Source organism: Nicotiana attenuata, unplaced genomic scaffold (assembly GCF_001879085.1).
Source record: "Nicotiana attenuata strain UT unplaced genomic scaffold, NIATTr2, whole genome shotgun sequence".
NCBI lineage: Eukaryota > Viridiplantae > Streptophyta > Magnoliopsida > Solanales > Solanaceae > Nicotiana > Nicotiana attenuata.
Window position 1 is genome coordinate 1 of NW_017675209.1, and position 64,997 is coordinate 64,997.

A 64,997-nucleotide genomic window follows, 5' to 3' on the forward strand; every position below is an offset into this window, starting at 1 on the left:
ACTGGAGGCAGTGAGCCATCTTTAAAAAACGAGTTTAAGCTCATTTCCTCCCATTTTCACTTCGGGCTTGGCGATTTTGGAGCTTTTGGAAGAGAGATTTTCTCCATCTATGTCAAGGTAAGTTGTTCCCACTCATTAGACGCTAAATACATGGTTTTGCTTCGGATTTGAGCATGAAAATTGGTAGAAACTTGGGGTTTGAGGGAAAACCTAGAAAATTGATATTCTTAGATTTTGACCATGATTTTGGATATGAAATTGAGAGTAAATTATATATTTGAGTTCGTGAGGTTATGGGTAAACTTTATCTTCGAAAAATTTCGGAATCCGGGCACATGGGCCCGAGGGCGTTTTTGTCAACTTTTCGATCGGGGTTAGGAATTATTATAAATTGGATTGTAATGAGTAATTGAGCATATATTAATGGATTTACATAATTATTGGCTAGCTTTGGAGCATTTAGCATCGATACGAGTCTTCGGAAGGGCGTGGAATGCCGGTTATGGATCTTCGGAGCGAGGTGAGTCTCCTTTCTAACCTTGTAAGATGGAATTGTCCCCGTAGGTAAAATAATTGGTTATGTGCTCCTATTTGTGGCGGGCTACGTACGCACGAGGTGATGAGAGTCCGTGCGTAGCTACTAATATGTGAGTCCGGGTATTCTAGGACCCAAAAAAAGCATGCTATACTTGGAATATCTGTGATCTTATTGACAATTGAATTTCTTAAATACTATCGAATTGGTAAATGAATTTCTAAGAAGATTAAATTTCATTTTCTTGAATTGTTAAAAGAGAATTGACTTTTCCTTGGATAATTGTTCCCTGATAAATTTATGATTGACTGATTGTCGTGTTTATTTATATTTGACCGCGTTGCATGTATGATTCGCGAGCGGGGTAATAGATGCATCTATGGTTCGGGCCGCTCGACCCTCGGCAGTGCACATTTTAAATATTATTGGATCGGTCCGTACGACCTCGACATGAGTTGCGCATGCTTGTATTGCTTGCCTTGAGATTTATTGATATTGCTATCTGCTCTCCCGACTTGAGATAGTTATTAATTAATGGATTATGAATCCGGAGACTTTAAATAAAAAAAGAACTTTCACCTGTTTACTGACTCATTTGAACCCACTGTTGTTCTTAATAAATTAGTGAGTTATCGCATTAATAATACTATTACTGGACCTTTAGTAAGTGTCGAAGTTGCCATCTCGTCTCTACTTCTTCGAGATTAGGCGAGATACTTACTGAGTACACGTTGTCTTTGTACTCATACTACACTTGCTGTGCATTGTTGTTGCACAGGCACATGTACTTCTAGTGGCCTACTGGGCGTAGCAGCATGGATGATACTGGGACTAGGTGAGCTGCATTACTCGAGGCGACCCGCAGCTAGTATAGTCTCTTTCAGTGTATTGTATTTATTTTCTGTCCAATTGTATTTCGGACTGATGTTGTATTTTATTGTTTCTTAGAAGTAGCTCATGCACTTGTGACATCGGGTTCTGGGATTTTCTATGGGTTTATTCAGAATTTTAAAAATTGTTGAAAGTTTCATTTTTCTTATTCAGTGGAATTTACTATGTATAGCCTAAACGTATAAAAGAAGAGATTTCAGAAAATTTTAAAACGAGAATTTAATTAAGTAAATTGGTTGGCTTTCCTGACAGCGGTATCCGGCGCCATCACGACCCTTAGTGGATTTTGGGTCGTGACAACATGGTATCAGAGCACTAGGTTCCTAGGGTCTCACGAGTCATGAGCAAGTCTGGTAGAGTCTCGCGGATCGGTACGGGGACGTCTGTACTTATCCTCGGGAAGCTGCAGGACTGTTAGGAGTACTTCCCTTCTTGATTTCCCATCGTGCGATTTGATCCCGGGAGGCTACGCCTTTAATTCCTTCCTATTCAATCTTATGCGCCGCGAACCGCTCATTATGAATCGAGAATTGAAGAATTGTAATGGTACTACCGATGTGGTACAGAATGTTTTTTCCTGCATAGTTGTCTGAGCTATTATCGTCGCCTTGTGAAAGGATATTCTGTCGCTCGGCTCAGTAGCGGTGCTTCTAAGAGCTCTGAGGCTAGGCACAAGTTGCCTTGATGCTATGAAAGATTTTTCCGCAGTATTTATATGATAGTAGGATGTTTGCCTACGTGACGGGGTAGTGAATGATTTGAAGGGAGGTTTACTCAGTGCATGATCTAGAGATTCGGTATTTTATTCCCGGCAATGGAAAGGCAATCAGACTAAGAATGGTCACATGCGAGCGTAGTGGAGTTTTCTTCTATGATGAGGTGTCGTTGTCCTAATTGAACGTACTAAGTTCGCCGGTGTTATGATCTTCTACAATTCTCCTTTAGGGTAAGCTATTGTGAAATAATATTGAAATTGCAGCCGTCAGATATCACAGGGTGCGGTAGTTCAGGATTGAATCAGTGTTTCTAATGTCGACGGTTTGGGAAAGAGGATCTTCCGAAAGGTGTAAAGTTAGCAGCAATTGTAGGTTCAAAGAACAACTGAGCAGCAACGGACGAGGAAGGACATGTGAGGAGTGTCAGGCGGTAGTTAAAATTTCTAGAAGGCCAGGTATAAGAAGCAAAGGTCGAGTAGTCGACTAAAGAGGTGAGTTCCGCCAAAGTGGGAGAGTTGGGAGTGATTGGGAATTTTAGTGATCGGTGATTTGGGCCTGCAGATTAATTTGGAGTATGGGCTATTATGCAGCAGGAGACTTGATGTAACGGAAAGGAGCTGCTTGAAATGAAGAAGGATACAACCTAACTTTGAATTGGAAGGATGTTGCCGCGCACCTAATTGATGTCCACGAAGGGTGAATGGACTTGTACAGTTAGAGAGTGAGCTTGGACTCAGGAGGGGCCATTAGTGTCATGGTGATTCCACCCCGTGTAGCAGTGTTGGAAGACGTCGGCACGTAGATTCCACAGGCAGGTTGTCACCAGTGAGCAGGTCGGCGGTCGCATGGTTGGCGAGGCTTCTACAAGGGGTTCTATTGGCTATACAGCAAAGAGATCGGTCGTGTGAACGTGGTTGATGAATTCAGAGTATAACAAGAGGGTTTTACAGAAAGATTCCGAGAATCTTGGCGGTTGATTGCGCAAGGTTATGTCAACCAGAGATAAAGGATCCCGGTGAATTCCAGAATTTGTGTTATAATGGCTTCAGGCTAAGTGGGAGAGTCCCACCGCCTATGATTAAGGATTGCCTGGTTAACTACTTGCGAGGTTTCTGATTATTAGCATATTGATGGGTTATTTCAGCTACAAGAAAGGAACAAAAGTGGTAAATTGAGCAAAAGAATTGTTAAAGCTGTGCTATGGTTGGCCTTATTGGCCCATGTTCAGATTTGGGGAAGGATTCAGGATTTATGCCTTGTATAGATGTGGGTTCCAAGGGAAGTGATTCTGCTGGGTGTTTTGCCGAGAGGGTATTCATGTGCTAGAAGATTTATAGCGTTGATTATATTCGGGGCCAAGTCAGGGCGGGTGGCTCTCAATAACGGTCCTGGTTCAAAGGTTAAAAATGCGGTGCCTAAGGATTCAAGCCCGCAATGTGTTTAGGAATCGGGCTTGTGAAGCAGCTTATGATAAGAGGCTCAGAATGTTCTATGATGTTTTGACTTGTAGTGTAGCATTGAGAAGAAAAGGAGAAAAAGACTTCGGATTCATAAAGAATTATCAGAATGGATGTGCCAGTCGAGATGCGAATATGCGCACAAGGAAGGTATGAAATGGTTCACGGGATTTGGGACAGCATGGTCTCGTGATTCAAGGTCGCTCGGGATGAGTGCGGATGGAGTATGCTATGTGTTGGATGGAGTCATTATTATTTCTAAGGCAATCAAGGATAAATTGGAAGAAGATAGATTGATTAGCCCTAGTTGAATTGGCATATTGGTGGCAGTGATCAGTTCCTTCAGCATGATTGAGTTATGCAAGTGAATTGTGACGGCACGTGCGAGGCTTGTCGGCTGCCGTAATTGATGTTATTCAAAAATATTCTACTGCTATGGCCTGCTATGCGTAGGCGGACTCCGGAAGGGCTGTGGTAGCTTAGACCACTACTTAGAGATTCGCATATTTTACGGTTATGAGAATTTACCTGTATGCTGCTATGGTTCTCCTGAAGTGAGATGAGCGAAGAGTTTTATATGATGAAGTGTTAATTCATTTGTAGTTACGGATCTATGATGAAAGATCGTGTTCTATCGCATGTTGGCATGTTGGGTGCAGTGAGTGGTATGGAGTTCGAAGAGGGGATCAAGGTGCAGTTCGGTGTTGACAAGGAAGTCACGAGCTCGGATGAGCCGGGAAGTAGTTTCGATGTTTAAAGTAAGTTGGTGTTGCCTTCAGCGTCACCTGAGATCAGTGTTTGTGAAAAAGGCTTTGAATCCTAGTTAAGGATTCAGTGAGGTCGATGGTTAGATGTACAGACCTATTATCTGTTACGGAAGGTTGTGGGAATGTGCCCCACGGGAAGGTTGTATAAGTGTGGCATGTAGTCACTTGATAGGTTGAAGAGTTAAACCAAGTAGGAAGATTGTGGTAATATCGCTAATTTGAGAATGGATGCCTGGAGGGCACTCGATTTATTGGGTTGTGGACTGTGGAGGATTACTCCGGTTATGATGGTTGTTCTCGTGTGTTATGAGGAAAACGAGGAGTATTTATGGACCTTTGAGAGGTCATTAGCCTAGTTCGGTGCGATCAGAATCAGCTTGAGGTCTGTGGATGGATTCAAACGTGAATATGGGCTCTATATCAGGCCAGATGTGTTCATTTCAGTAATGCGCTCCTCATGGAAGAGTAGTCAGGGTGTATTTTGTCGTCAGTTATTTCATGTAATGATACGTTGTGCTGTGTGAGTTGTGAGACGGCTTGGTGAATTGCTTATGTGTTGAGGTTCCACGTAGAGATGATGTTATATGAGCAAAATGGCTCTTGAGATTCATATCGTATATCGCACCTCAGTTGTGCTTGAGTTTGTAGCTTATGGCACTATATGTCCCCTCAAAGATGGTATTATGCACTTAGCGTGCTTGTGACCGATATTCGATATCTTGTTGTAATGAGCAATTTAGCTCGATGTGTATCTCCTTATGTGAGTTTTATGTGCGGATCGGGTTGCACACCGCAACAGTGTAATGATAATTACGGTCCCTTACATTCTATTTTATGTGTTTTGTTTCTCCATTTTCTGGGGAAGGTTCATATTAGTTGCATGATTTGAGCAGTACATTCCAGAGTTCATTTTTCTTATGTATCGCGTTCGAGTTGGTAGCCAATTGGCATGTTGTGGCATCATATGAGACTTTTGGTCGTGTCAGGGGTGACTTGTTGCCTGAGCAGTTCGTTCAGAGTAAGATAAGGTTACTAGATCTAGGATCAGTGCGATCGGATTATATGAAGTACATTAAGGAGCTAAGGCTATTATTTGATTCAGAAAAAGGTGATGGTTCCTGACAGGAGTATAGACCCAATGATTTGTTCATTCGGCAGTCGGTTATGAATTTCTACACATCCCTTCCGTCGTGGCGGCATTGCTAGAGTTGGAACAGGACTTATATATGTCATGGGGTGCATTGTGAGCATCAGATTCGGGAAATGTCGACTATTATTGTCAGAGAGTGTTGTTATGGTCTTGTGAATGATGGGGTGCATGGTGTGGATTCAGCAAGGGTGTGCAGTCATGTTCTGGTACAGCGTGTGGTGAGTGATAAGGTGTTCATAGGTCGAAAGCAGGCCTGACAGAGAATTTCGGATGTTGAAACTGGGCTCCAAGGCTTATTTGCCTAAGTGAAAGAGGTTATCTTTAGATTTGATCGAGCTGATGTGCCTAACTGAGTAGTGGTAGCACGGGTAGGTGCACGAGGTATTAACCAGTGATTCCAGACAACCCCAGCACAGTTCCTAGCACGTTCGAGGACGAACGTATGTTTAAGTGGGAGAGGATGTAACGACCCGACCGGTCGTTTTGGGCCCTAGCGCGTCGTTCGACAGTTTGAGGCCATGAGCAGCTTTAATTCAGGCATTATGACTTGTACGCGTGGTCGGAATTAAATTTCGGGAAGTTCGGTGTTGACTTGGAGAGGAAATTCTCATTTCGGAAGCTTTAAGTTGTGAGAATTGACTAGGATTGGATTTCAAAGTAAACGACCTCGGAATTGGGATCTGAAGGTTCCAGCAGTTTCGTATGATGATTTCGGACTTGGGCGTATGCCCGGATCGGGTTTTGGGTGACCCGGGAGCGTTTCGGCGCCTATTGTGGAAGTGAGCATTTTGGAAGAAATTTCATAAGTTTGGTTTGAAGTGCATTTCAGTGTTATTGATATCCGTTTGGGATTCCGAGTCCGTGAGTAGCTCCGTATGGTGATTCTGGAGTTGGGAGCGCGATCCGAGGTGAATTCGGATGTCCGTGGAGCATTTTGGAGCCATTTGGCTAAGGATAGAAATTTGAAGGTTTTTGAGAGGTTTGACCGGAGGTGGACTTTTTGATATCGGGGTCGGAATCCGATCCGAAAGTTGGAGTAGGTCCGTAATGTCGAATATGACTTGGTGCGCAAAGTTTGAAGTCAATCGGACGTGATTTGATAGGTTTAAACATCGAAAGTAGAAGTTTGAAATTCTAAAGTTCATAAAGCTTGGATTGGAGGTCGATTCATGGTTTTAGCGTTGTTTGATATGATTTGAGGCCTCGAGCAAGTCTGTAATGTGTTTTGGGACTGGTTGGGGTCCCGGGGGCCTTGGGTGGATTCCAGGTGGTTAACGGATCGAATTGGATTTTTGGAAAAAGGCTGAAGATGCTGGTTGCTGGTATAACCGCACCTGCGAGACAAGGGTCGCAGATGCGGAGCCGCAGAAGCGGCCAGAAGAGCCGCAGATGCGGTTTTGGACTGGAAGTTAAGGGATCGCAGATGCGGTCATGTAGCCGCAGAAGCGGGACCGCACCTGCGGTGGTCGAGTCACAGAAGCGGGAATGGGCGGCTAGGCTGGGACCGCAGATGCGATCATTTTGCCGCAGATGCGGGACCGCACCTGCGGAAAGAGAAGCGTAGATGCAAAAGGACTGGAGGCAGTGAGCCAACTTTAAAAATCGAGTTTAGGCTCATTTCCTCCCATTTTCACTTCGGGCTGGGCGATTTTGGAGCTTTTGGAAGAGAGATTTTGTCCATCTATGTCAAGGTAAGTTGTTCCCACTCATTAGACGCTAAATACATGGTTTTTGCTTCGGATTTGAGCATGAAAATTGGTAGAAACTTGGGGTTTGAGGAAAAACCTAGAAAATTGATATTCTTGGATTTTGACCACGATTTTGGATATGAAATTGAGAGTAAATTATATATTTGAGTTCGTGAGGTTATGGGTAAATTTTATCTTCGAAAAATTTCGGAATCCGGGCACGTGGGCGTTTTTGTCAACTTTTCGATCGGGGTTAGGAATTGTTATAAATTAGATTGTAATGAGTAATTGAGCATATATTAATGGATTTACATAATTATTGGCTATCTTTGGAGAATTTAGCATCGATACGAGTCTTCGGAAGGGCGTGGAATGCCGGTTATGGATCTTCGGAGCGAGGTGAGTCTCCTTTCTAACCTTGTAAGAGGGAATTGTCCCCATAGGTGAAATAATTGGTTATGTGCTCCTATTTGTGGGGAGCTACGTATGCACGAGGTGACGAGAGTCCGTGCGTAGCTACTAATATGCGAGTCCGGGTAGTCTAGGACCCCCGAAAAAAAGCATGCTTTACTTGGTATATCTGTGATCTTATTGACAATTGAATTTCTTAAATCCTATCGAATTGGTAAATGAATTTCTAAGAAGATTAAATTTCATTTTCTTGAATTGTTAAAAGAGAATTGGCTTTTCCTTGGGTAATTGTTCCCTTATAAATTTATGATTTACTGATTGTCGTGTTTATTTATATTTGACCGCCTCGCATGTATGATTCGGGAGCGAGGTAATAGATGCATCTATTGTTCGGGCCGCTCGAACCTCGGCAGTGCACATTTTAAATATTGTTGGATCGGGCCGTACGACCTCGGCATGAGTTGCGCATGCTTGTATTGCTTGCCTTGAGATTTATTGATATTGTTATCTGCTCTCCCGACTTGAGATAGTTGTTAATTAATGGATTATGAATCCGAAAACTTTAAATAAAAAAAGAACTTTCACCTGTTTATTGACTCATTTGAACCCACTATTGTTCTTAATAAATCCGTGAGTTATCGCATTAATAGTACTATTACTGGACTTTTAGTAAGTGTCGAAGTTGCCATCTCGTCTCTACTTCTTCGAGATTAGGCGGGATACTTACTGAGTACACGTTGTCTTCGTACTCATACTACACTTGCTGTGCATTGTTGTTGCACAGGCACATGTACTTCTAGTGGCCTACTGGGCGTAGCAGCATGGATGATACTGGGACTAGGTGAGCTGCATTACTCGAGGCGACCCGCAGCTAGTATAGTCTCTTTCAGTGTATTGTATTTATTTTCTGTCCAATTGTATTTCGGACTGATGTTGTATTTTATTGTTTCTTAGAAGTAGCTCATGCACTTGTGACATCGGGTTCTGGGATTTTCTATGGGTTTATTCAGAATTTTAAAAATTGTTGAAAGTTTCATTTTTCTTATTCAGTGGAATTTACTATGTATAGCCTAAACGTATAAAAGAAGAGATTTCAGAAAATTTTAAAACGAGAATTTAATTAAGTAAATTGGTTGGCTTTCCTGACAGCGGTATCCGGCGCCATCACGACCCTTAGTGGATTTTGGATCATGACAGAAGCTCCCAAATCTGAAGTTTAAAACTCAAAAATATGAAGAAATGGCCAAACCCTCGACTTATATGATTTTGCCAGAACTTCCGCACCTGCGACCAACTTAACGGTATGTGCGCAACCGCAGGTGCGCCTGACAATCGCACCTGTGCTCCACTCCGCTTCTGCGTCCAGGGATCCGCTCCTGCGGCACCACACGTGCGTTCCAATTCTCCGCATCTGCGGAGACCGCCCAACCCAACTCCTCTCGCTCCTGCGCTTCCTCCTTCGCACCTGCGACCATCGCACCTGCGCCTAAGGCCTGCAGGTGCGATTGCACCAGAACACAGCCTCCCCAAAACCATGGAAAATTATCCGCAACTCGTCCGAAACACACCCGGCGCCTCGGGACCCCGTCCAAGCATATCAATAAGTCATATAACCTAACACGGACTCGCTCGAGGTCTCAAATCACATCAAACAACGTCGAAACGACGAATCACACCAGGAATCGAACTTAGGAACTTTCAAATCTTCGAACTTCCAAAACTCGCGCCGAAACCTATCAAATCAACCCGGAATGATGCCAAATTTTGCAGACAAGTCCAAAATGATATAACGGAGTTGCTACAACTTTCGGAATTGCATTCCAACCCCGATATCACAAAAGTCAACTATGGGTCAAACTTCTCCATTTCCAACTTTCGCCGAAATGCCTTAATTTACCCTACGGACCTCCAAATCAAAATCCGGACGCGCACCTAAGTCCAAAATAACCATACGAAGATGTTGAGATCATCCAAAACCCATTCGGTGCCGTTTACTCAAAAGTACAATTTCGATCAAATTGTCACGACCCAATTTCCAAACCCGGTCGTGATGGCGCCTCTCGTGAAGACAAGGCCAGCCAACTAACCCAAATCCTTTCACTAACAAATTATTAAACATAATTGAATAGATAAATACAGCTTAACGACAACCATAACCAGTATTTACAACCCAACACAACCCGACTGGGGTGTCACAAGTCACGAGCATCTAAGGAAACCTTAACACAACTACAGGCCAATAAATATATACAAGTAAAATTTCTGGAAAATAAAAGACAACATCCGGTGCCGCGAACGCTGGCGGTCACCTTGCTCAGCTACAATAACAATACCTTCAATCCGCTAATAACCCGCTACCGGGTGAACGATACCTGCAACTGCACGCGAGGTGCAGGGAGTAAAGTGAGTACTTCCAACTCAGTGAGTAATAAGAGTAAATAATAAGTGAGAGGCAAGAAATCACGTAAGAGCACTCCATCATGCTATATAGGACAGTATAACCCTTTGAGAAAACAGTAAAATCGTGAAAAATCCTTTAGAAAATATCTGGCTCAGTTTAAAAATCTCTTTTGAAAATATCCTTTTCCAACAGTCAAGCAAATGAATGCGTAATCAGATAGTGCAAGTCCGCACATACGTCAGCCCCTCGGACACATCACTCCATCAACAAATAACACCAGGGTATCTGGTAAACAGTGCAAGAAGTAGCATGGATGCCAATGATATGAGAGTGTTGAATGTCATGACACGTAGTACAAACAGGAACCAATGCATGAATGAAATGCAATGCATATGACCGCTGCGGCGTACAGCCCGATCCATTTGGGTACCCGCGCTCACTGTGGGGGTTCAGACTCCGGAGGGGCTCCTACAGCCCAAGCGCAATATCATCATAGTATCGCTGCGGCGTGCAGCCCGATCCATATTCAGTCCAGATCAATGCAAATGAGCCACTCGGGCAATGTCAAGTAATAGCTTTTAACTCAAAATATCAGAAAATGCAATTTAAGTCTTTAAACTTTAGCAATATGACTGCACATTTCAAAACTGTGTTTAACTCAGGACTGAAGTCATTTAACATGCTAAGTGTCATGAAAACAGCAATAATAATCCCTAAAGGATTCAAATAATCGGCACGAAGCCCAAAACATGGCAATCAGCCCAAATCACGATAGCATCAAGCAGGTTTTAGTCAATTACGCAGTAAAATCAACAACCGGGACGGACCAAGTCACCATCCCCAACGGTGCTCTACCCCACGCTCATACCTGGCGTGCAGGTCACCACAATACAGCACTATGATGTGCAAATCCGGGGTTTCAAACCCTCAGGATATCATTTACAAGTATTACTCACCTCGAACCGGCGAAATCTCTAGCTTGCGACGCCTTTGCCCCTCAAATCGGCCTCCACGCGCGTTGAATCTAACCAAAATCAGAGCGACTACATCACAATATGCTAAGGGAATAATACCCAATCGAAAACAATCGAAAATTAGCAAAAATCTCGAAACTAGCAAAACCCGATCCCCGGGCCCACTTCTCGAAAAATTACAAAACTCACATTACCGGATTCCTCATCTCGCCACGAGTCTATACATATCAAATTTACCAATATCCGAGCTCAAATGCTCCCTCAAATCCCAAATTTAAATCTCAAAATCCCAAGCCCTAGTTCATCAATTTTAGGCTTAATTCCATAAATTTCTAGGTTAATTTCACATAATAATCATGTTTTTAACTCAAAAATCTTACCTCCAATAAACTCCAGTCGAAACCCTCTTCAATTGTCCCCAAAAAGCTCTCAAGATGCTCAACAATGGTGAAAAATATCCCAAGCTCGCGGAGAAAATATTTATAATTCAGCCCAGCACTTTCGCTTTTGCGGTCCCCTTCCCGCTTATGCGGGACCGCTTCCGCGTCCTTTATTCCGCTTCTGCGGAAGTTCCATTCTCGAACCAAACCGCTTCTGCGGTCACAAAATCGCATAAGCGATTCCGCTTCTGCGGCTACACTATCGCTTCTGCGGAACCAGCGCCCAGGCCTCTTCACCGCTTCTGCGGTAAATCCATCGCTTAAGCGTGTCCGCTTCTGCGGTCCAAGACTCGCAGAAGCGAATATACCAGCTGCAGCAGGCTTCAGCAATATGCAAATTCCAAAACTCTCCGTTTAACCATCCGAACTCACCCCGAGGCCCCCGGGACCTCAACCAAAAGCACCAACATATCCCAATACATCATACGAACTTGCTCCAATCATCAAAACACACCTAACAACACTAAAATCATCAATTCACATCGGATTCAAGCTTAAGTTCTTCAAGAACTTCCGAAATGCACTTTCGATCAAAACCCGACCAAACAACGTCCGAATGACCTGAAATTTTGCACATATATCCAAAATCACCTAACGAAGCTACAACAACTCTCGGAATTCCATTCCGACCCTCGGATCAAAATCTCACCCATCAACCGGAATTCGCCAAAATACTAACTTCGCCAATTCAAGCCTAATTCTACACCGGACCTCCGAAATCAATTCCGATCACACTCCTAAGTCACAAACCATCTCCCGAAGCTAACCGAAACACCGAAAATCACATCCGAGCCCTCTAACTCCTAAGTCTACGTCCGGTTGACTTTTCCAACTTAAGCCTTCTTAAAAGAGACTAAGTGTCTCATTTTCTACCAAAACCAATCCAAATCAACTATGACACACCAAATACTGATAATGAAACATGAAGATGCATAAAATGGGGGAAACGGAGCGGTAACTCATGAGACGACGGGTCGGGTCGTCACACAAATTCTCACTGCTTAAGCTTCCAAAACTAGATTTCTTATCCCAATTCAACTCTGAATCATCCGGTAACTCAATTCAATCATGCACACAAGTCGATACACATAGTATGAAGTTTTTCAAGACCTTACGCCGCAGCATGGAGCTTAAATTTTTAAAACAACCGGCCGGGTCATTACAGTAGAGAGAAAGAGAGGATATATTCTTATTTCTTCAAATATTTTCCAAGTGTGTTCCATCTCACATTTCATGCCTCTATTTATACTATTACATATGAAGGTTACAAAACGATTGTCTTAAACATGACATTAACAATTGAGATCATGGGGAGAGGTTATGGAGGTGTGAGAGTTACAATCATAATAGTGATGAGTAGTGGGAGGTTATTTACATCATGGGTGAAAATAGTGGGAGTAGTGGACATCCATATTAACTATAGGTTTTACAACAACTCTTTTTTCTCCTTTTCTTTTTTATTTCTTTGCTTCTTTCCTTTTTTCCTTCTTTTCTTTCTTTTCTTTTTTCTCATTTTATTCTTTTCTATTCATTTATCTTTGCCCAAATCATATTATTATTATTATTATTATTATTATTATTATTATTATTATTATTATTATTATTATTATTATTATTATTATTATTATTATTATTATTATTATTACCATAGTTTAATTTCACACTCAATTTTGGTTCTTTTTTTTCTTTTGTTTATTTTCTTTATTTGTTGTCCTTTTTCTAATTTTATTTAACTCCTTTTTTTCTTTTATTTTCTTTTTCTCTTCGTAAACTAATTTCACATTTTGGTTTAAGAAAAAAATAGAAAAAATATGAGAACTCCGTTGAAAAATTGAAAAATAACTCAATGAAAATTTCAATAAATTCTAAAAGGACCAAATAGTAGTAGTATATTGTTACCTTATATAGTATATTGTACAATATACCGTTTGAATAAACTATATACCAAAATAGTATATAATATATTATTTTGGTATACAGTACAAATTCTTCTTCGCCAGTTCAATGTAGGGCTGTTCATTCGGATCAGATATCCAAAATTCGAACCGATCCATTCAATTTCGGATTTCGTATTTCGGATTGGATCGAATTTCGGATTGTGTTTATTAAAATTTCGGATTTCGAATCGGATTCGGATGGGTACATTTTAATCCGATCCGATCCGAAGTCCGAAATTATTAGGCAATGTATTAATACTACACTTTAATTTCGGATAGTCAGTACTTCCTTTACATCTTCCTCCAAGTTATTACCTTTACAATTGCTAGATTTAGCTATATTGGCACCATAATACTCTCATAATTGCATAAACATGATTTTTCTTAATGTATTGCCTCTTTTACAAAGAAAATATACATATTAGTTTGCAACTTTGAGGCATAATAATCCGATCCGAAATCTACTTTAAAATCCGATCCGATCTGATATAATTCGGATCGGATTCGGATTGCATTTCTAGAATCCGAAATTCGAATCCGAAATGTGCTAAATCCGATCCGATCTGATTCGCGCACAGCCCTAGTTCAATGCGATAAATTATACACTATTGAATTAACTATTATATACCAAAATGGTATATTGAATGCTATTTTGGTATACAGTATAAATTAGTATTCTTCTCTAGTTCAACTCAATTTCAACCTAAATTTCAAAAATCTACTTCAGAGTTTCCACCAAATTGAGTCAAACTTTAGCCACAACCTCCAATCAAATATTTTAGACTAAATATTTTTGTTTAAGAAAAAAAAATTTAAAAAAATATGAGAACTCCGCCGAAAAGTTAAAAAAGAACTCAATGAAACTTTCAAAAAATTCAAAAAGGACCAAATTGTAATAGTATACTGTTACATTATATAGTATACTGTAACGGTATACCGCTGGAATGAACTATATACAAAAATGGTATATAGTATACTATTTTGGTATACAATACAAATTCTTCTTCGCCAGTTGAATGCAATAAATTAGACACCATTGAATTAAATATTATATACCAAAATGGTATATAGTATGCTATTTTGATATATTGTACAAATTAGTCTTCTTTGCTAGTTCAACTCAATTTCAAACTAAAATTTTAAAATCAACTCAAGAATTTTCACCAAATTGACTCAACCTTTATCCACAACCTCCAATCAAATATTTCAAACTAAATATTTTGGTTTAAATTTTTTTAACAAAACATGAGAATTTCGTTGAAAAGAAATAAATAAATTTTTTTTAAAAATTCTAAAAGAGCCAAATTGTAATAGTATACTATTACATTATATAGTATATTGTAATAGTATACCATTGAATAAACAGTATACCAAAATGGTATATAGTATATCATTTGGTATACAATACAAATTCTTCTTCACAGTTCAACACTTCAACACAATAAATTATATACTATTGAATAATGGTATGCACAACTGGAGTTTCTCTGATCAACTTCTTCCTCTTGTCACTCCTTGCTCCTTGTGAATACCCATATTTCTTTTTAAATTTTTTAATGATTTTAATGTATGTTTCTACGGTCAGTATATATCTTAGACTTAGAGGTAGCCAAAAGTCTTGAAATTCAAGTCATAGAATAAACCAGAAAGAAAAAGAGATTTGCATTTTAATTTGCACCTCACGTTGGGTAAAGGCATAAAGAAAATTAAATGGGAAAAGGAAAGTGAGTTTACGGTTAGTAAGTTTAGATCGCATAGGTAGGAGTTGTAATTAATTTCCAAATGGGCAAATATGGGTAAATATTTTTGGAGTAATAGTCATTTAATTATTTCCTCCATTTTAAATAAAATTGTATGCTTTAATAATTATAAAATTAAGTTTATTTATAATTCACTAACCCGGCTAACTCGAATTTCGTTTCGACTTATTAAGAAACTAGTTTGTGTAGACACGTGTTGCACGTGTGCCCATATAAATTAGAACATATCTGTTTAAAATAATTTAGATAATATATTAATGTTACGACTCAAAATTCATTGAAGGTCGTGATGGCGCCTAACATCTCTGTCAGGCAAGCCAACAATAAATAATTAGCTTAATTACTCGTTTTAGTATTTTTGAGATCATAATTTTCGTCAATTCAATCATGTAAAGTAAAATTTATAGGGTTATTGAAAATGTTTTCACAACTACAATAAAGGACAACCCATAAGCACCCCCAAAACCCGGTGTCACAAGTGCATGAGCATCATCTAGAAAATAAAATAAAGTACAACCTCTGTATGGAATAAATATTAGATAGGGGAATATAAATAAATCTGATGGAGACTCTACAGGCTGTGGATCGTAATATGAAAATGCAGCTCACGGTAAGTCCCCGCAATAGCCGCGCCTCAGCGCCCACAAGACCACTTGATATATATGTACCTGCACAAAATGTGCAGCAAGTGTAGTATGAGTACATAAATCAACGTGTACCCAGTAAGTATCCAGTCTAACCTCGAAGAAGTAGTGATGAGGGATCGACTCCGACACTTACTATGAGCTAACAATAAAATATCGATGTTATAATTAAGTGTGGATTATGTAAAAACATTTGAAAGCTCAATAACAAGAAATAAGTAAACAATTCCTCCACTGGTAGTAAATCCCAACTAAATTTCCATCATTTAACAGATTAAATCTTTCCAGCCAATGAAACAATATCGATTATAAATCGACTCCAAGAATATTTTTTTTACGCACGAAGTATGCCGAGGTCATACGGCCCGATCAACGTACAAATATATAAACTATGCACTGCCGAGGGTCGAATAGCACGAACCATAGATCATCTATTAACCCGCCGAGGCGAACGGCCCGTTCCTATGAGAGTAGTGAAATTTACCTTGCTCGCGGAATATACTTGCGACGCGAGTGAATTTAGATTTCTCAAAGTTGTCATAATATTCCTCAATTCTTTTCAAAAATAAAAAATTCAAACTGAAAACTTTTAAATCTCGAAATCATCAATATCAACTCTTTTCAAGGCAATTAATAAGCATAATCAAGTAACGATATCAATAAGGCATGGTGTAAATCTAAGACTACCCGGACATAAGCATAATTAGTAGCTACGTACGGACTCTCGTCAGCTGGTGCATACGTAGCCTAGAAGCAGATTTTAATTCAATTCACCTATGAGGTTAATTCCCTCTTACAAGGTTAGAAAAGAGACTTACCTCGTCTCAATGCTTACTTTCCGATCCACAATTCTGATTTAAACCCTCAATTCGGTGCCAAATGACTCAAAACTAGTCAAATGTTATATAAAATAGTCAATACATGTTCAAAAGTTCATATCCCAACGATTAAAGTGATTACACAACCCCAGTTGAAGAACTACAAAAATTCACCCCAGGACTACATGCCCGGATTCCGTAAATTTTTGAAGAAAGTTGTTACCCATAACCTCATGAACTCAAATATATGATTTTTATCTAATTCCATAATAAGTTTCGTGGTTTAATCCCATTATGAGCTGCGAAATGGAAGAAAAGCAATGACAACTCATTTGAGAACCTTTTGAATGAAAATGCCATGATCTCAACAACGGGAAGGACCAGCTTGAGATGTTTTGATGCAAAAAGGCGATGAAGGAATCCTTCTGGGATACCCCCACAAAGCAAAGGCCACAAAGTCTACAACAAAAAGGGCACACTGGGTGGAAGGAAGAGTTCATGTGCTATTCAACGAGACACTTTCCTTTAATAAAGGAGGAAGCAGTGATGATCAATATAATGAACCGTCTCCGGTCTCTGGGAAATATATGAGGTTTCAAATGGGAAGGCTGAAATGGTGAGTAAGATGAAGGAGACAGGTGAGAGACAATGCAACATCCTCTTCCACGTCTCACAAGGAACCTGGTACCTCTATTAAAACCCTAGGTTTTCCTTAAAAAACCCATAAATCCCACCATTTTCCATGTTAAATCTACTTATGGTTCGTATATTTAGCTAAAGACTTGATAGGGATCACTTACCTCTTGATGTTGATGGAACCCCTCTCAAAATGCTCTCAAAAATTGCCTAAGTCCAAGTGGGAAATGAGCTAAGTCCCGAAATAAAAACTCTTGCACCAGTCGCAGATGTCGCATTTGCGACATCTTGTTCGCAAATGCGATGGTCGCAATTGCGATAAAAGCATCGCAAATGCGAAGCAGAGCCGTCCCTGCCAAGGTCGCATTTGCGACCAAAATCTTCGCAAATGCGAAGAGGGTAGTTTCGCAAAAGCGATAAAATGTTCACAAATGCGAACCCCTCAGAAATTTCCCGTCCTCACAAATGCGAACTTCTCCCTCGCAAATGCGAGTTTGCAAATGCGATTAAAACCTCGCATTTGCGAGAGCTGCAACCCAGACCAGAAACCAGCAGAACCGGCAACAACTTTTCATCCAAAGTTGATCCGAAACCATCCCGAAACACACACGAGGCCCCCGGGACCCCGTCCAATCACATCAGTCTATCCCAAGACATGACACGAACTTGCTTGAGGCCTCAAATCACGTCAAACAACGTCAAAACCATGAATCGCACCCCAATTCAAGCTTATTGAACTTTAGAACTTCAAACTCTATATTCGACGTCGAAACCTATCAAATCACGTCCGATTGACCTCAAATTTTGCACACAAGTCACATTTGACATTATGGACCTACTCCAACCTCCGGAATCAGAATTCAAACCCGATATCAAAAATTCCACTCTCAGTCAAACTTTCCAAAAACCTTCAAATTTCCAATTTTCGCCAAATGATCCCGAAACTACCTACGGACCCCCAAATCCACATCTGGACACGCTCCTAAGACCAGAATCACCATACAGAGCTATTCCCAGGCTCAAAATCCCAAACGGACATCGATAACATTGAAAATACACTTCAACCCAATTCATCTTCCAAAATGCCAACTTTCCACAATAGGCGCCGAAATACTCCCGGGTCTTCCAAAACCCGATCCGGACATACACCCAAGTCCAAAATCATCATTCGAGCCTGTTGGAACCTTCAAATCCCGATTCTGAGGTCGTCTACTCAAAAGTCAAACCTTAGTCAATGCCTCCAACTTAAAGCTTCCGAAATTAGAATTTTCTTTCCAAATCAACTTCGAACTTCCCGAAATTCAATTCCGACCACGCGTACAAGTCATAATACCTAAAGTGAAGCTACTCAAAGCCTCAAATCGCCGAACGACGCGCTAAATGACCGGTCGAGTCATTACATTCTCTCCCACTTAAACAAATATGTCCGTCCTCGAACGTGCTAAGAACTGCTCCGGAGTTTTCCAAAATTATTGTTTAACACTTCGTGCACCTACCCGTGCCACCTCAGCCTAGTTGAGCATATTAGCACGAGCTAGACTGAAGATCCTTCCTGCTACCTTAGCCAACAAGCTTTAGAATCAAATTCCAACATCCGAAATTCTCTACCAGGCCTGCTTCCAACATACAAACACCGTATCAATCACCAGACACTGAACCCAACGTGACCATGCTCCTCCGCTGAAATCACACCGCACACCACATAACTTATCTTCCCAAGGCAATCTCCCCTAAGCACAATAACTAAAATTTCCACTGACCCGAAGCTTGTAGTATATCTCATAACAAATATAAGCCTTGTTCCAACTCTCGCAATACCTCCACAACAGAAAAGATGTGTAGAAACTCATAACCACATGCCAAATCACAAATTAGGGAGTCTCTCCTCCTGATAAAACCATTACCTCCTTCTGAGCTGAATAACGATATTTGTTATTTAATATGCCTTATATAAATCCGATCGCACTGATCCTAGGTCCAATAATCTCGTCTCACCCAGTGAAGCTGCTTCGGCAATAAGCCACCACAAACACTATCTAAGGTTTCATATGACGCTATCAATGCGCCAACAAGCTGCAACTTGAATGTGACACATAAGGCAAAACGAACTCTGGAAAAGGACTACTCAACCCACGTAACTACTTAGACAGCTGAAAAGATGTTATGAACCTTCCTCCGAAAATGAGAAACAAAACACACAAGAATAGATATAAGGGAACTGTACTCAACATCATACTGTTGCGGCATGCAACCGGATCCACACATGATAGCGTTGCAACGTGCAACCTGATCCAACCATGATACCCATGGAGGTGTGCCACCCGATCCAAATAATGTACCCGTGGTGGCGTGCCACCCGATCCTAACAATATATACAATCAAAATAAAACACACATCAAGCCGTAACGCTTATACTCACAAAATGCCCGAATATCATCCATAAGCACGCCAAGTGCATAATACGAATCCTGGGGAGATGGATAGCGTCGTAAGCTATGAAACTCAAGCACAACTAAGGTACAATAAATAACCTACATCTCGAGAGCCATTATGCTCTCACAACACCACAAACTACATGGGATCTCAATACGAGGGCGAATAATCATACCTTCTCACAACCCACAAGGCATAATAGAGATTACACAAAATAACTGACGATAGAAATAACATCCCAGGCCCAAAGACTCATTCATAAGCAATGCTATGCTGAAATGAACACATCCGGCTTGATATAGAGCACACATTCACACCTAGATCCCTCCACGGACCTCAAGCCGATTCTGATCGTACCGCACTGGGCTAATAACCTTCCAAGGATACACAACAACCCTATTCATGACACATAAGAACAACTGTCCAATCTAGAACAAACTTCCACAGTTCACAACCAAATGAATAGAGCGCCTCCCAGGCCTAAGATCTCACATTAGCAATGGTACCATAATCTCTATTCTAGGTTTCAATCTTTAATCAATCAAGTGACTACCTGTCACACTTATAAAATCTTCCCATGGGATACGCTCCCACGACCTTCCGCACCGGTAACAAAGTCTGCACATCCATACCACCGACCATATAATGTTGTAAAGTGAATCGAGAATCCATAAATCAGTACACAATGCCCCTTACACATGACACAGATCTTAGGTGACGCTAAAGACAATACCGGCTTACTCTAAACATCTGAATTATTTCCTGCTCATCCAAGCTCGTGACATTCTTGTCTACACCAAACCGCAACCTTGATCCTCAATGTCTAATTCCCACACCGCTCACTGATAAGTGGGGTTTTTGACTGCTTATTTGCTCTCTTTTACTTGCATTTTAGCTAAAAAATACTTAAAGGTATTCCCGAGAACTAATGAAATATGCATTTGTACAGGAATATTGGGAAACGAGCCAAAGAAGTCAAAATCAACTCATAAAAAGGCCTACAGTGCGGCTGCAGACAAGGAGATTCAGAGAGTTGGAGTTTTGGAAGGCTGAAGGCATGCGGTCCCGCACCATAATTGTGTGGCCGCACTCAAAATTATACGGTCCGCAGAAGATAAAGATCAGAGAGATGGGAATTCTAGAGTCAAGCTGGAATGCGGACCGCACTGTTTTTGTGCGGCCGCACAATCAGAAGCGCGACCGTGCTCATTTTTATGTGGACCGCAAAAGTCCTGAAGTGCCAAGCCCAAGTTCCAGGAATGCGGACCGCACTATAATTGTGCGGCCGCAGAAGCTCATTGTACGGACGACACACACAATTATGCGGCCACACAACCTTCGCAGGGGCATTTTTGTCAAATATTTTCAGCTTAGTATAAATAGAACTTTTTATCATTTTAGGTTAAGTTTAATTTTGGGACAGCACCTGAGCCGTTTTTCTTTTCTGTTTTGAGTAATTTTGTACTAGATTAACTTCTAACATTAGATTTATTTCCCTAATCAATTATTATGCATTCTGTCTTAATTTATTCTTGTATTTCTTCATTTTTTATGAGTAGCTAAATTTCTAGCTAGGGTTGTGGCCCAACCCTAGTGCGGGTACTTAATGGGTATTATTTAGGACTTGTTTGTGATTGGGTTAGTGATATTTAGCCTTGTTCATGCTTGTATTCAAGAATTAATGGTTGCTAACATTGATTCATGCCTATTTGACTTAGTCTCTACTTGAGAAAGAGAGACTAAGTCTAGGAAAACTTGGCTAACAAGAAATTGGGGTGAACTCAAGAAATTGATAGCCCCAATTAAAGGGTCAAATCTAGAGATAGTAAGACCCAACTTGAGCATATATCACTTGATTTGTGCAGTACCCATTTGGACTTGAGAAAGCTAAATTGGGCAAAATCACTCAAACTACCGAGAGGGTATAGAGTGGGTAATTGCGTATAATTGCTATATTTCAACCCGAATAATCAAACTTGCCCTAGAGTTTACAACCCGTTAGGTAACCACCTAGGTGGAAGCACGACCCTAGATCTTTTATCATTTGAAAAACAACCAAAACCAAAAATATTGTCTCCTAGTTTCATATTTGCAATCAATAGCCTAAAGTAGAAGTAAAAACAACAAACAAGAATGTGGAAGTATAATTTGAGGCACATCACACAATTGCACTATATATATACCTAATCCCAATTCTGGCTCCCAGAGGATTCGACCCCGACTCACGTTGGGATTTATTATTGCTCCGACCGCCTCACTACCTTTATTTGGTATGAGTTTGGGCGACATCACTCACTGCACCTATCATGCCGATACGCGAGAGTACAAGAATTCTATCATAACTCCTGGACCACTAATAGAATAAACACTCCATCATATAGAAACTTTTCACTTAACTCATTCCAGGAGAACCATCGCAACACGCAACTGAATTCCCATAACTGCAGAAAATACAATCCTCAAGTAGTGGTCTAAACCACCATAACTCTTTCGAGATCCATCTACACATAACAGGCCATTATAATCCAATACCCCCAAATAAATCAAATTACGATGGCCGTCAAGCTTCGCACGTACCGCCACAAATCACCTGTATAACCTAACACACTGAAGGAACTAATTATTGCCACCATCATGCCGATTCAACCATCGCTAATCGAACCAGCTTCTTCTAATTCACTCTGAACTTGCCTTTGAAATAATAATAGCTCCATTCAAAATATAACAAACTCAATCCGCACTCGTCCTGAGTGACCCCATTTTACGAGACCACGTTGTCTCAAAACCCGTGAACTATCTCATACCCTCCTTGTGTGCACATTCGCATCTTCAGCTGGTACACCTATTCTGATAATCCCTCTGCGAATCCGAAGTTATTTTCTCCCATTCCTCCAATGTTGCACTGCATACCGACGATAATATAGAACACCCCAAGTCTCTTTCATAATCCACTACAACAGCTCGATACTTAACCACACCACAGACTCGAAATCCTTAGGCACCACACTTAAATTTTGAATCCACTAGGACTGTTGTTGAGAGTCACCCACTCCGACTTGGTCCCGAATATAATTAATTTTAAGGCTCTACTAGCACATGAACACCTTCTCAAAGAAGCACCCGGCTGAATTACCTTCCTTGTACATCACATCTACACGAAGCATAAGCTCTAAGTCTTTCCAAAGCCTGAACATGAATTGATAAGGCCAAATATAACACACATTCCTCAAATCCTTTGCTCAAATTACCACTGATTTTTTCTTTCCTTAGTCGTAATAACCCACCAACATGCCGATAACCAAAAAACTCACAAGTAGACAACCACACAATCTAATCGTAGACGGTAGGGCTCTCTCACTTAGCTTGAAGCTATGATTACATAACCCTGGAACCCACCAAGATTCCTTTTTCCTCTTTGACATGATCTCGCATAATCGACCCGCCAAATTCCTCGAAATCTTCCTGTTAAACATTTAATGAACATTCTGAATCACTAGCCACATTCACATATTCGACCTCTTACTGGATATCCAGTAAAATTATTCGTAGAATCTTCATCAACACTACGCAGCCACTAGACTGCTCATAGGAGATAACCCACATGTAGAAATTCCATGCCGACATCTTCCAATGACGCTGCACTGGGTACAATCACTACGAAACCAGTAAACCTCTTGAGCCCGTGCTCATTCACCAATTGTGCAAGTCTGTTCACTCCCCATTGACATCAGCTAAAAGTGCGATAATACATTCAATCCCGAAGTCATGTTTCATTCCTATACATATCAAGCAAACTCCTTTCTATCGTATCCAATCTCCCCTAGTATAGTATCCAACATTCCATATTAAGTCCGTGGACCTAGTTACTGTCCGTTACGATTCCCAAATTACCTTAAACTTCCCCCTAGGTGTGTGTCCATCCTACCACAAAACCCATAAGCTACTCTGCCACTCTCCCACTTTGGTCAAACCCTCTCCTTTAAGCCACTACTCGACTTCTACTTCTTACACCTAGCCTTCTAGAAATCTAACCACCGCAAGACACCTCCCACATGTCCTTCCTTATCCTTCACTGCCCAGTTGTTGCCTTAAATCGAAATCCATCTTTGTAGCACTTGAACCAATAGATTGCTACTAACTCTAAACCTCTTTGAAGATTATCTTTCTCGAGCCACCAACATTAGGAACACCGATTCGATTTTGAACCACTACACACCGCGATCTCTGACAGCCACTTCCCTGGCACCATTTCATAATACCCTGCCCCAAAGGCGAATTGAAGAAGACCATAACACCGGCGAACATGATGCATTCAACAAGGACAATGACACCATATCACTGATGAAAATTCCACCACTCTCGAGAATACTTAGTCTCGTCATTTCATCAACCAAGGTCTGAACATCCATAGTCTGATTGCCTTTCCTCCACCGGAATTTAGATGCTGAACCTTTAAGCCGTGAATTGAGAAATCCTCCTTTCAAGTCATCCCTGCCGCAATCCATAAATAAGCACCCTACCATTACACCAACACCACGCAATAGCAATGCACGAATCATCATAACAATCAGTGCTCCGCTTCAAAACCATAGGCAATACTGATACTAAGCTGAACGACAGAACATCCTTCCGCAAGGCGGCGACAATAACTCAATCAATTACGCAGGAAGAAACATCCTGCACCACATCGGTAGTACATTAAAATTCCTCGATTCCCAATTTGATAATAAGCGCTTCACGTCGTGTAGATTGAATAGGAAAGAAATAAAGGCATAAGCCTCAAAGGAATCAAATCGCACGAAGAGGAATCAAGAAGGGAAGTGCTCCTAACAGCCTTGTAGCCTCTCGAAGATAAGTAGAGACGTCTCCGTACCGATCCGCAAGACTCTACTAGAATTGCTCATGACTCGTGAGACCTAAGTGAACCTAACTCTCTGATACCAAGCTGCACGACCCAAAATCAATTAAAGGTCGTGATGGTGCCTAACACCGCCGTCAGACAAGCCAACAAAAAATAATTAGCTTAATTACTCGCTTTAGTATTTTGGAAATCATAATTTTCGTCAATTCTATCATGAAAAGTAAAACTTATAGGGTTATTGAAAATGTTTTCACAACTACAATAAAGGACAACCCATAAGCACCCCCATAACCCGGTGTCACAAGTGCATGAGCATCATCTAGGAAATAAAATAAAATACAACATCTGTCTGGAATACAAATTCGACAGGGGAATATAAATAAATCTGATGGAGACTCTGCAGGCTACGGATCGTAACATGAAAATTCAGCTCACGGTAAGTCCTCGCAATAGTCGAGCCTCAGCGCCCACAAGACCACTAGACATATATGTACCTGCACAAAATGTGCAGCAAGTGTAGTATGAGTACGTAAATCAACGCGTACCCAGTAAGTATCCAGTCTAACCTCGAAGGAGTAGTGACAAGGGGTCGACTCCGACACTTACTATGGGCTAATAATAAAATACCGATGTTATTGTAGGCATATAAATTTTACTTGAATTAAGTCCATAAAATAATTTGGACTATATTTTAAATTCAAGATATATTGATCCAAATAAATATTATGGGCTAATATATAAATAAATTAATTATATAGGTCCAACATATATGAATTAAATAATTAAGTCTTAATTCATTGGACTAGCCCATTTAATTGGGCTAAAGTGATGAGTCCATTTTATTAAGCCCAAGATGTCATCTTCCTAGAGGCCCAATTTGGTGCCATGGTCAAATGACGTGGCACGCCAAGTCAAACGAAAGAGCCAATAGGATTGTGCCATGTATCAAAATGACAAGGCATGTCAAGCCAAATTAAAAGGCCAATGAGATCACGCCACGTGTGCAGGTGACATGTTCTGGCCAATCAAATGCGGCCATGTCACACTTCAATTTGATTGGTCGGAAAGAGTTTGTTCTTATCATAACTCCTCCCTTCCACCACTATAAATAGGGGTCTTCATAACCTAGAAAGATACCAGAAGTTATAACAAGAAGCAAGAAAGAGCTCGTGGATCAAACGTTGCAAATTCCTCCACAAGTTTCAAGCTTCAAGCGATCAAGTTCAAGCAATCAAGTTCAAGAACGAATGCTAAATCGAGTTCAAGTCTAAGCAATCAAGCTCAAGCTCAAGAACAAGATCATCGTTCGTGGCAACAACTACATATTCAAGATCAAGCTCAAAGGCCCTTGAATTTATTTATTATTGGAAAGAAGAATCATAGAATTCATAGAGATTGTAACACTCAAATATTCAAAATCAAATACTACGATTGTTGCGATATTTTTCAGTCTTGATTTTATTTTCTCGACGCAAATTTATTGTCTACAAATACTGGCACGCCCAGTGGGACAATCTCTACCTCTCACCTCAACTTTTCAATCACCAAAGTTAAAGAACATCGAAATAGCTTCAAAGAAAATCAACTCCAGTTCAACTTCCACCAAGGCTGCTAATTCCATGTTCTATGCTGATGTGGAAAACATACTCGAAGTTACCTTTGGAAGCTTTGGACCAGTTATGAGGAGCAAAGCAAGCTATTAGGACAACAAGCACCCCAAGTGCCGTCCACATCTACCCTTGTTTTCGGATCTTCATCCTCAAAAGGAGCAAGATCGACCACAAACGCACCCGAAGGAGGAAGCGATGTTGCTGAAAAGATCAAGAAAACTCTTGCTCTGCTTGACCTCTTCGGATCCAAGAACTCTGTTGTGAAGGAAGATAATGATGCTTCAAGTAGTGGATCCTCCCCACTTACACCACATAGCATGAGCCAATCAAGGATCAATCTATGTGACAATCCATGCTACTCTCCATCGTCCACAACAATCATGCAAACATGGTGACAAACACTTCATCTGTGGATGAGCAGTTGGCAAACTTGACGGAAGCAATCGTTGGCTTGATCAAATGCATGCAAAATCAAGATGCTAGAATTGACAAGCTAACAGACAGGGTGAGAATCTTGATGGAAGAAGAATCCACCATGCACCTGGCAAACTCCTAGAAGTTCGAGAGATTGATCCTCCCCCATGACAAGTTGCATCCACTGAGGAAATTCCAGTCTCTTCGGAAGGGATGATTCCAATAAATCAACTAAAGGAGTTCATTGAAGGGACTAATAAAAACAATTATGAAGTCGCTTCCAAGTCCTCTTTTACCTACGCAAAGCCGTACACTTCAAGGATCGATATGTTGAAGATGCCCGCTGGCTATCAACCTCCAAAATTTCAACAGTTTAATGGCAAAGGCAATCCAAAGCAACATGTGGCGAACTTCGTTGAGACATGAAACAATGCTGGGACTTATGGAGATTACCTCGTCAAGTAGTTTGTCCGCTCATTAAAAGGAAATGCTTTTGATTGGTACACGGACCTCGAGGCTGGATCTGTTGATAGCTGGGATCAACTAGAGCAAGAATTCCTCAAGCGCTTTTATAGCACGAGACGTACTGTGAATATGATGGAACTTACAAATACTCGTCGACAAAAGGGTAAACCAGTTATCGACTTTATCAATCGTTGGAGGAATGCAAGCCTCAACTGCAAAGATAAGCTCTGTGAAGCTTCGGGCATAGAGATGTGCATCCAAGGCCTGCATTGGGGACTACGCTACATCTTGCAAAGTATCAAGCCTGGCACATTTGAAGAACTTGCGACTCGTGCCCATGACATGGAGTTTAGCATGGCCTCCGCTGGAAACGAAAGGTTGCCTATCTATGAACCTCGCAAAGGAAACAACAAGCAAGAAGTCAGGGAATGGATCAAGTTTGTACCCAAATCTAAAAACAAAGAAGCTATGAATGTCAACACATCACCTGTGAAGTTCACAACGAAGGTGAGCAAGAAGCAGAGTACGAAATCCACTTATTTTCAAGATAAGCCAAGTGGAAATTTGACTCTAAAAGAAATGCAAGAGAAGGAGTACCCATTTCTAGATTCTGATGTGCCAACCATTTTTGAAGAACTCCTCTAGTTAAATCTTATTAAGCTTCCGGAGATGAAGCGACAAAATGAAACTAGGAAAATGAATGACCCAAATTACTGCAAATATCACCGACTTGTAAGCCACCCTCTGGAGAAGTGCTTTGTCTTCAAGGACAAAGTTATGGACTTGGCCCGTGAAAAGAAGATCGTGCTTGAAGATGATAAAGCAAGAGCAAACCAAGTCTCTATCACCTTCGGCTCATTCCGTCTAGATGAGTTATGCAGTTTAAAAGAAATCAAAGATGAATAATTACTGGAGAATAACAAAGTCGAAGTAGACCACCATGATGATGATGAAGGTTGGACATTGGTGAGTTGCCGTAGGCGCCACAAAAGGAGCCCACGAAAAGAATCAATAGAACAACCAACAAGGAGAATGGTGGTAAAAATACCAAGCAGATGGAATCCAGTTAAGTATTTGAAGAAAGCAAAGGTGGAGGTGCACCATCCTCAAAAGCCACGACATCTAGTGACCTTGGAGGAGTTCTTACCAAGTTGGTTCCGCATGAAGATTTCCCATGAGGGCATTGATGCCTCTTGTTTCCATACTGACAAAGGGGAAGAAAAGAGTGATGACCTACTGTTGGCACCATCTTCGGAAAAGCTCATCGAGTCCACTCCTCAAGAAGTTAATGCTTGTGAGGAAAAAGTCACGTTCACAAATGACGATCTTCTGCTAGGTGACACTCTTCATAATCTCCCATTGTACCTGGTTGGCAATATGCGTGATGAAAGGGTAAATCGAATTTTGGTTGATGGAGGATCCTCAGTGAATATTTTGCCTTCGCACTGTGAAAAAACTTGGTATTCCCATGAACGAACTCTCAGAAAGTCGTGTGATGATCCAAGGATTCAACCAAGGGGGCAAAGAGCCATAGGCGCGATCAGGCTGGAAATCACCATTGAAGATATGCAATCAAGTGCATGGCTACATGTGATCGATGCAAAGACTTCATACAATATCTTGCTTGGAAGGGCTTGGATACATGAGAATAAAGTAGTTCCATCTACTTACCATCAACGTTTAAAATACTACAAGGGTGAAGTCGAGAAGAAGATAGTTGCTGATGATGATCCATTCACCGAGGCTGAGTCACACTTCGCTGATGCAAAGTTCTACTTGAAGAACCGCATTGTGAAGGAGCTAAAAGCTGATGATAGCATGAAAATCAAGAATAACGAGCCCACAACTAAAAGAGAAGAGGTGACTACTGGTGAAGCCAAAGCTGTTACTGAGGAGGTACAACCCAACACGAATAAATCTTATAGAGGGAATATTGCATCTTATGGCAAGAAAGTAAGTCCTGTGCTCCGATATGTCCCTAAAAGGAAGAAAGATGAAGGTGAATCATCTAATCTCCAAACTAACATGCTAAAAAAGTTAACTCTTTCGGTAAAATGAATTTAGGCAGTAAAGTTGTCTTCAAAGCCACTTGTAGGGTTTGTGGCCCAAAATCGTCTGCAGAATGTGGCATTCCCTACAAAGCGAACAGATGAAGGTTTTGATCCTAATGCTTACGGGCTATTTCCAAAAGCCGGATACAATCGTAATGAGCCATCAAAGTTAGGGAAGCTACCATCAAAAACTGTGACGAGACAACCACGCGAAGGTTTGGGATACAAGCAACCGTCACCAGTGCGCATCTCCATAAGAAGGGCGAGCAACAATTATATCACTGTAGAAGATGAATCGGCCGCATCTAACAAGCCTTCTATCTTTGATCGACTTGGAAAATCAACTGTGAGGACTTCCGTATTTGAGAGACTGGGTCCATTAAAGAAGGCGAACAAGGTCCAGAGAAATTTTCAAAGCATAAGAACACCCGCTTCGCCCAAAATCCAGAAGATCTCTAAGGATTTCCAAAGTTTGGTTCCTTCTAGAATGAGGCGACAAACAAAACTTGTGGTTTCATGTTAAGAAGTAATGAAGGTAAAGCCATATACTGTCATCTACACTAAGGAACGTGACCAAGATGTGGAAGATGCTCCACCTGACTTGAAGAAGGAGTGAAGACGACAATTGATGCCTTAATAGAAGTTAACCTTGGCACCGATGAAGAACCAAGACCCACCTACCTAAGTTCTTTACTAGAAGTTGATGAAGAAAGCACTTATATTGAGTTATTCAAGGAGTTCAGGGATGTCTTTGCTTGGAGCTACAAAGAGATGCCCGGCTTGGACCCGAAAGTAGCTGTCCATCACCTTGCCGTCAAGAATGGTGCTCGTCCTGTTAAACAAGCCCAAAGGCGCTTTAGGCCGGACTTGGTTCCCTTGATTGAAACCGAAGTTAACAAACTCATCGAAGCTGTCTTTATTTGTGAAGTTAAATACCCAACATGGGTTTCAAGTATTGTCCCTGTAAGGAAGAAAAATGGCCAGATTCGAGTGTGCGTTGACTCCAGGGATCTCAAAAATGCGTGCCCGAATGATGAATTCTCCCGTCCTATTCTAGAGCTGATGATCGATGCTACTATTGGGTACGAGACAATGTCATTTGTGAACGGTTCATCGGGCTATAACCAAATTTGCACGACGCCAAAAGATGAAGAGCTTACTGCACCCAAGGGCATTTATTGCTACAAGGTAATGCCTTTTGGCTTGAAGAATGCTGGTGCTACTTACCAAAGGCTATGCAGAATATTTTTGATGATTTTCTCCACAAGAATGTCGAGTGCTATGTTGACGACTTAGTGGTAAAATTAAGAGAGAAGAGCGACCACTTGAAAGACTTGAGAATGGTGTTCGAGTTGCTCCGGAGGTACCAACATAGGATGATTCCATTGAAATGTGCCTTTGGAGTTACTTCTGGAAAGTTCCTTGGTTTCATTGTCCGGCATAGAGGAATCGAAATTGATCAAGCCAAAGTGGATGCCATTTTGAAAATGCCAGAGCCTCAGGATATTCACGAATTGAAAAGTCTGCTAGGAACGTTAGTGTACCTTAGGAGATTCATCTCAAAACCTAGCTGAGAGGTGCCAACCATTCAGTCGCCTTATGAAGAAAGGTGTCCCTTTCAAATGGGACCAAGCGTGTAGCAATACCTTTGAGAGCATTAAATCCTACTTGATGAAGCCTCTAGTTTTGGCAGCCCCTATACTTGGAAAGTTGCTGATACTATACATTTCAGCACAAAAAAGGTCTGTTGGAGCGCTGTTGGCCCAAGAAAATAGTGAAGGAAAAGAAAACTCCCTTTACTACTTGAGCAAGATGATGACACCAAATGAGCTCAATTATTCGCCAATTGAAAACTTATGTTTGGCACTAGTCTTCTCAATCCAAAAGTTGAAGCACTACTTTTAAGCTCATGTCGTTCTTTTGGTTTCTAGAGCAAAATCCCATCAGGTTCGTGATGTCAAAACCCGTCCTTAGTGATCGATTAGCAAGGTGATACCTCTAGTTTCAACAATTTGAAATCGTGTAGATCCCTCAAAAGGCTATAAAAGGACGAGCGTTAGCGGACTTCTTGGCAGATCACCATATACCCGATGATTGGGAGCTAACTGACGAACTACTTGATGAGGACACAATGGTCATTGAAGTTCAGCCTCCATAGAAGATGTACTTTGATGGTGCTGCACATCGCGGAGTAGCTGGTGCTGGTGTAGTATTTGTCACTTCTCAAGGTGAAGTTCTGCCCTACTCTTTTACGTTGACAAAACTCTGCTCTAACAACGTTGCTGAGTATCAAGCACTAATACTTGGGCTTGAAATGGTTGTCGAAATGAAGCGGTTACAATTGCAAGTCTTTGGTGACTCTCAGTTAGTGGTCAATCAGCTTCTAGGTAGTTACGAAGTCAAGAAACCTGAACTACACCCATATCATGATTACGCTAAAAAATTAATAGGGTGGCTCGGTAATGTGACTATTCAGCATGTGCCAAGGAAAGAAAATAAGAAGGCTGATGCTTTAGCTGCCCTAGCTTCATCGTTAACCCTGCCTGATCAAGCGCAAGTTACTGTCTGCCAAAAATAGGTAGTACCACCACCAAATGAGGCTGAAGGTGAAGAAAATGAACTCAAGCATCTTGTCGCTGTTTCTGAAGTTGAGAAAGAAGAATGGCGACAACCCATTATCGACTACTTATGATATGGGATACTTCCAGAAAATCCGAGGAGAAGGACTGAAATCCGTCGTCGTTCACCTCTCTTCCTTTACTACAAAGATACTCTATACAGAAGGTCATTCGAGGGAGTACTCTTGCAGTGCTTAGGGGAAGAAGAAGCACTCCAAGCTTTGCAAGAGGCACATTCTGGGGTATGTGGGTCACACCAATCTGGACCAAAGCTCCACTTCCATATAGAACATATGGGATATTATTGGCCAACGATGGTAACAGATTGCTTGGACTATGCTCGAAGATGCAAGGCTTGTCAATTCCATGCAAATTTTATTCATCAACCTCCTGAAGTGTTGCACCCGACTGTCGCATCCTGGCCATTTGACGCTTGGAGATTGGATATTGTTGTACCACTGCCAAAGTCCTCTGATGGGCACCTATACATCTTGGCTGCAACTGACTACTTCTCAAAATGGGCTGAAGCTGTTGCTCTTAAGGAGGTAAAGAAGGAAAATGTTGCAAGTGTCATCCGAGTAAACATAATCTTTCACTTTGGAATTCCTCATTACATAATAACCTATATTGGCAAGCCATTTGAAAATAGGTTAATGAACAAGATTTATGAATTCTTTGGCTTCAAGCAAAGTAACTCTTCTATGTACAATGCTGCCGCCAATGGTCTAGCCGAGGCATTCAACAAGACTCTACGCAACCTGTTAAAGAAAGTCGTCTCCAAATCTAGACGGGATTGGCATGACCGTATGGAGGAAGCTCTGTGGGCATATAGGACAACTCACCGCACGCCAACACAAGCGACCCCTTATGCACTCGTTTATGGAGTTGAAGCCGTCTTGCCACTCGAGCGTCAAATACCTTCATTACGATTAGCTATTCAAGAGGCATCACTGATGTAGAAAATGTTCGACTTCAATTAGCAGAGTTGGAGGCTCTTGATGAGAAAAGGTTGGAAGCTCAATAGAGTCTTTTATGTTATCAAGCTCGACTGTCTCGTGCCTTCAATAAAAGAGCTCGCCCGAGATCCTTTCAAGTAGGAGATCAAGTCCTTGCCATACGAAGACCCATCATTACTTCCCATAAACCTGTAGGGAAGTTCACTTCAAAATGGGATGGTCTATATGTCGTACAAGAAGCTTACTCAAGTGGGGCTTACAAGCTAGTAGATGCAGATGTCATTAGAATCGGCCCTATCAATGGCAAATTCTTAAAGAAGTATTATCCTTGAAGTTGCAACGCTCCTTGACGCATGAGCCTAAACTACATGTTCCTACACTCCTGGCCCACATGAGTCTAAACTGTGTACGGCCCACAAAAAAAGAGTCCGCTTGGTTGAAAACCTCGAAAGAGGCGGCCTAGACAAAAGTTAGGACATTTAAAAAAAATAAAAATAAAAATAATAAAAAAATCACCTGTTCTGAACTACGGTATGACTTGATCCTCTTCACCGAGGTACGTAGGCAGCTTAGAGTTTCATTCTGAGTTCAGTCGCATGAGTTCAAAAGATACATAGTGCCCCAATCATTGTTCGAATGAAGTACGATGGAATGTAATCCATTCAATCAGCACTTGAAAATCGAGCTGAGATACTATTCGTCTGTTAAGCTTTGTATCCCATTTGATTTAAAGGGGGCATGCTGCTATGGTAAAATGGTGTCTTCACTAAAATGATGACAATATTTGTATTGAAGTCCGGGGATTCGCTATGCCTTCATGTTCGCCAAACCTTCAAGTTTTTTTGGTGAAGCCTTCACGACGTTTCAAATTCAGTGAGACTTGAACCCAAGATATTTGATGAGAATGAAGCTCTTGAATTTCAATTTGGCAATTAAAAAAAAGGTCTTGCGATCTCGAGGCTTCCACATCAAGATACAAAAAGTTTTGGTGAAGTCGCGCTAATTTGGGATTGTCGACATATCAGAAACCAAAGTCGATTTCGAGATATCATCTGAAACTATCCTTAAGGCATTAAATTTTACATTTTGGATAAATTTTAGATTTTGAAGTTTAGTTTCCATGAAATTAAGCGGTTCGTGATTTCAACATCCCCACCTCAAGATACAAAAATTTGGGTGAAGTCGTGCCAATCTGAAACCGTCAGTGTGTCAGAATTTAATATTAATTTTGAACTATTATCTGAAACTATTCTTAAGGTATTAAATCTTGCATTTTGGATGTTATAGATTTGTAAGTCAAGTTTCCATGAAATTAAACGATTCATGATTTCGACGTTTCTATACCAAGATAGAACTTTTTTTGGTGAAACTGTGCAAATCTGAAACTATCAACGTGTCGGAATTTAAAGTTAGATTCAAAATAATATCTAGGACGATTCTCAAAGTGTTTGATTTCAAATTTTGGATATGTATCATATCTTGAAGTCTAGTTTCCATGAAGTCAAATGGTTCATAATTTCGACGTTTCTACACCAAGATACAATTTTTTTGGTGAAACTGTGCAAATATGAAACTATCAGACGTGTCGAAATTTAAAGTTAGATTAAAAATAATATCTGAGACAATTCTCAAAGTGTTTGATTTCAAATTTTGGATATGTATTGGATCTTGAAGTCTAGTTTCTAAGAAATCAAACGGTTCATAATTTCGACGTTTCTACACCAAGATACATTTTTTTGGTGAAACTGGGCAAATCTGAAACTATCAACATGTCAGAATTTAGAGTTAGCTTCAAAATAATATCCGGGACGATTCTCAAAGCTTTTGATTCCAAATTTTGGATATGTCTTAGATATTTAAGTCTAGTTTTCATGAAATCAAACGGTTCATAATTTTGACTTTTCTACACCAAGATATGATTTTTTTTATGAGACTGTGTAGATCTGAAATTTTCTATGTGGTGGAATCTATAGTTGGTTTCAAAATATTATCTGGGTCGATTCTGAAGGTGTTTGATTCTAAGTTTTGGATATGTTTTAGATATTGAAGTCTACTTTTTGAGAAATCAAACGGTTTGTTATTTGGACTCTCCCACAACAAGATATGAATCTTTCGTTACAAGCGCGTAAATCTAAAAATTATGCGACTAAGATAAATGTCTGGCAATGTAAAGAAAAAGAGAAGCAATGTTATTTAAGATGAAATAAATATCCACTAGGTCAATCTAACATAAATATAAAAGGGGAGATAATGCTAATAGCCTAATCTAAACAAAACTTGTAGTTGATCAATTCTTGACAGCTAGTCTCCAGGTTCTTCTTCTCCTCCTCCAAATTGGTCGAATCATCAACAGTCAGCAAATTTACGTTGTCATATTAAGAGACCTCAGTCTCGGCAGCTGAAATTTTTTCCTGAATCTCTTCAACCTCCTTTTGAGTCGCTTCTATAACACCTTCGAGGTTCTCCCTCTCTTGTTGTAATGTCTGCAACTTCTTCACAACTCTCTTCAGTTTCTTTTCACTAGAGGAAACTTTCTTGACTTTCTCACTTGCTTCAAGTTTGAACGATTCGAGACGCTCTTTAGCTTTGAAATCAGCTCTAGCTTCTCATCTTCACTCGTCTTATCAGTCATATTGGATCGCTCTTGGTCATATGACGCGGCAAGCTCATAAGATAATCCAGTAAACCTTCTAAAGGAGAAAGATCCAAAATATTCATCTTCTTCATATCCTCGAAAATCTCAATGATTTCCTCCCTATAAGATGAGAGCAATTCTGCACGAGTTTTGGAGAGTCTACTGCAAATATCCTCCCAAAGTCCCAAGATGTCACGACCCAACCCACGCTCTGATCGTGATGGAGCCTCTCGTGAAGACAAGGCCAGCTAGACCATTACCGAACACCTCATTTAAGCAGTCTAAATATGATTTAATGATATTGATTAGCGGAAGTACAACCCAACACAGCCCTAATCGGGGTGTCACAAGTCACGAGCATCTATTGGAGTGTAAATACAACTACAAGGTCTATAATATACAAAACAAGAAAAATGAACAAAAGAGAGAAAAAGCGGTGCTGCAAACGCTGGCAGTCACCTCGCTAAACTCCTATAACTCTGCCTCCGATCTGCCAAAACCCGCTACCGGGCGAATAAATACCTGCACCTGCACACGAGGTGCAGGAGTAATGTGAGTACTCCAACCCAGTAAGTAATAAGAGTAAATAAAGACTGAGCAGTAGGAAACAATGAATCCACATTCACGTTAGGCTCAATAAACACAACAGGCTTTCAAATCACAATACGAGTCAACCTTCCTTATCTTAAAATCCAACTTTTAGTAAAAATTATTTTTGAAATACTTTCCAGCAGTTTCAGTAGGGGTTTAACACCTATTAAAGTAATAATAGAGATTAAAGCCATAATCGGCCCCTCGGGCAAAGCATAGTTCGTAAAACAGCCCCTCGGGCAAAACAGTAATCATAAACACTTCATAACTTGAAAACCTCGGTGGAAATAACCAAATGCCAAATCAGTGATTAATTTCTGAACATCTCATAAACCCCAGTTTAAATAAAAGTTATTTTAAAACATTTGCTCAATTTTCCGACAGAGGCTCATATAAAGATGAGTGAAAACAGTCAATAAATCAACATATTCGATAGAAACTCGCTTTAAAGAGGACTGAAATCAATAAGTTCATAAACAGGCCTCTCAGGCAAACATCACCCATATGCATGTATATATATCTATCGCCCCTCGGGCTAGCCTCTCTGTCACTCGTGACTCAACTCTTACCAATCAGTACTCGTGCTCAACATTCACGCTCAATAGGTACCATATAGTAACCGCTGCGGCGTGCAGCCCGATCCATATAACGCTGCGGCGTGCAGCCCGATCCATATACTTCGTCGACGACGCTCACTGGGGGTGTGCAGACTCCGGGAGGGGCCCCTTACGGCCTAAGCGCAATATTACTGCGGCGTGCAGCCCAACCCATATAAGTATTGTTGTGGCATGCAGCCCGAGCCGTATCCATATATATATATATATTGCTGCGGCGTGCAGCCNTATATATATATTGCTGCGGCGTGCAACCCGATCCATAGATATATAATCCTCACATCTAGGCCCTCGGCCTCTCTCAGTCATTAACCTCACTATCAGACTCTCAGTATATCTCAGTCATCAATCTCACAATCAGACCCTCGGTCTATCTTAATAAAGCAGGGAACTCAGCCCAAAACAGTTTCCATATTTTAAGAATATAGTGATAAAGCCAGATTTGAGTAATAAACAGGTAACACATGACTGAAGACATGCTTTCGAACAATTAGAGTGAGGATAGATAGTAAAAATTCCCCTAAGGGTCTCAACAAGTCGGCACAAGGCCCAAACATGGCATACAACCCAAAATATAATAACATCAAACAATTAACTATCAAATACGCATTAAAGTACTCGTTCGGGAAGGACTAGGTCACAATCCCCAGCGGTGCTCTACCCCACGCTCGTCATCTAGCGTGTTAGTCACCTCAAAGTAACACAACAATGTGTAATCCGGGGTTTCAAACCCTCAGGATAGTATTTACAATCATTACTTATCTCGAACCGGCGAAATCTCAAGCTCGCGACGCCTTTGCCCCTCAAATCGGCCTCCATGCGCGTCGAATCTATCCAAAATCAGAACGAATACGTCACAATATGCTAAGGGAACAAAACCCAAGCGAAAACAATCAATAACGGGCACAAATCCCGAAATTATCAAAACCCGAGCCCCGGGCCCACTTCTCGAAACTAAGAAATTTTCACATCAATAGATTCCTTATCTCCTTACGAGTTCATACATACCAAAAGTTCTCAAATCCGTCCTCAAATGGTCCTTCAAATCCCCAAATCAAATTTCAAAATCTCAAGCCCTAGTTCTTCAATTTTAGGCTTAATTTCCATGAATTTCTAGGTGGATTTCACAATATAATCGAGTCTTAAGACCAAGATTCTTACCTCATGTTGATTCCTCTTGAAAACCTCCTTCTTTTCCTTCAAAAGTCTCCAAAAACGAGCTGCCATGGGTGAAAATAGACCCACATTCGCGAACAAGATGATTTTAAAAACATTCTGTCCAGGGGTATTTTCTTCTATGCGATCGCGGAACATTCCTTGCGATCGCGAAGAACAAATCTTCAGCTCCAAAAATTAACTCTATGCGAATGCACCAAACCCAACGCGATCGCAATGCACTGCCCAAATAATTCTATGCGATCGCAGATAACCTTCCGCGTTCGCGATGAACAAAATCCAACTAAGACCCAGGTCAACTTTACTCTGTGCAATCGCGATGCCTCAACTGCGTTCGCGAACAATAATTTCCCCAAACTATGCGATCGCAAGCTATACTATGCGAACGCAATGAACAACAGAACAGCCCCCGCAAATCCTCCTATGCGATTGCAAAACCTCTTATGCGATCGCAGAGAACAAAAATCCTGCAACTCTGAACCTGCTAATTTTCTGCTATCTTTTAAGGCACAAAGTGGTCCGATTGACCACCCGAAACTCACCCGAGGCCCTCGGGACCTCAACGAAACACGCCAACATATCCAATAACATTATTCAAACCTGTTCCAATCATCAAAACACCTCAAACAATATCAAATTATCCAAAACTCATCGAATTCAAGCCTAAGTTTCCAAAAACTTCTGAAATACACTTTCAATCAAAAACCCGACCAAACCACATCCGAATGACCTGAAATTTTACACGCACATCCCAAATGACATAATGAAGCTGCTGCAACTCTCGGAATTCCATTCCGACCCTCGGATCAAAATTTCACCTACCAACCAGAAATCGCCAAAATATCAACTTCGCCAATTCAAGCCTAATTCTACTCCAGACCTCCAAAACCAATTCCGATCACACTCCTAAGTCATAAATCACCTCCCGAAGCTAACCGAACCATAAAAATTCCGATCCGAGCTCATATGCTAATAAGTCAAATCCTTGGTCAAACCTTTCAAATTCAAAGCTTTCAACGGAGATTGTTCCTTCAAATTTATTCCGATCTTCCTAAAAACCAAAACCAACGATCTACATCAGTCATAATACATAATATGGGGCAAGTCATGCCCGAGAACTGGCGATCAAAGTGCAAAAGCTCAAAACGACCGGTCGGGTCGTTATATCCTCCCCCACTTAAACACACGTTCGTCCTCGAACGTACCCAGAGTCGTTCTACAAGCCAACCAATCGCTGAATAACCTTACCATGCATATACCCGGGGGTGATCCCACGTCACCCTATCTCATATAGGTCTGATAACACAATATAACTGAAATTTCACAATCCATCCTTGTCCATAAACCATATAACCACATTTCTGCTTCTAGAATCCGCAATGCTTTCAAAATCTCACATTTATACTGTGAATAAGTCCCAAACAAGCTGAAATTGAGTTCGTTCGTATTCATAATGATCCCAACGATCTCCTCTAGTCCAACACACCACTTTGGCGACACGACACATCAATAGAGGCCTAAGCCACAACTAGCATAATAGGCGCACCAATAAGCAACGATCTGAACATGCTCAAATCATGGAAATGACTCAAATGAAAGAGCTGTAACTCAAGCTCACCAGTACCACCACAACACAAGGCTGAGAGCCCGTCTCACATCATAGAGTAGAACACAGAATCTAACCCGCGAGATCATATCTCCACATAGCTACGCTGCAATGCGCGGTCCTATCCAAACACTGCTCCACATGGGAAACCTCAAGTCACTATGCTCGAAATTGACAACCACGCGCAATCTGATGTCTGGAACCAAAGAAAATCATTACGCCCGCGGTGAAACAAATGACATACATCATGCAAACCCGATAGAACATATCCGACACGCCATTCACCGAGCAATTACCAATCACTCTTCCCGCTCAACTTCCATTATGAAATTCCGATAGAACCGCACCATAAGTGCCTATAACCAACAGATCGTAACGTCTCACAACACTGAAAGGTAACTCATAGATCCCCCTCACAGATAATAGCTCAAAACAACCGAATCAATACATCCTTCGCCAACAGCAACTCGAAGTCAACAAAACCATCTCGATGTCGGACACATATCCACATAGGTCTACCAATAGACCACACATCAACTCTAGTTACCCACAATAGATAAATAATCCTTCGAAGGTTCACAATGACTGAGTCATAGCACATACTAACATCTGACTAACTTACCCACATTTGCCATCCACAACCACGAGGTAACCTGCGTATGAGAACTTGCAGTCTCCAAGTCCATAAGGCACACGAATTACCATATCTGATCCCAATTCCGCCACTCGCATACACATCTCACCTTTAGACTCAATATTTCCATGAGATATACTTTACGATTCTTCTGTGCTAGCCAAGCAAACTCGAAATNNCTCACCTCAAACCGGCCAAAGCTCTAGCTCGCTATGCCCCTTGCCTCTCAAATTGGCCTCCTGTGCGTCGAATATGACCAAAACCAGAACGAATACGTCACAATATTCTAAGGGAACAAGCCCAAGCGAAAACAATCGAAAAATATCAAAAATCTCGAAATTAGCAAAACCAGAGCCCCGGGCCCACTTCTCGAAACTCAGAAATTTTTATACATCATTAGATTCCTTGTCTCCCCACGAGTTCATACATATCAAAAACACAAGAATCGGAGTTCAATTGACCCCTCAAATCCCCAATTTTGACTCTCTTAATCTCAAGCCCTAAACCTCCATTTTTAGTCCATAAATTCCTTAATTTTCAGTCCTAATTCATGAAATATCACCATAGAATTATGTTTTTAGGTCCAAAACCCTTGCCTTATCGAAGTTCCCTTGAAATCTCCCTTAAAAATCGCCCAAAAGCTCCAAGTCCGAAGATAAAAATGAATAAACCCTTCAAAAATCGCGAAGAAGAACCATTTATACCTTCTGCCCAGTCGTAACCGCATCTGCGGTCAAATTACCCGCTTATGCGGTACCGCTTCTGCGGTCATTTCTCCGCATCTGCGAAATTCACTTAAATCCCGCCTAACCGCATCCGCGATCAAATTGCCGCATTTGTGGATGCGCAGGTGCGGCCCTTCTTCCGCATCTGCGGTTCCAAGCCTTCCTCAGCCTTTCCTCTTCTGCGGTCCAAGTCACGCAACTGCGAAGCAGCAGAAAAATCTGAAATTGCACAAGTCCAAAACTCTTCCCGTTAGCCATCCGAAACCACTCCGAGGCCCCCGGGACCTCAACCAGAAGCACCAACACATCCTAAAACCTCATTCAAACTTGTTCCAATCATCAAAACACCTCAAACAACACCAAATCTATCAATTCACCTCGGATTCAAGCCTAAGTTTTCTAAAACTTCCGAAACACGCTTTTGATAAAAAACCCAACCAAACCACATCCAAATGACCTAAAATTTTGCACACACATCCCAAATCACACAACGAAGCTACAGCAACTCTCGGAATCCCATTCCGACCCTCGGATCAAAATCTCACCTATCAACCGGAATTCGCCGAAATACTTAATTTGCCAATTCAAGCCTAATTCTACACCGGGCCTCCAAAACCACTTCCGATCGCACTCCTAAGTCACAAATTACCACCCGAAGCTAACCGGACCATCGTAACTCACATCCGAGCCCTCTAACACATAAGTCAACATCCAGTTGACTTTTCCAACTTAAGCCTTCTTAAAAGAGACTAAGTGTCTCATTTCCTTACCAATTCCACTCCAACCTCAAACCAATCAACTCGACCACATAAAACACAGATAACGAAGCATAAAGAAGCAGAAATGGGGGAAACGGAGCGGTAACTCATGAGATGACTGGTCGGGTCGTTTCAAGTTTGGACCGGATCGAGGTAAGTAATGATTGTAAATGCTGTCCTGAGGGTTTGAAACCCCGGTTTACACATCGTTGTGTTACTTTGAGGTGACGCACACGCTAGATGACGAGCGTGGAGTTGTGCACCATTGGGATTTGTGACTTGGTCCGTCCTGTATGACTGTTAAGTTGCGTATTTGATTTGAAATCTTATGATATTCCATATTCTAGAGATTGATATTATATTTTGGGTTGTATGCCATGTTTAGGGCCTTGTGCTGACCTGCTGAGACCCTTAGGGGCATTTTCACTATTTTCCTCACTCGATTTGTTTTGAAAGCATATCCTCAGTCATGTTTCACCTGTTTATTGTTTAAATCTGGTTTTATCACTTAATTGCTTGAAAACGTGAAAACTGTTTGGGCTGAGTTCCCTAAATTACTGATGGTCCGAGTGATCATGAGGTTGATGACTAAGATATATCCAGGGTCTGATCGTGAGGTTAACGACTGAGAGAGTGTCACAACCCAACCCACACTCCGGTCGTGATGGCGCCTCTCGTGAAGACAAGGCCAGCCAGACCATTACCGAACACCTCATTTAAGCAGCTAAGCAGTTCATAAGCACTCTAAATATGATTTAATGATATTGATTAGCGGAAGTACAACCCAACACAACCCTAATCGGGGGGTCACAAGTCATGAGCATCTATTAGAGTATAAATACAACTACAAGGTCTAAAATGTACAAAACAGGAATAATGAACAAAAGAGAGAAAAAGCGGTGCTGCGAACGCTGGCAGTCACCTCGGTAAACTCCTATAACTCTGCCTCCGATCTGCCAAAACCCGCTACCGGCGAATAAATACTTGCATCTGCACACGAGGTGCAGGGAGTAATGTGAGTACTCCAACCCAGTAAGTAATAAGAGTAAATAAAGACTGAGCAGTAGGAAACAATGAATCCACATTCACGTTAGGCTCAATAAACACAACAGGCTTTCAAATCACAATACGAGTCAACCTTCCTTATTTTAAAATACAACTTTTAGTAAAAATCATTTTTGAAATACTTTCCTGCAGTTTCAGTAGGGGTTTAACACCATTTAAAGTAATAATAGAGATTAAAGCCATAATCGGCCCCTCGGGCAAAGCATATTTCGTAAAACAGCCCCTCAGGCAAAACAGTAATCATAAACACTTCATAACTTGAAAACCTCGGTGGAAATAACCAAATTCCAAATCAGTGATTAATTTCTGAACACCTCATAAACCCCAGTTTAAATAAAAGTTGTTTTAAAACATTTGCTCAATTTTCCGACAGAGGCTCATATAAAGATGAGTGAAAACAGTCAATAAATCAACATATTCGATAGAAACTCGCTTTAAAGAGGACTGAAATCAATAAGTTCATAAACAGGCCTCTCAGGCAAACATCACTCATATGCATGTATAAATATATCTATCGCCCCTCGGGCTAGCCTCTCTGTCACTCGTGACTCAGCTCTTACCAATCAGTACTCGTACTCAACATTCACGCTCAATAGGTACCATATAGTAACCGCTGCGGCGTGCATCCCGATCCATATATCGCTACAGCGTGTAGCCCGATCCATATACTTCGTCGACGGTGCTCACTGGGGGTGTGCAGACCCCGGGAGGGGCCCCTTATGGCCCAAGCGCAATATTGATGCGGCGTGCAGCCCGACCCATATAAGTATTGCTGCGGCGTGCAGCCCGATCCGTATCCATATATATATATATATATTGCTACGGCGTGCAGCCAGATCCATAGATATATAATCCTCACAACTAGGCTCTCGGCCTCTCTCAGTCATTAACCTCACCATCAGACTCTCAGTATATCTCAGTCATCAATCTTACAATCAGACCCTCGGTCTATCTCAATAAAACAGGGAACTCAGCCCAAAACAGTTTCCACATTTTAAGAATATAGTGATAAAGCCAGATTTGAGTAATAAACAGGTAACACATTACTGAAGACATGCTTTCAAACAATTAGAGTGAGGATAGATAGTAAAAATGCCCCTAAGGGTCTCAACAAGTCGGCACAAGGCCCCAAACATGGCATACATCCCAAAATATAATAACATCAAACAATTAACTATCAAATACGCATTAAAGTACTTGTTCGGGAAGGACTAGGTCGTTATCCCCAGTGGTGCTCTACCCCACGCTCGTCATCTAGTGTGTAAGTCACCTCAAAGTAACACAACAATGTGTAATCCGGGGTTTCAAACCCTCAGGACAGTATTTACAATCATTACTTACCTCGAACCGGCGAAATCTCAAGCTCGCGACACCTTTGCCCCTCACACTCCTAAGTCATAAATCACCTCCCGAAGCTAACCGAACCATAAAAATTCTGATCCGAGCTCATATTCTAATAAGTCAGATCCTTGGTCAAACCTTTCAAATTCAAAGCTTTCAACGGAGATTGTTCCTTCAAATTCATTCCGATCTTCCTAAAAGAGAAAACCAACGATCTACATCAGTCATAATACATAATACGGGGCAAGTCATGCCCGAGAACTGGCGATCAAAGTGCAAAAGCTCAAAATGACCGGTTGGGTCGTTACACAAGATGAATTCCTTTTTGCGATTAAAGACAATGCTCTTTCCTTCAAAAAAAGATACCGCTGTATTTGTCATTGGTGGAACGCGAGGAGTTGTCTATTTAGGGATTTGTCACGAGGAAGAGATGATGCCTTTGAAGATGACTTCACTTTAGACGTAGGCCCTCCAATAGATTCATAAATCACCTGCGGCTTGTCATTTGGGGATACCACCGGATGCCCATTGGAATTTAACTGCATAAAGAAAAGGAAAAGAAAGTGGGTAATTTTTTTTAGTGAAGCTATTCGTTCGACTACAAAAAGAAAAGAAAAGAAAGGGCAAGGTGATTGTATTTTTACCTCCTTGTTACAAGCCGTATGCGTTCTTGAGAGACTATCAACACTTGGAACCTCTACGATCTCTACTGGGTTAGGTCGTTTCCTTTTCCAATTTTGATCTCCATTGGTACTCTGGCTTGTATCTTGAGGAATTTGCGTGCTAAATGGAAGAACCAGAGGGCGTTTCTCTATATCTATTGAAGTGCACACCACCTCTTTCAAAGCTGCCTTTGAGGATTTAAGCTTCCTTTTTTTATGTTGTGTAACCACTTTTGGGATAGGAGTGGGTGGTTCTTTGACTTTTGAGAGCGTCTTTCCAACACTTTGATCGTCACCTCCTAAAGGAGTAGTAGATTTTAGCCCAAAATTGTCTACCAGAGCTTGTAAATTATTCTCGAGAAACTTCCCATGCGTTTTCTCCCACCAAGACATATAATTGGTGGAGAAAGGCTTCTCCACAGGATCTCCCGTTGGGGGAAAAACTGCACGTGACATAGACCGATACAATATGCAAATCCTCCAAAATCTGAGTCCTTCATCTAGAGAGGCGCTACGGATATCATTCTCCAAAAATCCTGGGACATTCTGGTAAAACCCAAATTGACGACTAAACCGATGCGGGCTATATGGATTGATGATGAATGAGTTATCATACCTCACAGGGAGGTAATTAAAACGTAAGCTCATGAAGTAATTTGACTCCAACTCTTGAGGGGCATCGTTATCCACATAATAATAAAGACGAGAATTGGTTAACATTGTTGGCGTCCAAACTATGTCCTCCCCATTGTGGATGCGTTTTCTTGCATCTTTCTCGTCAAAGTACCTTGCAGCTCCCTCTCCTGAGTATGCCACCATCAAAGGGACAGACGGACCCTTAGCAAGTGGATAATGGATTTTGAAGTAATGTGCAAGCCAGCCATAAACATAATGGATGGGAAAATAAACTTTGACCTGATCAAGTTGGGAAGAACACGAAATCTTATTCAAACCATGATAAATACTCGCCAAAACTGAGACCGCAAGGCTAATCTTTCGCCCGCTTGCCATCATGCTTGCCATCTTAAAAGTCTCGGGACGAATTAAGTTTTCTGACTTGGGAAACACAAAGGCACATAGCCAAATCGATAGGAATGCTGCTATATATGTTTCATCTTTCTTGTCAGACCTCACCCTAAGCTTGGAAAATGTAGCTTCTTGATCACTCGACCACCTAGTTGTCTCGGGAATAACTCCATTAGGATTATGTGTCGACTTTAGGCGTGCGGACTTCTTTTCCTTTCGCAGTGGGGCAGGTTTATAAATTAAAGTTTTTTATACCAAAAATTTGTCCACTTACTCAAGGAGACCTTTTGGTTAACACCCGTACCTTCCTACAGGTGATGGAAGGCATCAAATAAATACTCGCAAGATCGAAGAATAAATCTAATCTATTTTTCGTCCAAACCGATGAGTTCTCTTGTCTCAGGTACCACTTCTTCGTATGGAGAACCCACAATGGGCAGACCTCCAAGGAGATGTAGGTCCCAAAGAGAGATAGATAGTTCCCCGACTGATGTAAGAAGCGTGTTCGTCTTGGGGCACCAAGCCTCACAAAATGCTTGCAAAATATTCGAGTTCCGATCATAAGCAAAAAGTGAGGCATAGACATCATCGTAAATCTTTGTTGTACTCAGGGTTTGTTGGCTTCCACCAAGTACATCTTCAGCCCATTCCCAATATCCTGGAATATGACGATACTCGCCCTCGATTGTTGTTATGTTTCCCCAACGTACTTCGCCTTGAATTATGTGACGTCCTAAGTTTGGAAGGGTGATAGCAATGTTTACGTGGCGATGGATTGGTGCTTGGAGATACCACATCTTGGACAATGGATTAGAAGTTGCTTTGTGCTCCAAGGTCCAATTTTCTACATGAAGGGAGTTTCTCAAAGAAGGCCATGAGGCTTCATACCGGCCAACTTGTGAGGTGTGAACCAAAAGCTTGGTTTGTTCTATGCCTCTTCAGTCTCGATTATGAGATATCTAAGTTTGGAGGAAGGTGAGGTATAGTCTCTGAAAATGGCCATCTCTTCGGGCTGCAAAAAAAAAAAAAAAAAGAAGAAAAAGAAAAAGAAAAAGAAAAAGAAAAAAAGGTCATCAAAGTCCAAATCAAGAATATTAGAATAGGCACAAAGGTCTAAATGGATGAAATGACCTCCGATAGTTGGGTCACATTGAGAGTAATCTCTTCGGTAGTCGGGCCACATTGAGAGTAATCTCTTCGGTAGTCGGGCCACATCGAGAGTAATCTCTCCGGTAGTCGAGCCAGATTGAGAGTAATCTCTCCAATAGTCGGGCCATGAGAGTAATCTCTCCGATATTGGGGCAGGGCTGAGTACCCATCCCCTCACACTCTATGATGGTCTTCTTCATGCATGGATCATTTCGTTAAACAAGAACACATCCTTCTTGTTTGACCTACAAAAAAAAAAAATAACAAAAGAAGAAAAGCACAAGAAAAGAAGAAGAAATTACCTTCGCGTCAATACTTCCAAGTCGTCAAAAGTAGACTCAAAGTGGTTTGCAAACACTAAAAGTGGTGCTAATTGAATGAAGAGTATACCGTATTTATAGATGTCAAAAGGCGATGGTTGAAAGAGAAGTGCCGATGTGGGATCAGTTATGAGGCGGTAGAAATTGCAATACGAGCTGAAATCGAATTGCAATTCGAGTTGAAATCCGTTTGAGCCAAGCCGATTCATTTACAAACTCAACCCCTTAAAGCAAACGTACAGTTGAAGTCCATTCAGACTATAAAGCAGCTGTTTATTGTTTCACTCTTAGCTATGGTCATTTCCTCCAATAAAACATTAGTACATATTTATGGTGCATCTATTTCAAATATTTGGTCTGTCATCTTAAGTAATTAATTTCACGCTCTTATAAAAATGTACGCAGTTATATTAACTTTTGATATACTCAGAAGAGCCTGTAACAATAAGCTAAGTTATATGTATTCAATCTGTTGGCTGATTTAGATACATGCTGCAATTCTGAGTTGCAATCTTCCACCGAGGGTTTAACTACATGATTGGGCTTCAAGACGTCATTTAACTACATGAGATGTGGAATTTAAGACGGGCATAAATGTTGTTTTAAACATTTCAAGTGAACAATCAGATGATTAAAGGGATCTGCTATCCCACAAGTACTTGGAATTTAAAGACTACGGTACGATGGAAAATAAATGATGTCGTACCGATACTTCAAGCCTTGTCTCGTGTTCAACAAATTTACATTTTGACAAATCTTGAAGTAGGGGGCATTTGTAGGCATATAAACTTAATTTAAATCTATAGAATAATTTGGACTATATTTTAAATTCAAGATATATTGATCCAAATAAATATTATGGGCTAATATATAAATAAATTAATTATATAGGTCCAATATATATGGATTAAATAAATAAGTCTTAATCCATTGGACTAGCACATTTTTTTTTGATAATTAAACTTTTATTACCACGTAAATATGTACAAGTATAACAGACACTAAGTTTGGACATGCAGCCCAAACTCAGTACATTTCATCCTCCCTAACTACATTTCTAAGGGTAAAAGTTTAGCTTTTGCAGCTCTTTCCTTAAACTAATCTGTCTATGACCTATACAGTATATTTATTGTATTATCTGCCTGGTAATGTCTTCACTGCATCTCTTTTCTTGCTGAAATACTCGTCGATTCCTTTCCATCCATAGCTGATATACTGCACATGTAATACTCATCCTGTATATCATGATTTTTGAACCTTTGCCTTTCATATGTTCTGTTGCCTATTTGAGTTCCTCATCCCAGCCTTTTATCCTTCGTACAAACCCCATCCATGATAACAGTTTCCCCCAGATTTCTGCTGAAAATGTGCATGCAAAGAAAAGGTGTTGATGGCTTTCCAGCTCTTGATCACATAATGAACAATTTTGATTAACTTGTATATCCCACCTGTTCAATCTGTCTTTGGTGTATAGTTTCCCCTACACTGCAAGATACAATATGAATCTCCATCTTGGGCAGCCTTTGTTGTTGCATAATAATCTGCTCTAGTCCTCTCTTGGAAAATCTCCTCTCAGTTGATTGTACAATCTCCTGATAGAGAATGTTTTGTCATTAACTCCTTCCCAATATCCAACCCAGCTTCAGTTATATATTTGCCAGCTTGCAGTATCTTCCTAACAATCCATGAAGCTTGCTTCACATCCACTTGCCATGGAATCTTTCCTTTTATATAGTAGACATGCACCCACCTTATCCACAGTTTATCCTTCTTCTTACAAATATTCCATAAGTGTTTTAATAGTGCTGCTCTATTCCATGTACCAAGATCAGTGATATTTAGTCCACCTTTAGATTTTGGCCTGCACCTTTTACCCCAAGCCACCAATGCTTTTTTACTTGCATTAGTGTCACCAGTCCAAAGAAATCTCCTGCAAATGCCTTCAACCAATTGGATAATTTTCTTTGGCAATGGAAAGATCTGCGACCAGAAAGCTTGAATGGCTATTAACACACTTTTTATCAACTATAGCCTCCCTGCATAACTTAGGAATTTCACTATCCATTGCTTAATTCTCCCCAACATTTTATCTAGTAGAGGTTGACATTGGCTTACTGACAGTCTCTTTGAACTCAATGGAACTCCTAATTATCTAAAGGAACTTCACCAATGGTAAAACCAGTAACCTGAATAATTCCTGCTGCACTGCTATGGAACTCGAAGACAGTAACAAATCATCTGCAAAACTGAGCTAGGCAATACTCAATTTTTCACACCTTGGACTGGTAGTTAAAAGTTTGGGACTTTCGTCCTTTCAAACTTATTCTAGGATTCTAGTCAGATATTTCATTGCTAGTACAAACGATAATGGAGATATTAGGTCACCCTGCCTCACCCCCCTTTTTGTTTCAAATGGCACAGTAGGACTACCATTAACAGTGATGGAGTATGACACAGTTCTGATGCACTCCATAATCCATCCTATGAATATTTTAGGAAAACATAGTCCAGTTAATACTGCTCCAGAAAACACCCATTCAAGTGAGTCATATGCCTTTTGCATGTCAATCTTGAATCATGCATCTAGGTGAGGCCCTTTCCTACATAACCCTTTATTAACTTATGACTGAGTAGAACATTGTCTATCAAGCCTCTACCTGGGAAAAACGCTGCCTGGCTCTCATCCACCAGTGTACTCATCACTTGTCTCAATCTGTTAGTCAGCATTTTAGATATGATCTTATATATTGTGGTGCAGCATGAGATTGATCTATACTCTCTGATTGAGGTTGGGTTCTTTACTTTAGGAATAAGAGTAACTGTTGTGTTGTTGGTTGGCCTGAACATTCTCCCAGTAGTAAAAGTTCTACCACTGCATTTACAATGTCATCTCCAGTAATGTTCCATGCTTTCTTAAAGAAACATGCATTAAACCCATCTCCTCCAGGTGCTTTCATGTCATCTATTCCCTTTAGTGCATCAACTACATCTTCTTTTATGAAAGGGGCTATAAGTTGCAGCTGCTGTCTTCTAGTGAGTACTGCTCCATTCCTTATCCAGCCAATATGAATAGCTGGTATACTACCATTAGCAGTTCCTAATAAATGCTTATAAAACCCAACCACTTCAGCTTCAATGCTCTTACCATCTGTCAAGACATCTCCATTGGTATTAATGAGCTTTGTAATTTGATTATGTGTTTTCCTTCCTTTCATACTAGCAAAGAAGTAGGCACTGTTAGTATCTCCCAGCTGTAACCACTGAATTCTTGATTTCTGCTTGTATATGGACTCCTCAATCTTATCCCACTTCTCTAGTTGTAATAGCAATTCCTTCTCTTCCTCAAACAGCTCATTTGGTGCATTAGCAGTCTTCATTCTTCCTTGTATACCATCCAACTCTTTTCTGATAATACTTATCTTCTTTGTGACATTCATGAACTCCTTTGTGTTTAACTGTTTCAAAGCTGCTCTTACAGTTTTCAAGTTCTTCCATATAGCTTCCATACCCCCATCCTTCAATTTCCAGTTGGTTTCCACAATCTTCCCAAAGTCAGGGTGATCAGCCATACAATTATAAAATTTAAAGGACCTTTTCTTGTTATCACAACTTACCTCTATCTCAATCCCCAGTAGAGAGTGATCTGAGAACAGAGGATTCATTATTTGAACTTGTCTAGGAGGCANATTAATCATTCAGCTATCATTAACAATTGCTCTATCAATTCTACTATACACATGGCCATTTGTCCATGTATATGTCTTGCCCACTGTAGGTATCTCTGCCAGATTACAATCTTCTATTACTTCTTTGAAATCCTTTGTTTCATTATCATGTACTTCACTACCATGCATTCTGTCATCAGCCCCCAGTATTGAATTAAAATCTCCCATTAACAACCAAGGTCCCATGCTTTGCCTTGCTATGCTTCTAATTATTTCCCATAATGATTTCCTATCCTGCACACTATGTAACCCATATATTGCTGAAAAATAGAACTCCTTATTATTCCTCAGAACTTTCACAGTACCATGTATAACCTGGGAATATGTCTCCAGCACTGTATAGTTCAGTACATTTGGATTCCATATTACCCAAATTCATCCTTTACAGGAACTTGACACATTGTGAAACCATTTCCATCCTGGCAGTAGCTTTTTTAATGATCTTCTCTGCTTTTGTATCTTTAACTCTATGCTCACATATTGCTATCATATTTACCTTATACTTCTTCATAAACACCTTTAACTCCTTGTGCTTAAACACTTTATTGAAAACCCCTTACATTCCATGTGACTATCATGTTAATATTGCTAAAATGTTCTGTTCCATCCTCTCCACCTCCACCCCTCTACTTGTACTGCATTCAGCTACTCCTCTTGTGGTTTGTTCTTGTCCTGCCTCCACTAGACTGTTGAAGCCATTCAGAACTGTTATGTGCTGCCCAGATTTTGGAGCTTTTTGTCCTTTTGCTGCAGATTTACTCTTCACTTGTTGCCATATATCACCACTTTCCCCTCCTTTGTCATTATTCACTTGCTGCTCCTTAGTTCTTAGTGGTATTTCCTGTTGTTGTTGGCTTTGTAATCTAACTTCCTTATTGATAGGCTTCCATTCTGTCCTCTGCTTTGTCATTGTCTTGTGTTGTTGTTGGCCTGTTTTCCTCTCCCCACCTGCTATATTATTCTCATTTTGTTGACAGTTATGGCCTATTTGCATACAACTTGAGCAATATGTTGGTTTCCAGTCATACCATATCTCTTGTTCCATAATTCTGCCTATTGGATCTTTTAGTTTAATAACAGTTGGAAGCTCCTTAGTAACATCAACTTCCACCAGAATCCTTGCATATGAAATTCTCTTAGCATTTGAAGTACAAGCATCAACATATATTGGCTGGCCTAAACCACTACCAATTTTACTCAATGCACTTGCACTCCAACAGCTTAGAGGTAAGTTAGACAATTTGATCCAAATGGGAATTGTCTTCAAATCCTCAGCATCAAAGTCAAAATCAGCAGTCCATGCCTTCATAATAACTGGTCGATTATTGAGCATATGAGGCCCTGAGTACATTACCATATCCCTCTCCCCCAAGCATGAGAACTTAATCACAAAATACCCAGCATTATGATAGTATATTTTTGGTTTTGTTGAGAAATTCCCCTGTCCTGCTACAAATCTCTCCATAGCCCCAATAGAAGGTGATCCACCTATAACATACACTATTGTCGCATATTTCCATTTGTGTATTTCACTATCAATATCCTCTTGTACCAATTCTACAATCACCTCTCCCTCAACGAGTGTAGGCGGTATAAAATTCAGATCCATACCTCGTTTTGCAATTTGTTCTCTTCAAACAGCATCGACCATGTCCTTCCTACTTTTTGTTCTAATTCCAACTGTAATTTTCGCTGTGCACCTCCATTTTGAGTTATTGTTTCATTGGCATTTCCACTTTGAACAGTCTTCGAGTTCAGATCTACAGCTTGAATCTGCTTTTGTTCTGGTCTTTTTGAATTTAGATCCTTCTGTATGTGAATCGGAGTTATCCATGTAATAGCTGGTGTTTTACTTCCTCCACTTCGAGCTGGTAGGGTTGGCCAGATCTCCAAATTTGGCGTTGCATGCTCCTTTCCTTTGCTTACTGATGTTTCCTCGACCAATTTCCTTTCAATTGTGTTGTTATTAACCTTTTCCCCTGCTTTGATCGATGAAACAATACCATCACCTCCAGTTGCTAGGGGTTGTGGTTTTGGTGTTACTATTCTCACAACTTCTGAGCTCCCTCCTTCCATGGAGCTGCTGTCTTCCTCAATCATCAGCTTAGTAGCCTTTGCCGGTCGTCCTCGTGCTCTTCCCATTTCGGTGAGCGCAGGTTGGCAATTCACGCTAAAGTGCACCGAGAGGGAAGAGAGAGAGAGTTTGGGACTCTAATACCCTATTAGTTGTTGCGGACTAGCCCATTTAATTGTGCTAAAGTGATGAGCCCACTTTATTAAGCCCAAGATGTCATCTTCCTAGAGGCCCAGTTTGGTGCCACGTGTCAAATGACGTGGCACGCCAAGTCAAACGAAAGAGTCAATAGGATCGTTCCATGTGTCAAAATGACAAGGCATGCCAAGCCAAATTAAAAAAGGCCAATGAAATCGCGCCACGTGTGCAAGTGACATGTTCTGGAATTTCAAATGCGGCCATGTCACACTTCAATTTGATTGGCCGGAAAGATTTTGTTTTTATCATAACTCCTCCCTTCCACCACTATAAATAGAGGTCTTCATAACCCAAAAAAGACACCAGAAGTTATAACAAGAAGCAAGAAAGAGCTCGTGGATCAAACGCTGCAAATTCCTCCACAAGTTTCAAGCTTCAAGCAATCAAGTTCAAGTTCAAGCTCAAGAACGAAGGCTAAATCGAGTTCAAGTCCAAGCAATCAAGCTCAAGCTCAAGAACAAAATCATCGTTCGTGGCAACAACTACATATTCAAGATCAAGCTCGAAGGCCCTTGAATTTATTTATTGTTGGAAAGAAGAATCGGAGGATTCATAGAGATTGTAGCACTCAAATATTCAAAATCAAAACTACAATTGTTGAGATATTTTTCGGTCTTGATTTTACTTTCTCGACGCAAATTTATTGTCTAGAGTTATAATAAAGCATGGATTACTAAAAACAGCTGAAAGCTCAATGACAATAAAGAAGTAAACAATTCCTCCACTGGTAGTAAATCCCAAGTAAATTTCTATCATTTAACAGATTAAATCTTTCCAGCCAATGAAACAATATCGAATATAAATGGACTCCAAGATTTTTTTTTTACGCACGAAGTATGCCGAGGTCGTATGGCCCGATCTAACGTACAAATAAATAAATTATGCACTATCGAGGGTCAAACGGCACGAACCATAGATGCATCTATTAATCTACCGAGGCGAACAACCTGCTCCCATGAGAGTAGTGGAATTTACCTCGCTCGCGGAATATACTTGCGACGCGAGTGAACATAGATTTCTCAAAGTTGTCATAATATTCCTCAATTCTTTTTAAAAATAAGAAATTCAAACTGAAAACTAATTAAATCTCGAAATCCTCAATGTCAACTCTTTTCAAGACAATTAATAAGCATAATCAAATAACGATATCAACAAGGTATAGTGTAAACTTAAGACTACTCGGACATAAGCATAATTAGTAGCTATGTACGGACTCTCGTCAACTCGTGCGTACGTAACCGCCACAAATAGAAGTACATTTTAATTCAATTCACCTATGGGGTTAATTCCCTCTTACAAGGTTAGAAAAGAGACTTACCTCATCTCAAAGCTTACTTTCCGGTCCAAAATTGTGCTTTAAACCCTCAATTTGGTGCCAAAAGTCTCGAAACTAGTCAAATATTATATAAAATAGTCAATACATGTTCAAAAGTTCATATCCCAACTATTAAAGTGATTACCCAACCCCAATTGAAGAATTCCTAAAATTCACCCTTGGGCCCACATGCCCGAATTTTGGAAATTTTTGAAGAAAGTTGTTATCCATAACATCATGAACTCAAATATATGATTTTTATTGAATTCCATAATCATTTTCGTGGTTTAATCCCATCTTTATCAAAATCCTAGGTTTTCCTCAAAAACCCCATAAATCCCACCATTTTCCATGTTAAATTTACTTATGATTTGTATATTTAGCTAAAGAACTGATAGGGATCACTTACCTCTTGATGTTGATGGAACCCCTCTCAAAATGCTCTCAAAAATCGCCAAGTCTAAGTGGGAAATGAGCTAAGTCCTAAAATAAAAACTCTTGCACCAGTCGCAGATGTCGCAAAACTTGTTCGCAAATGCGACAAAAGCATCGCAAATGCGAAGTAGAGCCACCCCTGCCAAGGTCGCATTTGCGACCAAAATCTTCCCAAATGCGAAAAGGGCAGTTTCGCAAAAGCGTAAAATGTTCGCAAATGCGAACCCCTCAGAAATTTCCCATCCTCTCAAATACGAACTCCTCCCTCGCAAATGCGAGTTCGCAAATGCAATTAAAACCTCGCATTAGCGAGACCTGTAACCCAGAGCAGAAACCAGCAGAACCAGCAACAACTTTTCATCCAAAGTTGATCCAAAACCACCCGAAACACTCCCGAGGCCCCCGGGACCCCGTCCAATCACATCAACCTGTCTCAAAACATGACACGAACTTGCTCGAGGCCTCAAATCACGTAAAAAAATATCAAAATCATGAATCGTACCCCAATTTAAGCTTAATGAACTTTAGAACTTCAAACTTCTACATTCGATGCCGAAACATATCAAATCACGTCCGATTGACCTCAAATTTTGCACACAAGTCACATTTGATATTATGGACCTACTCCAATCTCCGGAATTGGAATCCAAACCCGATATCAAAAAGTCCACTTTCGGTTAAACTTCTCAAAAACCTTCAAAATTCTAACTTTCGCCAAATGACCCCGAAACGACCTACGGACCCCTAAATCCACATCCAGACATGCTCCTAAGACCAGAATCACCATACGGAGCTATTTCCAAGCTTGAAATTCCAAACAGACATCGATAACACTGAAATACACTTCAACCAAAATTCATGAAATTCTTCCAAAATGCCAACTTTCCATAATAGGCGCCGAAATGCTCCCGGTTCATCCAAAACCTAATTCGGACATACAACAACGTTCAAAATCATCATACGAACTTATTGGAACCTTCAAATCCCGATTCTGAGGTCGTCTACTTAAAAGTCAAACCTTAGTCAATGCCTCCAACTTAAAACTTCCGAAATTAGAATTTTCTTTCCAAATCAACTTTGAACTTCTCGAAATTCAATTCCGACCACACGTACAAGTCATAATACCTGAAGTGAAGCTACTCAAGGCCTTAAACCGCCGAATGACGTGCTAGGGCTCAAAACGACCGGTCGGATCGTTACAATTAAAGTATGTGTATAATGAGTAATAAAATATATGAAACGGAAAAATTACAAGCTCAATTTGATGAATAATTAGCCTTTTTGAATAAAAGATGATAATTTAAAGGTATTCAGTACAGTCCTGAAAATGTTCCATAAAAGCTTAATATGCTTGTGACTTTTTACATTATTTTTTAGCATTAATGTCATTTTTACTTTAAAACTCTTCCAAGAACTATCAAAAAGACAAAAAATTACAATTTGTAATTAAGTATTGTCGAAGTAATATGACCTCAAGTTAGAATAGACTTTAAACTTTAAATAACACCATTTATCTGTTGTAGTTACCAGCAATAACATGGATGAGTCTACATAAAAAAAAGATACTTGCACAGTAAACTCTAATTTGAATATCACTATTTATCTATCGTAGTTACAAATTCTAACATGGATGAGAATATATCGGAGGAAAAATAAAATACTTGTACAGTTCCATAAATACTCATTGGAAGTAACAAAGAAAAATTAATATGAAATATAAAAGGACTAGCACTGTATAACCCCATATAAATGATCTTGAAGGGATAGTGACTAGGAGAAGAATTTAAAATTCTTTTATAAAAAAAGTAAAGTGACACTTACTTATAAAAATGAGAAGACAGAAAAGAAAACTGCAAATAATCCACTTGTTGTTAATGTACATATATTCTTCTGCTTCTTGTTCTCTATTAGAAAGTTTTTGATAGAATACGAGTTGTTTGGTAAAAAAAAAACCACTAAAAATATTATTTTCGAAGAGAAAGCCATCTTTCTCTGATGCATTTTATTTTACTTTACTATATATAAATTTCTAAACACCTTATTTTGCACTTTTATAGAATACTTTAAAGGATGTGAAAGTTGTGCAAGAAAATTATTATTACTTCAGTAGAAGATGAAAGATACAAACAATCGGTAATAAGTAATAAAATGTATAATGCTGTAAAGAATGTAAGAAGTACAGAAAGGCTATTAACATGGAAGATGAAAGAAATAAAACATAAATGTATAATTACATCACAATAACATTATTGGAGTAATATTTGACTGAAGGGCAAAATGACCATTCAACTTTTAATGGGCATTTTGATCTTTTTAACTTTCCCTTTTGGTCTTCACACTTATAATATAATATGATGATGATATGATGATTTATCAATCATCTTACCACACCCCTTCATGGTCAATTTGAACCACTCCATCCGGTCCACTTTAATTGATTTTTTGGCCTTTTTTGTGGTACACAATATTTGATTATTTCATATATCAAGAAAGAATTAACTTCTTTCTTCCAAAATTACCCTTGGAATAAATAGCCTAGTAAAATTTATTATATTTTTAATGAACAAATTAAGGTTAATATGGCCAATTTGATTGTTAATTAGTGCTAAAAAGTGGATTCCCTATTATGTGTGAAAATAGTCAAAAAATTAATTAAAGTGGACTGGAGGAATTACTTAATTTAATGTCATAAGAGAAAATGTTTTTTTTTTTTTTGTTTCAATATTTTCAAGTTTAGCGGATAAACTACGAAAGTAGTCCTTAAAGTTTATTGTTGATGTTGATTTTAGTCCTTATTGTTCTGATTTTGTTTGTTTTTTGTCCTTACTCTTTGACACTGGTTTAGTTGTTCTTAAATAGTCATCCATAAGAGTAATTTGCAATCACATATTTGGAGGGGCTGATTGGAAATAAAACTAGGAATTTAATGTCTATTCAAATTTACTCTTCAAATATAATGAAAAAGATAAATCTCAATTTCACCTTCAAATTTGAAATTGACAACCATCCAAACAAGGTGTAAGGAAAAACCCTACCTCCATTTGTGGTGCCCACGAGCCTTTTTTTTTTCTTTCTTTTTTTAGTGTCTCTCCAAATAGCCATTTGGTAAACCTTAATTCCCTCCATGAAAGCCACAGTACCCAAAGAAAGGATCAAAAGATCGGAGAAATATATACTTTTAGCCGCTCTATAAAATAATAGTTGAATATATATATATATATAGTTTTTGACTTGCCAGTGCAATTAGTTTTGACTAACCGGACAATTTTGTATTTTGCACGTTTAGATTCTTTAAGTGCCAATGCCAAGCTTTAGACTTCGGCTTCTCCAATTGGGCTGACCCGACTAGCAAATGAAATGTTTACAACTGATTTTAGCAGCTTACTAGTTTAGCCTAGGGGTGTGCATTCGATTTATCGATTCGATTTTGACCCTTATCGATAATTACTTATCGATTATCGATTTGTACATATGCTTATCATTATCGTTTCAATAAGGTTTCAATTTTTTCGATTTCGATATATCGATTTTTGGGGCTTATCGATTCGGTTATCGATTACACCAATAAGAAAATTTGCGGGATTCCACGGAAAGTATATCGCTATGATGACTATAGAAGAATACGCAAATAAAGAAAAATAACCGTTTCTACATCAAAGAAAAAAGGGTACCTGACTAAACTTGCATCATGAAATTATTCCTCACCTAAATATACACAGCAAACAACCAGAAAAAGAACACCATTTCGAGGGCTGTAAGCACCACTGCATCTCAATTGATGTCACGGAAACTATAGTTTTGAAACAATTCTCTCTTTCAAATATTATAACCCAACTAAAAGTCAACGCTAACTAAATTCCCGTTCTAAGCTACAGACCTTCAATTTCAAATTCCCATCCGGTATCTTTATCATTGTAGCAAATCTCGAACACATGGTAATTTAAGAAAACCAGTATCTAGGAAGATCAGATCAACAAGTAAATCAAAAGTTTTTCCATAAAAAAATAATTGATCACAACACAAAATTGCCGGAAAGTAGTATACTTAACGACAAGAACTTACGTGTAGGTGCCGATGATGGGGAAAAGCAAGAGAGTAGCACTGATCCAATTCTCTGAAACATTGTGATGGATTTTACCAAAAGTGGCACTGAAGAATGGATAGAGAAAATAATAGGGCTAGGGACTTAGGGTAAAGGAAATGGTATTATAGAATAAGGGTATATTTGTCTTTTTAGTATATCTTATCGGTTTATCGATAAATCGATAACCGAAGAGGAAAAAATCAAAATCGAAATCGATAACTCGATAAGGAAAATTTCGAAATCGAAATCGAAATCGATAAATCGATAAACCTATATCGATAAACCGATAACAAATAATCGATTCAATTTATCAATAAACCGATTCGAATGCACACCCCTAGTTTAGCCAATCTGAGCAATTCAAATCTTCCTCCCAAATACTATGATTCTTGATTTTTAAATAATTACTCAAAGGCCAAATTGGGAGAACTTTGGGAATAACATAGAGGCCCAAATTTTGTTGATTTGGGCTTTCATTGGGAAGGTGCTCACAAGGAGCCACTTAATAGTTTTTGGCATGACATCAGGTAGCCATTTTAAAGGAATATTATTTAGGAATTAGTCAATGCATCTTGAATTTTAATTTTTCAGTTTAACTTTTCGGGATACAAATGTCCTGATTTATTCTGAAATTATGATTTGTAGGCTGAAAATTCAGGACAATATAAGTACTGGTTAATCCCTAAATAGCATCCCTAAGAATAGTTGTTTGTACACTTCGACCGAGATTTTGCTCTCTCAATGATCCTAATCCAAAAATCGAATCTCGAATTTGGAATCTATCACAGAATAGAATTCTTAAAATATAGGCAAAATACATAGTTTACCCATCAATCTTGGAGTGAAATCCCTGTTACACACCCCTCTTTCACGGGAAACCTTTTATACGCTCAACCTTTCAAAAGTGTGTCTAAGACATACCACTTTTGTGCTTGACCAATTTTTCAGATAACGTGAAAGTCACGCCCTAATAAGGTCGTGACACGTGTCATTGACTTTGAAAAGGAAAAAATATATTAGAAATTAAAATTAAAACCTAGCTTCTTCATCTTTCCATCTTCTATCTTATGCACCATTGTTGCTACCACCATGCTTCTTAGTGAGAAAGTTTTCAACAATACCAAAATTCAACCACACTATCTAAACAACTAGCCGAAAATAATCGAGCAACAAATTGAGTTTAATAACCCAATAATCAACAAGACCCAATTGAATTTTCAAGCTTTTTTCGATACTCCAACAATGGTGGATTCTAGATTTTGTCATCAAACCTTCAATACTAATGCTAAAGCTTTTAAATCTATCACAAATAAATAGTTTTCACAATATTTGGATAATAAACCAACAAAATGCGCTCAATTTTAGATCTAAAATTGATATGTTCTTTCAAAAATTCTATTTGGGGAAGAAAATGAGGGGGAGGGTGGTGAGGAAGAAGACCAGAGGGAGAAGGAGGGGTTCCCGTGGGGAGGGGAGACAAAAAATGGGTTTGTTTACGGGCTTCACGCGCTATTTTTGTGTGTAAACACGCAAGTGCTATTTGGTCAAAAGTAGTGCGTCTTAGATACACTTTTGAAAGGTTGAGCGTGTAAAATGTTTCCCGTGAAAGAGAGATGTGTAAGAGGGATTTCGCTGCAAGGTTGATGGGTAAACTATGTGTTTTGCCTAAAATATAAAAGCAACACTAACAATAACAACTAAGTTCAACCTTTGAATGGATTTTGTTCATAAATTGCTATTATCAAAATATCTTTCAAATTTTATGTTGAAAAACTCTAGAAGAAGATACTAGTTCAAAATTGTATTTGTGATTTTGCTTGAATATTGAAAAGAAGATACACCATTGGGTAAAACAAAAAGATTGACACGCCCGAGCTTAATTATCTATTGATATAAGACATAAATTTCAGGACTTGTTCCATGTCATCACGAGTAGTAGAAACATACTCCATCCGTTCACTTTTACTTGGCACGTTTTGACTTTTCACGCCCCCCTAAGAAATAATAAATGTAATGCATAATTTACCATGATACCCATATTAATTGATGCATATTTTATTGAATTTGAGAAATTGAATTGAAATGAATAATAAATACTGTGGGTATAACAGGAATTTTTTTTGTCTTCTCTTGATATGCGTAAAGTGACAATAAAAATAAAAATCTATTTTTAGTATACATGCCAAGTAAAAGTGAACGGAGGGTGTAACGACCCAGCCGGTCGTTTTAAGAATTTACGCCCCGATGCTCTATTAACTGCTTTCCCCGTGTTTGTTTTTGCTATTGTGAGTTGCCGGGATGATTTATTTGGAGTTCCGGAGAGTTTTGGGACTCTTAGTCCCTAAATGAGAGTTTAAGCTTTAGAATTTGGACCGTAGTCGGAGCAGTGTGAAAACGGCATCGGAATGGAATTCCGTCGGTTCCGTTAGCTCCATTGGGTGATTTTGGGCTTAAGGGCGTGTTCGGATTGTGTTTTGGGGGTTCGTAGCTTAATTAGGCTTGAAATGCCGAACGTTGAATTTTTGAAGTTTCCGGTTCGATAGTGAGATTTTGATATCGGGGTCAGAATGGAATTCTGGAAGTTGGAATAGGTCCGTTGTGTCATTTGGAACGTGTGTGCAAAATTTCAGATGAACCAGGCAAGGTTTGATAGACTTTTTGATCAAAAGCGGAATTCGGAAGTTTTTAGAGTTCTTAGGCTTGAATCCATGGTTAATTCGATGTTTCGATGTTGTTTTAGGTGTTTTAAGGATTGGTACAAGTTTTGAAGGTGGTATATGACTTGCTCGTGCCTTTGGTTGAGGTCCCGGGGGGCCTCGGGGTGATTTCGGGTGGTTAACGGGTGATTTTGAATTGAGTTTGGCAGCTGAAGGAGCTCTGTTGCTGTCATAACCGCACCTGCGGCTAAGGGACCGCAGGTGCGGGCCCGCAGAAGCGGAAGGCTAACCGCAGATGCGGAAGTTGGCGTGAAGGTCTGAAGCGCAGGTGCGGATGATTGGTCGCACCTGCGGAACTGCAGGTGCAGAAGGTGAGGCGCAAGTGCGGAATTTTGGTTTTAAGTGAAAACCGCAGATGCGGTGCTTGGGCCGCAGATGCGGTATCGCAGGTGCGTTGTAGGGACCGCAGGTGCAAAAAGCCTGGGTCAGAAAATATAAAAGTTTCCCTTCGCGAATCTTTGGTTATTTCACCATTTTTTAGACGGCTTTGGAGCTTTTTGGGAGATTTTGAAGAGAGAATTCGAGGGAACTTCATTGAGGTAAGATTTTTGAACATAAAACTCGATTCCTATGGTGTTATTTCACGGATTAGGCTTGTAATTGATGGACAATTAGTGGTTGAAATTGAAGAACTAGGGCTTGTAATTGGAGATCAAAAATTAGGGGTTTGAGGGGTCATTTGTGGTTGGATTTCGGTAAATTTGATATGCATGAACTCGTGGGAGGATAAGGATTCCATTTGGAGTCGGATACTCGTGGCAAGAACTTGATATAGAATTGATTGAGCTGGTTTGAGGTAAGTGGCTTGTCTAACCTTGTGTGGGGGAACTCCCCTTAGGATTTGGTACTGTGATATCTGAAATGCCTTGTACGTGAGGTGACGAGCGCGTACTTTTGCTGATTGTTGAAAATCCTGTTTTCCATTTAAGTATCTATATTTAGTATTTTACTTCACTGTTTACACTGCTTGAACTTTGAGCTTACTGTTAGCTTAGGAAAGCATGCCTAAATGACTAAATTGCCTACTTGCTCAAACTGCCTTATCTGGACTCTGTGCAGCATGCTAGGTTAGAATTACCAGTCTATTTTGATATGAAATTGAATTGAGTTGATTATTCTTGTGTTGTTGTTGCGTGTTTACATTGGGACTACGGGCGGTTCCCGGTAGATCCCCCTTGTCTGTTTATTTGGGACTACGGCTGTGATATTCCGATAGATCCCCCTGCATAGTTATATGGACTACGGGACAGCACCCGGGAGATCCACTGATTATTTACTTTTGGGACTACGGATGTGGTATTCCGGTAGATCCCCCTGCACAGTGATATGGACTACGGGACAGCACCCGGGAGATCCACTGATTATTTACTTTTGGGGATACAGGATTGGGTTCTGGTAGACCCCCGATTGTTATCTCTAAGTTGAGTTGTATACCTTCTGTGATTATTTGCCTTGGTTGTGGTTGTTGTTTCTCTCATAATCTGCATTTCTTTACTACTGGTCATCTTCCTTATATATTATTGTATATGATCGGTAGGGCCCTGACTTTCCTCATCACTACTCGATCGAGGTTAGTCTTGGCACTTACTGGGTACCGCTGTGGTGTACTCATGCCCTTTCCTGCACATGTTTTTGTGTGTGCAGATCCAGGTACTTCTACTTAGTCTTATCACCCTTGAGGCGAGGCGCTTTCTATAGAGATTTCGAGGTATATCTACCGCGTCCGCAGACCGAGGAGTCCCTTTCCATTCTCTGTAGTAGTATAGCCCTTCTGCATCTCGTTGTTGTTAGACATTTCTGGAGTTAGAGCATTTTATGACCCTTAGCTTGTGATTCATGGGGTTCCGGATTTTGGGAGTGTTAGGTTGAAATTCTTGGATTGTTATATGCCGGGCGGCATCTTAAACACTGTTATACTTTGTTATCTCGATTTTTATTAGTTTTTTTCCGCTATTATTTTTTTCCCGCATTTGTTAGGCTTACCTAGTCGTAGAGACTAGGTGCCGTCACGACTGTTCATGGAGGGCAAACTTGGGTCGTGACAAGTTGGTATTAGAGCTCTAGGTTCATAGGAGTCATGAATCACAGGCCGGTTTATTAGAGTCTCGCGGATTGATACGGAGACATCTGTGTTTATCCACGAGAGGCTATGTAACTGTTAAGAAAATTTCACTTCATTTGAATTCCTTGTCGTGCGAGATCTTTGATATCGAAATTCTAAACTTCTGTCTTCTAATCTCTCACAGATGGTGAGGACACGTGCTACTGGAGGTGACACCCGCGCCCCCTGCGAAAGCCGTCAGAGGTCGGGCCAGGTTAGAGGTCGAGAACGCGCACGCGGTGCAGCCAGAGCACTCGTGCGAGCTGCTACCGAGGAGCCACCAGCCGTTCCAGCTGGAGCCCGACGCCTGATACGCCTACAACTACTACTACTCCAGCTCTCCAGGAGACTCTTGCGCAGTTTATGAGTATGTACACCACTCTAGCTCAGGTAGGGTTGCTTCCCCTTGCTGCAACCACATCCCAGGCCGGGGGAGGAGCACAGACTCCCGCCGCCCGCACTCATGAGCAGAGAGTGCATGTTGAGCAAGTCCCAGAGATTATACCGGCACAGCCTGTAGCCCCAGCTCAGCTCGAGGAGAGGGCAGTAGCTTCAGAGGAGGAGCAGAAGAGGCTTGAGAGGATCAAGAAGTATCAACCTCCTACATTCAGTGGACTAGCATCAGATGATGCTCTGGGATTTCTAGAGGAGTGCTACTGTATCCTCTGTTCCATGGGTATATCAGGATCGAGCAGGGTTTCCTTCACTACCTTCCAGCTTCGAGGAGCCGCCTATCAGTGGTGGCGTGCTTATGAGTTAGACAGTCCGGATGAGGCAACTTCCCTGACTTGGACTCGGTTTTCAGATATGTTCACACAAGAGTATGTTCCCCAGAGCCTCAGGGACGCTTGGCGCGCAGAGTTTGAGTATTTGCTGCGCCAGGGTACTATGAGTATCTCAGAGTATGCTGTCCGTTTTACCGACTTGGCTAGGCATGCACCAGCTTTGGTTTCTACTGTTCGCGAGAACGTTCACCGGTTTGTTGAGGGGCTCATTCCCAGCATCAGGTCTAGTATGGCTCGAGAGTTGGAGATGGATATTTCTTATCAGCAGGTGGTGAGCATTGCTAGGAGAGTAGAGGTTATGCATGCTCGGGACAGAGAGGAGAGGGAGGCCAAGAGGTCCGAGAGTCGGGCCACGTTATCTGGGTGCCGTGCCCAGCTTCAGCTCGATCATGGTAGGGGTTATATGAGTCGCCCATTCATTCACCTGTCTAGCAGCCAGCGGTATTCCAGCTCCTCCCTATACCTCACGGTAGCCTTATATGCACTCCAGTATCTAGTGCGCTCCTGTCGGGGTGCGTTTCACGTGGTCAGTCCAGCAGACGTGGATCGAGCCGATCACACCCACCACGGTCCTCCTAGACGCTGTTTTGACGTGTTGTGGACACACGCCATAGTCGTGGTAATGGGT

General features: G+C 40.4%; 2 protein-coding genes across 2 annotated transcripts; one reads left to right on the top strand and one right to left on the bottom strand.

Annotated features, from left to right (window-relative positions):
* Positions 1–29,830: 29,830 nt before the first annotated feature.
* On the top strand, positions 29,831–31,217 carry LOC109219802. The gene is made up of 3 exons (XM_019384275.1): positions 29,831–29,929; positions 30,044–30,247; positions 31,086–31,217. Exons 1-3 carry the CDS (start codon positions 29,831–29,833, stop codon positions 31,215–31,217), a joined length of 435 nt encoding a protein of 144 aa, XP_019239820.1.
* Positions 31,218–40,711: 9,494 nt separating this feature from the next.
* Positions 40,712–46,263, bottom strand: LOC109219803. The gene is made up of 4 exons (XM_019384276.1): positions 45,874–46,263; positions 44,423–45,679; positions 44,200–44,317; positions 40,712–40,833 (listed from the first exon to the last, which is right to left on the bottom strand). The coding sequence occupies exons 1-4, from the start codon at positions 46,261–46,263 to the stop codon at positions 40,712–40,714; spliced, it is 1,887 nt and encodes a 628-aa protein (XP_019239821.1).
* Positions 46,264–64,997: the final 18,734 nt, after the last annotated feature.

What these genes read in the sequence shown, in the direction of transcription:
- LOC109219802 (XM_019384275.1), top strand. Translation starts at nt 29,831, where the DNA reads ATGCCCGGCTTGGACCCGAAAGTAGCTGTCCATCACCTTGCCGTCAAG. An exon ending in GGCGCTTTAGGCCGGACTTG is followed by an intron (nt 29,930 to 30,043) that starts GTTCCCTTGATT and finishes AAAAATGGCCAG; the next exon opens with ATTCGAGTGTGCGTTGACTC. An exon ending in AGGGCATTTATTGCTACAAG is followed by an intron (nt 30,248 to 31,085) that starts GTAATGCCTTTT and finishes GAAATCGTGTAG; the next exon opens with ATCCCTCAAAAGGCTATAAA.
- LOC109219803 (XM_019384276.1), bottom strand. Translation starts at nt 46,263, where the DNA reads ATGTGGTATCTCCAAGCACCAATCCATCGCCACGTAAACATTGCTATC. An exon ending in GTTCTCCATACGAAGAAGTG is followed by an intron (nt 45,680 to 45,873) that starts GTACCTGAGACA and finishes CCACTGCGAAAG; the next exon opens with GAAAAGAAGTCCGCACGCCT. An exon ending in ATACGGCTTGTAACAAGGAG is followed by an intron (nt 44,318 to 44,422) that starts GTAAAAATACAA and finishes TTCTTTATGCAG; the next exon opens with TTAAATTCCAATGGGCATCC.